Source organism: Pinus tabuliformis, chromosome Q, assembly GCF_031772625.1.
Source record: "Pinus tabuliformis cultivar Carrire ecotype Pingquan chromosome Q, CPIR1, whole genome shotgun sequence".
NCBI lineage: Eukaryota > Viridiplantae > Streptophyta > Pinopsida > Pinales > Pinaceae > Pinus > Pinus tabuliformis.
In genome coordinates, this window is record NC_142296.1 from 764,471,860 (window position 1) to 764,543,948 (window position 72,089).

Consider the following 72,089-nt stretch of genomic DNA (forward strand, 5'->3'; position numbering starts at 1 on the left):
CTTCCATTGTGACTTCAGTGACACACTATCGGAGTGCCTAGTTGTATTGGTCGATTACTACACAAGGTAGCTCGTGCAATGTTGTTTTATCATGAGCACCATCGATTTTCTTACTTAGATGTTTTTCATGTAGTTTTTATATGGGCGATGTAGCCATATGTGTCTCGGGGCACAAATTTTGTAAAACCAAACTTTATATATATTTATATATCTATATATATATATATATATATATATATATATATATATATATATATATATATATATATCTATACATGAGCACCATCGATTTGCTTACTTAGATGTTTTTCATGTAGTTTTTATATGGGCGATGTAGCCATATGTGTCTCGGGGCACAAATTTTGTAAAACCAAACTTTATATATATATATATATATATATATACATATTAGTGTTTCCTAGTTCCTATTCTGCTTTCAATATGATGTGATGTGAATTGAAAGTTATTTACATTGGTTGCAAAAGTCTATCTAAAACACAATTAGCTAGGGCATTTGCTATTGTGTTAAGACTTCTAGAAATATGTTCATATCGTATGAAATCGAAATGTCCTTCAAGAAGACTCACTCTCAAAACCATGTGAAGGATGGCGGGATTTCTCACTGATATTAGCGAGTTGCAGTACTACGAGTTGTGAGTTAAGCCTGATGACTATACGACAGATACTATGTGAAATAGCATCAAATAGGAGCTCAATCAATACGTTATGCTCAACGATGTTGTTAGTAGAGTGACCAGTGGAAATCCCTTACATGCTTACTAGCTCACCATTTGGAGAAAATATAGCCGATGTTGCGGAGGATAGGTTCCAATTACTATTGCTAACACCATCGACATAACAAATATACGGTTCAAGAGAGGTTGACATCTACATTCCAAAAGTAAAAATAAACAACAGAAACCACGCGAAACTCTGAAAAACACACTGCAAACACACTCAACGCACCTATAAACAGTATGCACACAGTGTACTATGCATGGGATCAAGCACAGTATTTTGTAGGTAGAACCCATTTCTAGGTTGCGCAGTGGAACTCCATCGAGGTTTACTAACTCATAGGCCCCTTTTGCAAGGACACGCTTGACAATGTATCGGCCCAACCACATAGGCTATAACTTTCATGGACCTAACTTATCGACCTCCTAGTCATATAGGAGAACCAGATTTCCTTCAGAGAAGACTCTAGGCTTGACACTATTGTTACATTTCACTTTGATGCGTCTTTTATGAGCTTCATTGGCTAAAGCGGAATCATGTCGGGTTTCATTCAAATGAGTTAGATGTAAAAGATGCTCATCCTCTGTGGAAGTATCAAGAAGAGGTTCGATAGCTAGTTTCAGCGATGGAATTTTGCATTCAATGGGAATGATCGTTTCCAGACCATAAACCAACTGGAAAGGCGTGAATCTGGTAGCAATCCTAAATGAGGTTCGGTATGCTCACAAGGCAACAAAGAGAACCAAGTGCCAATTTGATTTATGGACGCCTATCATATGTTGAAGCATAGTCCTAAGAACTTTTTGATCGCCTCAACTTGTCCATTAGCCTGAGGATAATAGGGAGTGGAATTTTCATATGAAAGTCCCAATTTAGCAGCTAATTCGGTCATCATATGGTTTCAAAAATGCTTCTCGTGATCCATAACTATTGTTTGCAGAACACCAAACCTAGCAATAACGTGATTGAGGAAAAAGTCAGCATCCATTTCGCCAGTGTTGTTAAATGTAGGCATCGCTTCGGCCCACTTAGTAAAGTAGTCAACAATGACAATGAAATATCCATGTCGCGCCCCCCCCCCCCCCCCCCCGGGCCGAGTGAGGGTTGCATGTCATAAAGTCGATACCCCATTTTGAAAAGGGACAAACAACGACAACGGGATGCATACAAGGCTCGACAAAATTAGGTAAGTATACATCACTGAAATCCTTCAATGGTATCTAGTAAGGAGGAACGATGATGATGTTCGTCCCATGACGCATCGTCTGACATCATGATCTCCATGATGCTTTCATTGGTAGAGAATATACGCGAGAAAGGATCAGAGGGCGTTCCATAATCCAGTGATCAATCTACCCAATTAATCGAAGAAAAAGTATAGGCCGCACAAGCCAAATAGATGGCTTCATAATCTTGCTCAACAGGGCTAAGCGACATTCAGTCGTCAAAACTTATGATGTTATTTTCATTAGGTATAATCCATGGATCAACCAGGATCGTAGAGGATGATATCATATTGATATACGCAACCGAAGGGGAGGATTTGGAAAGGGGAGGAGGAGGGAGCGAAAAGGTTCCCATAAGTGATGAATCCTTCAACAATCCAACTCCGACATGCTGATAGGAATGTAGGGCTTCCCCTACAAGAGGGACACTTCCAATAACATTTGAATCATAGGTGAAAAAGGTGAGTTGATCTATGGCTACGGTTCCACCTTTATGAGGAAAGGAAATCATTCGGAAGTAAGTCGAAATCACGACAACCATAACATAAACCCATGTACGCCCCAGTAGAATATTATCATCAAGAGGTCCATCAATAAGTTCTACTTCAATGGAGACAGTTTTGCCCCCTAGCTCCACTTGGAGGGAATTGAGAATCCCACAAGGTTTATATGTCCTTCCATTAAAGGCTTTTAATGTGGTGGTTGATTGACTCAGATGGGGTGAACCAATCGCCTTCCAGTAAGACAAAGACATGATGCAGGTCGAGATTCCCTCATCCACAATAGAACGATGAATGCTCTTACCATGGACAACAACCTAAATCATAAAAGCTAACTGAGTTGGAAGTCGAGGGATATAATTTTCATGAGAGAAAACCACTAGGTTGGTATCTGACGGATCCATAAATTTGATAACTGATAACAAGGCCTTATTTTGGGTGGGGTGGTTTTGCAAGACCTCGAGAGTTGACATAGTTGATGGATACTGAGCCAAGTCTTCAACTACGTTGTAATTTTGAGTGGCTCTTAAATGAGGGTTGAAAGCAGACTTATGGATAACACCCTTCAAAGGCTTGATAGTCAATTTCATAGGAACTGGAGATGGAACAAAATCAAATGAGGGTGGTGTCGAACTGACAGGTTGATTAGTACCCTGACCATTCAATGGATTTGCATTACCATAGTCCTTATTTCGAGTGGCCACCATGACATCGGATTTAACCTTTGAAGAGGAAAGCATCAAAATTGTGTTAGAGGAAGAAGCGTCCCAGGCAACCATATGAGTCTCCCAATTGGGAAACTGGTCGATTAGCACAACAGGAGAAGTAGATGATTTAAGAAATTGATTCACTTCAATGCGATGCGAACAATCACATGTAAAGTGATCCTCATTGCAAATCAAGCATGGGTATCGAGGCTTTCGTTTCTCATCAGAAGACAAATTTGTTTGCTTATCCTGCGATGAGGGATCTTTCTTTTTCAAACCTTACCTTTCTTCTTGCTTCCAAGTTGTTGTTGAGACTTGCCTTTATTAGATGAAACAACAATTATCTCAGAAGCAGAAGTCGCAGTAGGGTGGGATTGAGGATTTTGTGCAAGGGCGGTGACAACAATAACAAATGGTTTACTCACTGACTGCAAACTGGAAGAACCTATAATGCCATCGGAAACATGAGATTCTTTACCAGGTGGAGTAGGAACAATATTTGAAGGTCTCGAAGTGTTTGGTATCTTATCATATAGCGTGCGTGATTGGGTATAAACCATATCTAAATATTCAACACGAGCAGTAACTTGCTCTTCGGTCACGACTCCACCTTTGGCCACATGTTCTATTATGGGAGATAACAGAGATTTTACAAACCATTCTGCTAATAACTAATCGAGAGTATAAGTCTTGGCCAACCGGCGACAACATCTCCACTCATGAATATGATCTGAGATGTGAGTAGAGTCTCATTGTTTGAAGTTAGTCAATAGTTTCGTTCCAGTTTCGTATCTAATGGGCAACTGGAAATGTGTGAGGAAGGTAGTGTCTGTTGAAATCGAGAAATGATGCTCTAGGTAACTCAATATACCATTTAGTTGCGGTACTTGTAAGCGTTCGTTGGAAAAGACAAAGTCGAATGGAATGATCATTAAGGGAGTTGGATGAACACCATATATGATACGCCATAACATGCGTAAATGGGTCTTCTCCAGGATTCCCATTGAATTTTGGGATATCATAAGGCAACTTAGTGGGAATAATCAACCACCATGGCGAATGAGAAATGGGGTCATTAGTAAGCCGAGTTAAATCTGGTAATTTAAGAGTAGCCATAAAAGGAAATTGTTGATTAAAGTCTGGAGGCGGATGACCTGGATATGAAGGGATAGCCTGGGCAACAGGCACTTGCATTCCTGGGTAAGGAGGGTTCTAATAATAAGGAACCTGGTTACCAGAATATGGAGGGTTCTAATAACCAACATACAAGTGAGTTTGTTGCCCAACCCCAGGATGGCGATAAAGTTGTTGGAATGGTTGGGTTTAGATTTGTTGGCCTTGAAAAGGCACTTGATGTGATCCATACTTTTTCTCGATAGGGGTTTTCATTGCACCACGGTACGGGTTCGATTGAGACTGTGCCAAATTTTGAAGAATTTGACCTATCGAAACTTGAGGAGTACCTTGCGCAAGCGATTGAGAAGGCGAGGGACCTTGTACAGGTTGACTAACCGGATACGGGGAGAACCAAACACCGTTGGAATAGGTTATAAAGGTTGGATCACATGTATTTGAGCTTTTTGATGTGTTGATGGATATGTAGGAATTTGTGATGAAGACAATACAGTTTGATGATTCAACAATTGATCCCAAAAAGAACTAGGTTGAATGAGTAAAGTAGGTTTCCAAACACTGGCAGCTATTCCAGGATAATGAGTATTATAACTAGGTGGGTTACCATATTGAGGTATAGCAACAACAAGTTGGCCCCCTACCATAGGAGGAGGGGATGATGGAGGCAACTGTGATCCAGATGGAGGGTACCCAACATACAGAGGGTTAGGTTGTTGAGGGTAGCTTTGCCCACTGACATAAGGGCCAACTTGCTGCTCTATTGTAGGTGTAGGTGGAGGAAGAGGAGCAAACTGTGTGGCATTCATAAGAGAAGTACCATAAATTATTCTCGAATTGGATGACATGGGAGAGGTCTAAGGACTAGAAGCCACACCAGAAAAGGTACCTGATAATGACTGATAGCCAGGTGGGGCGAACGGGCCACCATACAAATGAGTTTCTAGTGATGTCGCAAATATAGATGAGGAAGCGACACTTGATGTCTCAACCATAGTGGTGGACACAAGTTGGGAGTTTGAATCAGTTCCAATCATGGTTAACAATCCCAATGAAGATTGTCGCGAGAGATCCGCGGGTAGGCCCAAAGAATCATGTAAGGGAGATTGTGTTTGGGGTTCAAGAGATGGAAGAGGATGGATTTGATAAAAATGAAGTCCTTCCCAATTAACGAGAATAGAAGGAAGGGGCTCTTATTGAGGGATCTATTCAATACCCACAAGTCTGTATGGAAGAGGTTCACCATCAGGCCCAAGATATATTAGTTTTGTCTTAGACAAAGGAAGAGAAGAGGAAGGTCCCAAAAAATCAGGTGAAGATGGTTGAGGCTACTCAGGTTCAATAACCTCAGGAAAAAAAAAATCTAACTTAGGGATGTTAGGTTCAATGACCTCAGGTAACAATGTTTCAGGTACTTCTGTTTCAATTGTGTCATTGTTACCAACAGGGACAGATGTAATCTCGGGTTCGGAACTCAAAGGGACAGATGATTATGGCTGATAAATATCGGGTGGAGGGCCAGAAGTAGTTCCCAATGTTCCTCATTCTATAGTTTGTGTTTGCTTATGCTTTGGACGATGGTTAGGAGTAGCCTCTAGAGGAAGAGGAGGCTTATTTTGCATTCTACGCGAATGATAGGGAGGCGGATTTTCTTCTTCCACGTTGGATAATAAATTTTGCTAACACAAAAAGAAATAAATAAAAAAGAGCCTAATATAGTTATAAAGGATTACCAAGCAATTGTGAACTACAATATACACCTTAACAAGTACTTAACGTACGGCAACCAATCTCCTCGAATGTTGTGTTCAGTGTATCATGGTATACAAGGCAGAAAATTCGGTTACCTATGGATGGATAGCAACCTATTGTGGACTTCCAAAATATACGTGATGGTACGTGGGAGTGTATTCCATAGTAGTGTTGTCTAATGCGTAACCGTTCGATGAAAGCATTCCCATATACTTTACATGCATGGAGCACCACCAATATACCCGCAGGTACGTGGAGTACGATCCTATACACTCACATATGTGGAATGAGATTTCACCCCTAGGATGCAACGCTGGTAAACAACGATAACTCCTATGTTTAACAACGCCAGAACACATCTCTAGCCTAGACCTCTAAATGTTTGCGTTAATGTTACAAATGCTCCTTAGGTTGATTGAATAAATTTTGTTGTTTATCTTTGATTATGTTTCAATTTTGGGGCTCACCACAAATGTCACCTGAATATCCTAAAATGTAAATCTAGCATGAGAAAATAGAAATATTCTCTTTCAATGAAAATCTATCTAAGGAAGGGAGGAAACAATCAATATACAACACTCAATATGCAACAAAAAAGATGCAAGATGCAATTTCCCTTTTCAATGCAACTGTTCCTATGCTAATGCACATACAAAACCTTAAATATGCAAAAAAAATCTTTTCACCACACTTAATTTTAGAAATGAAGAAAACTAAGATGCAAATGTTCAATCACTAATTCAATTTCACTTTTCAGAATGAGGACTAAAACAACAAATTCATCTAAGCGATCAACACTCGTACGAAATCAGTTTGCAAATGACCAAATGATAAGAACAAAGAAAAACAAAACCAATCCTTACCAAGGGCAAACAATACAATTGCAAACCAAATGGAGGCTTTAGAGAGACCATAAGACACTCAAGACTCAGGGAAGTTCAGCTGGAAGTAGGTTGACCAAAGAGAGGCTCAAGAACCAAGGCAAAATTTATGTACAAACAGGAGCCAATGCTGGTGCATAAGAGGCACCAGTGCATTGCAATGCTAGTACAGAGTGGGCCACGACGAGGTGCAACGCTTTGTCAAAGGCACAGGGGGGGTGTTAGGCATGGGAAAGAGGATTTCGCCACAAAAATTGCAAAAAGGCTCAATGAAATCACTTCCTAGATCTGTTCTTGGTTGGATGATACAACAAAGGTCTGTCAAGGAGGTAATCAAATACAATGGACAAGGAAACCACCAAGGGAATACTTCGTTCCCCAGTGGAGTCACCAATTTGTTATATGAGATTTACGATTGCGGACAAAAGTATCTCCCCTAGGTCGATGGCTAACCTAGAACAACAGAGAGACAAGGAACACAATGTTTTTCCTTAAAGTAAATAGATGACGGAGTGAGGCCTACCTGGAATCCTTTGTACACTTTGCTCCTTATTTAGCTTGGAAGCTCCAATTCCAGTTCTGAATGCCAAAATTAAAACATGCACAGTCAGATAACACAAGCCAAGAAACTACGAGATTTATGCAGTATCATCTAAGTACTTATTTCAATATATCAACATGGTATTGAAATATATTAAATAGCAACATTACATATAGGAAAATAATGAATTCTTTTCATTAATGTAAATGGAAGGAGATTACAACCATAAGTAGTAGTTGATCTTGTAGAAGAGCTCCTCCAAGTTGTTGACTTGTCCTTTCCTTGTCACGATATGCACCTCCAATCACCCTAAATGCATGAGATGATTACCACTCACTACAACAACATAAGGGCATAATCACTCTTCAAAAGCCAACCCCCAACCACATAGAAGGTTGCAAATATATACAGAAGTAGGATAAGTTGGGAGTTCTTATCCAATTACCAATCTAGGGTTTGAGATCCACCTTTGATGGAGGGATAGGATCAAAGGATAAGTGATGAAAACTCCAAAGTAGGGAAGGATAGGATTTGAATGTTTTATCTAAGGTAAGGAGTTGAAACAACTTCGGGAAACTCCTAAAAGGGGAATCTTCCAGAATCCCTATCATTCTCCCAGGTTTCTAGAACCAACGCAGGTGCAAAGGGGAGCAACCTGCTGGTGACCAACGCAGGCCACAATGGAGCAACCTGTAGGTGATTGCACCTGTAGGTGATTGCACCCCAGTAGGCATACAAGGAGCGTTGGTCCTAAAACTGCTCAGATGATGCAGTTTAGGGTTGAAATTTTGGGGGATGAAGGGAACATGCTTAGGGATTTGTGCAAGATGGTGACAAGGGGGAATACGATTTTGATTGATCCCATTAGGAGGCTCACTGGTCAGATGTGACAAAATGGCCTATAACAGGTTCCATTAAATATTAGTTTGCCAAGATTTAAGAAGACAAGCTTGATTGGCTTGACTATCTGGCTCTGAGTTCTGGTGTCTAAGAACATGGTAGAAGGATTTTTGAGGGAAGACATCCAAGATTCTTGAGATTCTTTGGAATGAAAGCTTGAGACAGTTTGATCGTAATGTGAGAGTCCCCTGGGATCATGATATTTGGAAGATTAATATCCTTAGTCAAAATCAATCCTAGCCATAGACCATACAACTTTGCCTGATTGTTAGTCATTAAACCTAGTCCCCAAGAGTATCTAGTTACAAGTGTTCTATTGAGATTAAATAAATCCCCTCCCCCTCTTGCAAGCCCTAATTAATAATTATAATTGTGAACTTTATTATTTTATTTTATATTTATATAATTTAACTCAGTCAAAATGTTTTAATTAATAATTATTTTATGTAATTTGACCAAGACAAAATGTTTACATAATATAACATAGCACTAACCTAGATCCATCTTAACTCGAGATCTACTGTAACAACCCATAATTAAATATGCAAACTAATTACATCAATTATGTGATTTATAATCAACACAAAAACTATTTAACTAATTAGCATAGTATTTTCGAAAACACGAGCAGTGACAACTTACCAGTGATGGTATTCCTTACTTGTGGTTTCATAGTTGAATGCTATTTGAATTCTACTAATTGCAACAAAGTTTTTTGGGATGACTCTCCACCCAACAGTAGGCTTAGATGCACATAATATTTCTACAATTGGCCACCGCAGAGCCCTCAATCAACGTACTTTTTCTAGGTTTCCTTTGCCACTCTACACTATTCTCCAAAAGAATGCTTAATCTCATCCCCGTATCGTCCATTAAACAGAACAAACGATTCTAAAAATGGAAAGGGATCTACATGCACAAATTCCATGTGTCAACATGTGAACTTTTATTTTTTTATTTTGAGTTTTACTTAATACAATATTTATCTTAATTTAAATCTTTCTTATTTTATTTTTTTTATAACTTTTGGTTAACTTTACTTAGTTTTACTAATTTTATAGATATTTTTATATATATTTATTTAGAACTCTAGTTTATTATTTTTTATTATTATATTCTCTTCATTATTTGTTATTACTATATTTCGTTTATTATTTATTCACTTGTATATTAATATTATTTTATTTTATTTATTATTGTTGTTGTTGTTGTTGTTATTATGGGGCATTACATACTCCCTCTCTTTAAGGAACTTCATCCCGAAGTTAAGTTTAAGCTTTTAGCTTTTTATTTTATTTTATTAAGTTATTTATTACTTCACATTTGCCCTACACCTTCTGTTGAACTAGTCTAAGCAGCAAGCGTTGAAAGTTTTCACATCACCAGGGAAATCCCAAGGAATCTTTGTCCTTTTTTCCAACTTTTGGAACCATGCGTAAAGCCTCATAGGTCTGTACCATAGCCTAAGGCTAGCCCTAGGCTCGTGCATAGGCTCAGATCTCATCTGCCCCAAGGAAGGCACCCGACTCAGTACTCCATGCAGTAGTATTTCAGGCATCTCGAAAGGCTGACCCACTCCCTCCACACTCACTAAGGTGCACAACCCCATACATCGAAGTCCTTACACCCCCACTAGACTTTGACATCCCAATCCAATATCAGGCACTCAACCTCCTCAAGATGGTCCCATAGCCCCTCAAGAGCTATCCATCAAGAGTTATACAAGACAAAGGAACCACTGACATATGTAGTGTTGATTGAGTATGTCCCCACCCATATGGTGTTACATATTCTCCCTCACAGGTATGGGATCCCACGATATCATCAAATAAACTGGCCCTCTCGGCCCATTTGTGGAGTTCCTGTCAATCACCACATCTCAACATGCAACCAATGCATTAGTTATAATCATAGTATCATAGAAAATAATCCACATGCCAATTCTTGCATGTCATCATGATAACATAAAATCATTGTTAATCACCACATTCCAAATAATAACGAATTGCATGCTCATGCATGTCATAAAATCATCATATCATGAAACATCATCACAACATTATACTTCAAATCATAACAAAGAGAAATTTTAACTCATAAATTGTGGTTAACCCTCATAAGTTATAACATCAACATATTAATAGCAAAGATATATCATGACATCACATAATAAATGAACCACGTGTCAATATCATAATATCATGATCCCTATGCATACCATATCCATCATAAGCATACACCATCATTATCATAACAAATAAATAAATAAGTAAAAATACAAAACTTATATTATCCGGTAGGATAGTTTACTAATTGTCATTGACTTCTTATACTTGTTGGTGAAACTTCCACTCACTCCCTTAGAGTGTCTTTTATAACTTTTTCACTATTCACCATCATCATTCCAAGTTGGTCATGGTTAGGAGGATTGTAGTATCTTCACTAGAAAATTGGCAAGTTCATCATTTTCCCTTCTTGCATAAGATAACTTTATTCAAATATTACCACCAACTTTAGGGATCAACTTGGAACTTTCCTTTTATTCTTAAAGCCCTTGACAATATACTACTTTTTTTTTTCCATCTACTCTTGTGGAATTGCACTTCTATTTTCTTAATCACCTATAAGTTCTCCACATCTTGTATAAATAGTTAGTGTCATCTTTACTTTGTTAAGTTGCATAGGCTAGGTAAATGAGTTAAGTGATGGTATAATATTTCACATCTAATGACCTTGCCTTAATGTCCATAATTAGCCCTTTATTACCATTCTTTCCCTCTTCAAGAGGTGACTTGCATAACCTTAACTATTCATGCAATCACTAATACATACATCCATGCATTTCTCTCTATATTAAAATGACAAACTATACTTTAACTAGAAAATTCAAATATAAAAATAATTTATAATCTTATTATATACAACTCAAAAATCTATTTTTTTTTAAAACAAAATAAATAAATATGAAATTAAAATAATATATTTAAGCCGATAGGCCTTCCTTTGAAAGGGACTTTCGTCGTCCCTTTGTTTCTCATGCTGACACGTGGCGCCTTCCTTTGAAAGGGACTTTCGTCGTCCCTTTATTTCTCATGCTGACACGTGGCGTCGGGAATAGAGCGGGCATAACCGCAGAGTTCTGCAAGCGAGCGGTCATACTCGTCGTGTATTCATGGATATTCATGAAGGCGGTTCTGCGGCTAAATTCGTGACGTTTTCTTCGGAAGCTTATGCATTCATAAGCTCCAGTAGTAATGGCGCATTGTGTTTTCGGAGAAAGATGCATATGGTAGCATCTGTCCGTTTGGTAGCTACCCAGTTATGCGGTCCCTATTTTGCGGTGCACAGCTGTTCTGCGATGCACGATCAACTGTTCTGCGGTTTCCGTGCTTCCATGACTTTACCGGCAGCCTTCTTGGATCAATCTCACAGAGTATAGCAGTGTTCAAACTGACAGAGGAGCCTGGTTTGACAATCTCACGAACGGATAACGGAGCTGGAAATCGTGAGCCGGTGTTGTTGTTTAGAAAACATCTGCACAACATCATTTCTTCCAGGTCAGGTCCTTCTTCAACTACTTTGTTTCCCTTTCCTTGCCATATCATCTCTCTCAGTCCTGTTTTGCTTCCTAGGGATTTGCTGGACGGACTGGCTTAATTTTCACTGCTTGTATTCTCAGAAGCCCGGGTCCATTCTCTCTGTTTGCTTGGGCAATTGAAATTGAATTTGCGAAAATCAAAATAGACAGTTTGGTTATCCCTATACCTACCGAGACCTGGCCTATGACTATCCCGATATCTTTGATGATACCTACCGAGACCTATTTCACTATTCTACTGTGAGATTGTCCTGAGACTTACCGGGACTCTATGGTTATCCCCGGACCTGCGTTATCCCAATACCTATCTTGTTAACTGGGATCTCTCTTGCTAATTGACCTTTCTGGCCTACTGGCAATGCATTCGAACCCAGCTCTTGATTCTCTACTGCCTATAAGACAATTTGTTCGAATATTTTGGTGAGGAAGATTTGAGAGTAGCCCGAGTTACCAAGACAGCTATGAGCGAAATTGTAAGTGAATTGATTATGGCAATGAAAATTTGAAGATGTTAGTGTGGACCTCCCAGACCTCCCAAATCACCATGAGAATATCGATGCCTAATAAGCACGGATTTTTGTTTCCCTTTCCTTGCCATATCATCTCTCTCAGTCCTGTTTTGCTTCCTAGGGATTTGCTGGACGGACTGGCTTAATTTTCACTGCTTGTATTCTCAGAAGCCCGGGTCCATTCTCTCCATTTGCTTGGGCAATTGAAATTGAATTTGCGAAAATCAAAATAGACAGTCTGGTTATCCCTATACCTACTGAGACCTGGCCTATGACTATCCCGATATCTTTGATGGTACCTACCAAGACCTATTTCACTATTCTACTGTGAGATTGTCCTGAGACTTACCGGGACTCTATGGTTATCCCCGGACCTGTGTTATCCCAATACCTATCTTGTTAACTGGGATCTCTCTTGCTAATTGACCTTTCTTGCTAACTGGCAATGCATTCGAACCCAACTCTTGATTCTCTACTGCCTATAAGACAGTTTGTTCGAATATTTTGGTGAGGAAGATTTGAGAGTAGCCCGAGTTACCAGGACAGCTATGAGCGAAATTGTAAGTGAATTGATTATGGCAATGAAAATTTGAAGATGTCAGTGCGGACCTCCCAGACCTCCCAAATCACCATGAGAATATCGATGCCTAATAAGCACGGATTTTTGTTTAAGCCCTCAAAATCAAAAATTGCAATGCATCTTTAGCCAACCTTACGTTTAGTTTCCTAAATCTATCAAACAATCAACTGTCTGGAACAGTCCCCAATAGCCCTCCCCATCCACCCTGTTTGATCGAGCAGTTTATAATGTCCAAACTGACGAGATGGAATTTTCGAGCTTATTGTGTGCCGGCCCATATGAAACCTGTGCTTATTGTATTAAGCTTGTGCAGAACTCCTTGAGGTAAATTGCCAATGTGCATCCAGTATATAGGGATGCTATGCAGAACATGTTTTACCAGAATAATACGCCCCCAGGGATATCCACCAGTGACACCACATAGACATGGAAACAATTATGTCAGTAGAATTAAGATACAAGCCCAATAGGTAATCAATATGGAACCAGCAGAAGAGTAATAAATTATGTATAGCATCTATTACTCTACTCCTGTTCAGGCTTATACAACATTTATTACTCTGGCAGAAGGGTATATATTCATTGTCCAATATTAATACATAGTTTGGGAATCTGAAATTCCAAAGCAAAAACAAGGATACTCTGAAAAGAAATCATAAAACAAACAATCAAACAATTTCTGGGAAGCTCACTGCATTCCATCCGGGTAGACATGAGTTGTTCCATTGATAGCACCAGATAAAGAGGTAACGTTCAGAACCTAACCTTCAAAACTGTTATAAAATCCCTGGAATTCCTGCATAAAGATAATTCTAGCATCGTAAAGGCGAAACTTGTCAACTTTTCAGCATTGCTACCCACGGGATAGCAAATTTAGGCTGAATAATAGAGTGACTGGATTACTTGTTCAGTAAGCATATTGTGCAAATGGCTGGCATACAGATCAAAAGACAAATTGCTCTGGCATACCAAAAAAATGCTCTCACTTTCATTTTAATTTTAATGGAGTTATTGTACTTTAGAGCTAAGAACTTCCTTCAACAACATGCCCTCGTATACCTTGATCTATCCAGCAATCAACTCAAGGGGAAAGTCCCTGCATCTTTAGCCAACCTTACGTTTAGTTTCCTAATACGCCCCCAGGGATATCCACCAGTGACACCACATAAATGGCTGGCATACAGATCAAAAGACAAATTGCTCTGGCATACCAAAAAAATGCTCTCACCTTCATTTTCATTTTATTTGGAGTTATTGTACTTCAGAGCTAAGAACTTCCTTCAACAACATACCTTCTGCAACACGAGTTCCCTTCAACAACATGCCCTCAGATACCTTGATCTATCCAGCAATGTAGAAAATCTACAGCAGTTCAGGACAACTTGCCCATGCCACTGTATTAGATGAAGCAAAGTATCCAATAATCATATTGAGAAACTAGATCATTTTCAGAATATATACTCTAGGCTAGCAGGCTCTCATGATAAGTAGTGGCACTTCTATCAAAGTATCTGGTGCTTGTTAGTTGCAGGAAATGAAAATATGGTCCTTTATCGTTGCCAGCCTTTGGTGACCATAAACCAGATTCTCCTCATTCAAGGAAGGAATGCCTAAAAAAGAAATACGTCCTTTCTTTTGCCAAACTCATGCGCTTCCCTCCTTTCTAGGGTGTATTACACTTGAAAGGAGTATAGTATCACCATACCCTTCAACATAAGACCCTGCACCAACTCTCCATCGTAGCTATCACAACATGTGTGTCAGTCAGGCTTCTTTTAAACAATCAATGTCCCTGTTAAGGGTTGTCACCTTAGCAATAACCACCACCAAATGAGTTGTAACCTTGGCTTCCACAACTAGTAGAGTCAAGACAATCCACCTGCTAGCGTGACATCTAATGCAACATCCTTCTATTCACTTATGCTCTGTGTGCTATAGGCATTGAGGTCAATGTAGCAATGATATGTGGCAGTGAAGAAATTTGTGCTCAAGGTAAAGAAGTAGTTCTGCACATGGTATGTCACCTTACAAGCCCTTCAATAGTAGAGTTTCATTGTAAACATTTGAAATTGTGCATGGTTCTACTCCAATAAGTCTGTGCTTCATTAATGCCTAGAATCATGTGCTTTTAATATCCAATTCAGACATCATGCACTGTTCATAGAATGGTAAGTGCGTGCATAATTAGTTGTAAAAATGCAGCCCAACATTACTTCAGCCATGGTTTCCAGCATGCAGGTATATAGCAGAACCTTGTGGAAACAAAATGGATTCCAATAAATATGTAGCTTCACCCAACCAACTTTATATATACATACACACACAGCTAGAACAGGTATAAACCAATAGTCACACCTTCCTAGCAATCCTCAGGCATGTTAGATCATGGAACAAATGATGATGGTTGTTAGTTGCAGGAAATGCAAATATGGTCCTTTATCGTTGCCAGCCTTTGGTGACCATAAACCAGCTTCTCCTCATTCAAGGAAGGAATGCCTAAAAAAGAAATACGTCCTTTCTTTTGCCAACCTCACGCGCTTCGCTCCTTTCTAGGGTGTATTACACTTGCGAGGAGTTAAGTATCACCATACCCTTCAACATAAGACCCTGCACCATCTCTCCATCATAGCTATCACAACATGTGTGTCAGTCACCCTTTTTTATAAATCTACACGCAGGTGCCTTCTTTTAAACAATCAATGTCCCTGTTAAGGGTTGTCACCTTAGCAATAACCACCACCAAATGAGTTGTAACCTTGGCTTCCACAACTGGTAGAGTCAAGACAATCCACCTGCTAGCGTGACATCTAATGCAACATCCTTCTATTCACTTATGCTCTATGTGCTATAGGCATTGAGGCCAATGTAGCAATGATATGTGGCAGTGAAGAAATTTGTGCTCAAGGTAAAGAAGTAGTTCTGCACTTTATTAAATATTGCACTCATACAATCATCATCAAGGACTATCAACTTCGAATTGTACAAATGTCGAATCTGGGTAACCATATAGCCTACAGGTGCAACATGCTATCTTATTTGCAACATGTATTATTAGCAACCTATGCATGGTATGTCACCTTACAAGCCCTTGAATCATAGAGTTTCATTGTAAACATTTGAAACTGTGCATGGTTCTACTCCAATAAGTCTGTGCTTCATTAATGCCTAGAATCATGTGCTTTTAATATCCAATTCAGACATCATGCAATGTTCATAGAATGGTAAGTGCGTGCATAATTAGTTGTAAAAATGCAGCCCAACATTACTTCAGCCATGGTTTCCAGCATGCAGGTATATAGCAGAACCTTGTGGAAACAAAATGGATTCTAATAAATATGTAGCTTCACCCAACCAGCTTTATATATACATACACACACAGCTAGAACATGTATAAACCAATATTCACACCTTCCTAGCAATCCTCAGGCATGTTAGATCATGGAACAAATGATGATGGTTGCCTAGCTAGGATCAACTCCACTGCATTACTAAGATGTACATAGTTAACGTTTAACTCATCATTGCTACCGAATTGTACCTAAATTTATTACTAGGTCAACTCATCCCATGCAAATGCCAATATTATCCAATGTTGGGTAAGCCATGTGCAAAACCATTGGTGTATGACTGCTACCCATGGAGTTCATGATTGGGTTCAAAATAGGTATATCATGCCAGCCTCCCTAAAGTGAATATGGTAAAGTGTCAACATACAGAGTTTACCTCTGAAATTTGGGAGGCAGGGACTGTAACACCTGTTGTGTCAGCCCTATTGTTGAGCACTCACCCCTAATTTCCTCTGTGGTGAACATGTCTCCAACATCGACATCTGCTGGTTTCCAAGGAGAACACAGTCCGTAGTAGGGGCAAGTTCTCATGATCTATCTATTTATTGGGCTGAGGCTCCTCCCTATTTCTCTTCAACATATGTCATTCTACTTTGAATTCTGCATGTGTGGTGTAAGAAACTGACATACTAACAATACTAGTAGACAAAACACGGTGTGAGCACACATTTTCAAAGAAAATTTTGATTGTCCACACCTAAGGATAGGTAGGAGGCGAGGTCATTGAAAGCCCTTCCTTGCAGTCCATGAAAATACATGGGTTGGCAAGGCTAAAATTATATTGAAACTGCCCACATTCTTTCCCCTTTCACATCATACTCCATTTGCCTCTTTTTAACTTTGTACGAAAAGAAAATGGGAATTGAATTACTCCTCTTTTTCCAGATCGTTGCATTTAGATGGGTTGGTCAGGCTGCAAATAAATAGAAACTGCCCATGATAGTCTGCAATCTGGCCACAGTTGTGTGACTGATGGAATCTGATTGTTGTTATGGTCTGGATGCTGTTTTCAGGGTCCTGTTTCTGACAAGAGGGAGGACCCAGATAGCTCTTATTACAAACATGAGCTTGGCCCCAGATAGTTCTTCTATATGCCTGGACTGAAGGAATGTGTGAACTTTCAGGTTCAATAGCTATACATGGTGTTTGAATAGCGTGTTCGCTATATGCAATGGCTGCTATTCAACATATGTTTAATGAAAGTGATTCCCTATAATGTGCAAAAATGCACAAGCACAGTGAGTACACCCGAATATAGCATATTAAAGAAAAAAAATTGTGCCTTGTTCAGAAAATAGTTAATATATCATAAATTATGCACAAGATTCACAAAAGAAGCACACTGCTTCCAAGTGATGGGTCTCACACTGCCTGCCCTAAGTGTGGGCACTTTATGTCGATGCCTCCAAGGCCTACTAATATGAGCCACTTATAAAAAATTATTACAAAGCCATAAGGAGTCCAGTCAGCCTTTTAGAAGGGTCTGCAAAGGGTAAATTAAGTGAGCGAAATACATGGAAATTGCCTTGATTGAACCACATCTCTTAATGTGTAGGATCAGTATTAGGATTGGCTGGGAAATGTTCCTATTTCATTGATGTTTTGACGGTACTGTAAGACTATAAGGATCTTTGAGCCGCTTGAGGTACTTCCGAATTTGCACAATATGTAGCTTGTCACTGAATCAAATAACAAGCATTCTGTTAACGTGGTCTACCTTGGGTGGTTAATATGAGAGGTTATTCTCCTCCCCGTGTAGGTTGTGCCCTTATTATTGTTTCACCATCAAAAGTTAGCCTTGTTAGATTAGATTCCGCATTCATGTCACATCTTCTTTGACTAGAATTTTGTGTTGTGATGAAATTGATGAATTGCAGGTACTCCTATCACGGGAAAAAGAAACCTCCTGTTAATATTATGGAGACAACCTTGACAACGAATGCCATTCCTCTATTGCTGAATGGTTGCACCGAGATTCAATCACTACTTCAGATAATCGATGTTGGTTCTGTTACCTCATTGAAAACAACATCCTCGCACTTCCACATTACTCTATCTGATGGAACACATCAACATAAGACTTTGCTACCATCTGCATATGGCCCACAAGTTGCCTCTGGAGACATCCAAATTGGCTCAATAATTCTACTTAAAAAAGCAGCTTGCACAGTGCTCCAAAAATCCTCGTAAGGCCCACCATTTGAAATCACCCTCTTTTACTTTTTCCCTTCTAAACGCTTTTTGCATCAAAAGAAGGAAAATGGAATCTTCATTAATTCATTTCTCATTTGTTTACATAAGGTCCATCCGAGTTGTTGAGCTTGAAGTTGTGAAGCGCTCAGCAGCATTGATGAAGGACGCGTCGACGCTGCAACATGCACAGGCGGGTTCAGCCCAATTTAGCTCTTTGTCAGCTGAAGATACCTTGCCCTCTATAGTTACTCTACCAACTACAACAGTTCCATTCACGGCACTCAACCCTTACCGAAAATATTGGTCAATCCAAGGTAGGGCATCTGCAAAGACATCATTGAAGGCGTACAACAATGTGCGAGGCTCAGGAAAAGTTTTCGGATTTGACCTTATCAACCGTGATAAGGAAGAGATCCACCTTTCTTCATTTGCCGAACTGGCCGAATCTCTTTACAATCTAATTCAGGTTGGGCAACTATACATTGTCTCAAATGGCACAGTGAGAGAAGCAAATCCAAACTACAACCACCTCAAGAACAAATGGGAAATTTACTTGTTTGCTGCTTCCACTATCAATCCATGTCCTACAGATGATCCAATGTTTCCTTACCAGAGCTTTCACTTCAAGACTATTGCTGAAGTAAAAAGTGCAACTCCAAATACAAATGTGGATGGCATTGGTGTTGTTACATCCACGTCACCTGCATCAACAATTCGATGAAAAGATGGAAGTGAAACATTAAGGAAAACACTCATATTAAAGGACAAGTCGGGTTTTAGCATTGATGTAACATTATGGGAAGACCATTGTGACTATATAGGACATAATCTTTCTGAATTCTACTCTTTCGACAACCCACCAATTCTTGCAATCAAAGGAGGTCGCATATCTGAATTTAATGGCACCACAATAGGGATGATACCAACAAGCACTCTCACAATAAATCCACAAGTTGAAGAAACTCACCAATTACATGCATGGTTCCGTGAAACCGGCTATAGCTCTTCTTCTCCATCTTTGAGTAGAAACTATGGTGTTGCTTCGAAACGTGCCCTACCACGAAAGACGTTTCATGAAATTGCTGGCATGCAGCCCTCTGATAAAGCAATCTGGGTTTCAGTTCGAGCAACAGTTACTGTTATTCATATGGAAGACTTCTACTTTCTAGCATGTCCATTAGATTTCAATGGAAAACAATGCATGAAGAAGGTTGTGGAGCATTCTAACAATCTTTGGCATTGTACAAAATGTAATGGTGACTTCCCAGAATGTGACTACCGTTACAAACTGAAAATTGAGCTACATGACCACACCGGGAATCTACAGAACATCACAGTTTTCAATGATGTAGGGAACGAGCTCATGGGCATCACGGCAAAAGACCTATTCCTACTTTCTATCGAACCAACTGATCTGCAGGAAATTTGTGGCCGGATTTCAGGGCACCGCTTCCAGCTAACACTTTCCATTAAAACAGATTACTTCAACGGTGTTCAACGCTTGCAACCAATACTGATCAATTCAGAAGAAATTCAATATACCTCTGCATGCAAGGAAGCACTCACTGACATTCAAGCAATGGCCACTTCAAAACGACCTATTGTTCGCCGCCTTTGAACTGTTTCTTAGGGCTTCATCTACCACGCCTGTTTGTACATAAACAAACATTTCCACACAATTAATTGTCTCATCTTGTTGTAAATTACACACCCATGTTATTATGATGCAACCTGTAGCTTTCAGTGCAAATACTCTCTTCCAGTCATTCCAAAATATGTATGTTTGCCATTTACATTTTACACAATATAGATATCAACATTTGTAAAGAGTTACTACATATGTTTCTCGTTCTTTGTCTACATGCTATACATTGATCTCTTGCTTGCTAAGCTATTCATTTTATCGCTCAAACATGTCAAACAAATTTTTTTTGAAGAAGAATGGAATGAAATATTTTTAATCTTGTTTCTCTCCTCGCAATGATAGATGTTGAAATAACATATGATTTCATAGCATTCCTAATTGCATGTTTTTCCTTCTACCTAATCTACCTACCTTCACTGATGTTGAAAAAAAAATAATTTAAAAAAATAAATAAATTAATTAAATCTATGTTCAAATATAATGTTTTAATTTCACAATGGATGTACACCCAATAAATGAGATACCAAACATGCACTACTTGTTTATGAAAACTAACAATTATTACTTGTACTTGTTTAGATATGCCACCAAACAATCAAATTGCGGCCAAAAACAAGCGGCGGCATATTCTTTATGCACAACAAAAGGACCGAATAAATGCACGCTGTCGACTACTTTATGAAAACCACAACAACCCTACTACTTCCTCTACATCCCTTCCCACCTCAAATGCTCTCCCACCTATACAAACCAACCCACCGCACATTCATCAAATCCAATATAACCCTCCCCTTAATGAAGAACACCGTCGCTTTCGAGAAAGGATTGATGGACTTTCTACCTTGCATGTTTGCACAATATGCAAGGAAGCATACCCAGGAATGAAAACAAAGCTTTCCCACAGTAGACTCTCTTGTTTTCATTGTGCATCATCTAAATCTACCAATCGTTTTTCTGAACTAAACAACATGGACCCTGGAGAACAACCCAGTGTCCTTCACCAATTAACACAAGTTGAAGAAATGCTCATTGCACGTGTCAACCCCATTCTACAAGTCACTCATTCCCGTGGTGGTCAATACAAATATAGTGGCCATACAATTAGCTTCCCTCAAGACATCACCACTATTGCCAAATACTTACCCCGGATGCTGTCTGACTTAGACATCCTCATTGTGAAAAGGCAAAATCCATCTGAAAAGGCTTACGAATTCTTCGTTTGCAAATCACGTGTCCTTGCAGCCCTTGAATACAAAATAAACTATGACCCTTACTACCATGATGTTCAATTGAATCCATCTGCAATTTTTGTGCTACCAGATCACCCTACAGACATTTCTTCTCTTCTCCACAGTGTAACCACCTCCTCTTTTGAACCCCATCAAACCACTACTGATTCTACTTATAATCTTGATGTCATGCTACCTCCATTAGAAATCCAACCCTCTTCTTTCGTTCCAGTCCTCGCAAATTCATGCACTGAGCGTGACCACATTTTTAACTATTTGCACTTGACCCATTCAAGTTCAACAAGCTCTATCGATTGGCCTCCAATATCTTTAACTGCTATAAATGAATACAACACCATCGGCCTCTTTGCCATGGCATTCCCCACACTCTTCCCTACAGGCATCGCAATGATCATGCAACCAAGACTTACAAAAGTTGAAATGCATGAATATGCTTTGCACTCGCTGCACTACCATGATAACCGCTTTGGCCAACACCGAAGATTCCGCTACTATCTTTATAACATTCTAATGCGCCACCGTAGCCAAGCAACAACCAGTGTTTTCGTGAAGAAGTACATTGAGAACAACTTGCCAACAACGGTTTCAGACCTACGCCAGTGTCTTCATGACTCTCCAGATTCACGATTGCCAGAGCAAATAATGAGGTTCGGTTCAGCTCTACGAGGAACACGATCTTTCTGGAACAAACGACGATCTGAGCTGACTGACATGATCACGCAAATAGGAAGCCCAACATTCTTCTTCACTCTCAGTGCAGCTGATACTAAATGGCATGACTTGCACACGATCATGCCCACCAGTGTTCCTTCCAATTCAGTCAACCCCTTCCAATGGAAAATCCAAAACATTATTAAAAACCCACATCTAACAACCCAATATATGCATTGTAGATTTACAATTTTCCTTGAAGAAATCCTTCAAAAAGGCCTCCATGCAACCGACTACTGGTGCAGGTATTATTTAATATCCACTTCCCTCTAGATTAATTTTATACATTGCGTATACATGTATTAACCAAATGTAACCTTCATATTATATTCAGATACGAATGGAAACATAGAGGATCTGCACACATTCATGGCTTCCTCTGGCTACAAAATGCACCAGACATGGACACACTTGATTGGGACAATGCATTGGAAGTTGCTAATGCACAGAAATATTTCGACCACTACATAACTTCTTGGAATCCACGTCAGGCAGAACACCGAACTATTCCGCTTCACCAGTCAACAATTCATAGCCCGTGTCTCCTTGACACAGCAGCAATATTCGCAGCCAATCAGTTCGAAGACTATACAGAGCTCGTCAACTGCGTTCAATGTCATACAAAGTGTCATGAATCTTCTTGTCTTCGTAAGAAAGACAATGTGCTTAGCTGCCGATATGGAGTACCGTGGGAATTGAAGTCCACTTCTTCACTATTCATTGATGATAAAGGTCATAAAACCTACGTCCCTGCTCGCAATGATGAAAGATTGAATATTCACAATGCCGATCTACTCTCTATCTAGAGAGAAAATGTTGATTTCCAACCAGTCCTTTCTCGCCATGTTGTATTGAAATATATTTCAAAGTATGCAACAAAAGCAGAGAGAAGATCTGAGAACTACCGTCAAATGCTATCACGGCTATCACAAAGTGCCCTCCCAGAATCTCCTACTGGTGGTGTCATCCGAAAACTCCTTACAGAAACCATTGCAGATAGAGACATTGGTGCACAAGAAATATTCCATATGTTACAAAAGCTACCTCTCTCTCTTTGCAGTCGTACATTCCATTCTTTGAATGTCAACAGGGCTATTTTCAAACGTGTTTCGCAAGATACTGAAAATCCTGGTTCGGCACCAAACTTTATCGTTGCATATATGAACAGGCCTACCTCACTAGAACCCCTGCCCCTCCTTGAAGCTGCTCGCTCGTGGTCATATTCTGCCCAACGGAGAAAAAACCACTGGAAACACATATTCCCCCCAATGATTGTACATGTCTTGCCCTGTTACAATGTCATTCCTTCCTCTACTAATCCTTCTTATGCCACCTTCTGTTGGAGTGAATTACTCTTGTATTTCCCCTTCCGAACACTCCCTGATGATATTGGTTCAACTGATGCAGAAATTATTGCACACTAGGAACAAAAAAAGGTTCATATACACCATGGCATTTCCATCGAGAACCCGAAAACCCACAAAGCCCACCTACTGAAGATCAAACTACCCCACACACCCCCCCTGATTCCATGCAGATGAATGAATGGCAAATCCTCTCTCAACTACACCCAGGTTACAATATTGCAATTGATGACCTCGACATGATTGGCTACCGCGACTTCGATGTCAACCACAATTGGTCACAAAATACTGTCCCTCCCCCCTTGCAAGAAACTGCCATCAATTTCATTGAATTCAACCGCTCAACCATTCAAAACCAACATCATTCTTTTTCCAACCTTCCCCATGATCATACATTATCCCCTACCCAAAACATAGCTTTTACCACTGTTTTTTCACACTTCAAAACCCCTTCGCCAAAATCCCCACGCAAAATCATCGTACAAGGAACAACTGGCACAGGAAAATCCCATTTGATTAAATGTCTGCACCAAGCATTTGTGGAAAACTCACCAGCAAACAAGAACCCTTTATTGTTACTTGCACCAATCGGCGTTGCAGCTTTCAACATAAATTCCCTCACAATTCACTCTGCCCTTCGTATCCCTATCCAGACAATGCATCCTCTCGAAGGCCAGCCGCTCCTACACCTGCAAGAGCAACTCCGTCATGTAGAATACATCCTCATTGATGAAATGAGCTTTATTGGTCCAAAAATGCTTTCTCGCATTGACGATCGTCTAAGAGAGGCATTCCCTCTTCATCGGAATGCACCATTTGGTAATCGCTCAATTATCCTTGTCGGAGATTTAGGCCAACTACCACCTGTAAAAGACATTCCTTTATACGCTGGGACATCGCGTGGCACTGCACTTTGGCGCAGCTTCGACATATTCATAACACTTTCAACCGTTTTCCATCAACAAGGAGCTAGCCCGTCCCAGGTTGCTTTCTGGCAAATACTTGCAAATCTTAGGAATGGAATATCTACACTTGAAGATTGGCAACACCTAATGTCAAGAACAAGTTCATCTCTTACACATGAAGAGAAATGCACATTCGAAGAATCCATGCACCTATTCGCAACAAACAACGCAGTTGTCTTGCATAATAAGAAAATGCTTAAAAAATTGAACATCCCAGTAGCGCTTTGCTCTGCGGAACAACAAAGGCAGAAAACTCCTACTACAACAGAAGATGAGCATCTGCCTGCAAAGGTGCTCTTATGCAATGAACAAAAAGTTATGCTCACCAGCAACTTATGGGTACATGCAGGCCTCGTTAATGGCGCGCTTAGGAAGGTCATCTCAATATTTTATTCAATTGACTCAAAGCCCCCAGCATTACCATCCTTTGTGGTTGTTGACTTTAGACAATACAGAGGAACACCGTGGGACATTTCACACCCAACATATGTACCCATTCCTCCCATCACAAGGGGTACACGCCGTCAGATACCACTTCAAACGGCATGGGATTTAACGATACACAAGTCACAAGGAATGACATTAGACAAAGCAACAGTGGACATCGGCACCAGAGAACGTCAAGGGCTAACATTCACTGCAATTTCAAGAGTGCGGTCACTAGCAGACATACACATCAATCCAGCATTCCCATTCTCCTGCATTGCACAAATGCACAAGAATCCATATCTTAAGCGTAGACAGCAAGAGGAATCATTCCTTGCATCAAAATCTATTCAGGATAATACACTTTAGCCAATCGTACAACCTGTCTTCCAGAATTACCCACATGGTAAACACCACTCACTACATAACCAAGTTTCACATAGATTTGCTTGCTATTACATTTAGTTTCATATGATTTTATACTCGTTTGGAATCATTTAATTTATTTTGAATATTCAAATAAAATCGTCAAACATATTCATTGTCACTTACAATGTTTCCTTTTTGGATGGCAACAGGTATGGATACATGCTACCTACGAAGGTTGTATGAGTGTTGCGAAGAAATTCAGCAACAGGAACTTACGTTACAAGATATGCAGACAAGGATCTTGCCACAACAATCAATGCCACTTTACCGTTTGCGCCCAGCCATTAAGTTGTTAAAGAAAATAAGGAAAATACTTAAGATAACAATTCACATCCATGAAAGGGATGCACACAGGCAAATGCGCCATCAATTGCAGGAACAGCTTGCACAATATGGCACCACAATAAACACTAACTGGTGTTGCCGATGCCATGGCCCATCATGCATATATGATTAGCTGCTCATTCTCACTTACATCTCTACATGATAGAATGCTTTTATTGTACATATGTTTAGAAGCCAACGAATACTTTCATTGTATATATGTTTAGTTATAACTTACCAAACACATCTCTATGTGTAGAGTGACTTTTCCCTGTCGACTTTAGGGTCTTCAGATTATTATGGATGTTGAGCGTTTTAGCTCTGGCCGGAACCAAACTCTGTTGTTTTGTTCTCGTTTTGTTAAGATCTATTTATGCAATTCATGGAATTACAGTGTTTAAATTTCTCTTCATAATTTACAGTGGTTATATTCTCCACTGAGTTTTGTATGGCTGTGAATGTAATCAGTAAATAGGTTGGGCGTTATCCTTTTCCTTGTAGTATACATATATGCATTTTGGTATTTTATGGCTAAACACTTGGTTTGAAATAGTTCTGCAATCAAATCTTGCATGTTGGGCATGTAAATAATTCCATTTCTGAAATCACAAAGGAATCTACCCTACTTTTACGTTGTACCATTTTAGTTTACACACGCATTAATCAATTCAGCTGAAGTATTCCCTCTGGCATTGGACAATTGTGGACTCTCAACAAGTTTCTGACCAGTCACAACAATATATCAGGGACTACCCTAGTGGAACTTACTAACTTATCCTCACTGTCGTGGCTTTCTCTTTATCACAATATGTTGTATGGGGAGCTTCCAAGAACGATAATATCATGGAAAGGTCTTTCTCAGCTTAACCTTGCCAACAACCAGATCACATGATCAATTACTGTGTCACTTGGGCTGTTGCCTGTTCTTAATAGCCTTGACCTCTCAAACAATTTGCTTTCAGGGGAAATACCCCTTGAATTAGATAATCTCAAGTTGAGCTTTCTTAATGTGTCTGGCAACCACTTGTCTGGCTCTGTCCCTGTTGGTTACAATAATCTGGCATATGATGAAAGTTTTCTTCACAATCCAGGCCAATGTGGAGCTGGGCCATTAAGGCTTCCTTCATGCTTCCATGCATCTGAAAATCATAGACATAGGGTATTGATTTCGGTTATTGTTGTGGCCATAGTAGTCTGCTTGATTGGTATAGGTTTCCTCCATAAGGGACACAAGATTTTCGTGCAGGTTAAAACAAGTACAGAGTCTTGGAAACTCACATCCTTTCACATGGTTGACTTTGAAGTGTCAGACATTCTGAATGGATTGACAGAGCATCATGTTATTGGAAGTGGAGATGCTAGCAAAGTGTACAAGGTGGCACTGGAAAATGGTAATATTGTTGCTGTGAAAAGGATCTGGAATAACAAGAACCCACGATCTGTCCAAGAAAAGAGATTTCAAGCAGAGATAGAGATTCTAGGAAAGATTAGGCATACCAACATTGTAAAGCTGCTTTGTTGCATCTCTGGTTCGGATTCTAAGTTGTCAGGCAAGAAATTGATTGTGGTGGACAGGTAAAAAAGAATAAACAGAGGGTTTTTATTTCCCTTTTAGAGTCTAGATCTTCAAGGTAGATATGTTTAGTGCTGGGCTTCTCGTGTCCATTTATGCTTACTGCTCCTCTGTTCTAAAGAGATGATCAACTATTTGGTGAGTGATACTTCGGGCATCTGTAACTTTGTAATGTCTATCAATCTGCCCGAGGCGAACCTGGGACCTCTCTATGACAGATCTTTGCACTATTGATGTGGACTAAGAGGAGAATATATGCACGAAAACCCCATGGTATGCTTGACTGGCTGTAACTGTCAAAATACAGTAAATAATGTTCTCAAAGTGCATGCATGTAGGCCTAATCTGGAAAATATCAGAGATCTATAACGTTCCAGCCATGTAAATAGATGTTGATAACAATGAAAGCAAGTGTGTAGCATTGTAAATAAATAGAAAGGATCTTTTATAGGTTGAAGGATCAGTTTTCTGGTTTGAGTTTGACATGTTTTTGGCCTTTGTGTCTGTGAAATGCATCTAGTGCTTTTACGTTCAGTAGGGGATGAAAGGATATGTGTAGCATTGTAAATAGGTAGATCATATAGCGAATTATGTACATAATGATCAGTTTTCTTGCTGAATTTAACATGCTTTTAGCCATTTTGCTTCTGAAGTGCATTAGGTGCTCCCACGTTCAGTGTTGCTATGCAGATAGACTCTAGATTCACTAAAGAGTTTAGGTACAAGAAGTGAGGTGACGAGATGGGATTTGTACTCAGTTCAAATCTAATTTCATTAAAGAATTTAGGGACTGTAAATAGGGTGATGGGACTTATATTAATTTACAAATTGAGGTTTTTCAATGGCCATGCCTTAGAGTAAACTTGTAACCCATGTATGGAATCTAGACAGTGGATTGAATGCAGTGAACATAAACAAATAACCTGGTTCTGGACAGTGTGATCTGGTTCTAGACAGTGTATTGAATGCATTGAACACAAACAAATACCCTGAAAGAACCTCGTTCCAGAGTATGATCTGGTTCCAGACAGTGTACAAAATGCATTGAACATAAACTATTAACCTGAAATAACCTGGTTTGATGTCTATGCTCATCATGATAGTGCAAGGATGCATAGATGTGTATACTTAAATAGTTAGTTTGATATATATGTTAAACATGGTAATGCAAGGATGCACATCTTCAATTAGTTGGTTGAACTCTACTTTAACTGTAAACCTAGATGAATCTATTTCGGTATGAACTAAATCCATATTCAATCGACTCTCAAACTAATTCTGTATAAACTTTACTTGAGATTGTTGAACTTCTATGGCTGCTTTTATCATTCATGAGCATCACATCACCTCACTGCCTGCCATATGACATTCATGTGAATAGTAAACCATCAAAGGGCACACCAGCAGGTAGGACAAGAGGGTTAAGTACATTGAATGGAAATGGATAACTAGGTTTCATATTTATGTAATTATCTGCCCTTATCATTCATCAGCATCATGTCACCTCACTGTTTACCATATGACATTCATATGAATAGTAAACCACACGAGTGAGTGGCATGAGGATTAAGTACAATAAATAGAAATGGATAATAAGGTTTGATATTTATGTGAAGCATGATAATGCAAGGATGCATATTTTAAGAGGTTTAAATACATTGAATATAGGTATATAGGTATAAGAATACAATAAGTATTGGTTTAAAAATATTATAATTTGACTTTCTAATCACACTATTCAATTACGGGGCCTACCTTATTTCCATCTGGTTATGGTTACCGAGATACACGCAATGGTAAATGTTGACATAAACCAAGTAAATAATATTACGGGGCCTACCTTATCTCCATCTGGTTATAGTTACCGAGATGAGAGAATGAGTTAAAAACATGGATCGATGGGAGTGACTGTCAGTTGAGAGGAAATAAGACTTGCAGGCACCACTTGTGGTGCAAAGGCCTGAGAGCAATAAATGCCACCAGGACAACTGCGGTTAAACACCTGCATACGGGAGTTAATTATTACATTACATATGTTATATTAAAATATAAAAATGAGTATTAATTTTAAAAATCAAACTCATTAAAAAAAATATTTTATATACAAGTTGGTTATATAAGCAATTGCATTACTTCTTTTAAGAAGATTTCCCAAATATGAATTTATAATGAGTTTCAAAATTTTAATAATATTAATTTTAATAATTAATTAAAATATTTTAATTAAATGAATTTTATTAAAAATAATAATAATAATGTTTAGGAAAAGCATCTTACAATTAGTTAATGTTTTAGTTGTAGTGTCAACCAGCAATGTAAGTGATTTGTTTTAATATTTGCAAATCACAAATTTCTCCGCTTTTCATTTACCATGTAAAACGGTGTAATTTACTTTTTATTTAAAAAAATAAAGTGTGTTGCCAATAATCTATTGAGTTTTAAGTATGAACGCGTTTTAAACTTAATATATTGATATGAATGGTTTGGTTTTGGTTTTGTTGTTTTAGTATCAAATGTGCTGGTACGGGATGGTCATCGTGGTTATTGCCTTGGTCACTAGCGAGCTTTGTATATGCTTGACTATCTGTAGAGGTTTCTTCCTTTTAATAATCCTATCGGCCTCTCTTTGTACCTTTTGGGACAATTGCTAGTAAAATATTCTTTTAAACAATCAAACATATCTTTTACTATCCATATTTTCAACATTCACCATGAATCCAAAATTTCAAATTTTACTCCTATGACAATTTTTATTTTATTTTATGTTATTATTAAAAAAACTAAAACTACTTCCCATAAAATAATATTTATATCTTACCTCATTTACCAATATTATTAATTCTTTAATAACTTAAAATCTAAAAATTTTAGATTAACCATAAAATTTAAAAAATATATAATTATATTAAAATAAAATACATAATTATAAAAACATACACTTAACTTATACATCAAATGAATTTAAATAACGACATGCCTTTTACATGATTGACATAGTTAACACAATAATTAAGTACTACTTACAATTATAGGCACATTACCAAGACATTATAGTATACCATATGAAATTTTGTAAGAACAAATGTTTAAACAAATATTGGTAGCCAAGATTGTGTTTTCTATCTTGGTTGTTTTGATGGAGGGCTACGTTGGTAAATTTGATTAAGTATTTTTTAAATCAAACTTATACCTAGAGGTCAGATAGAGTTGAAACCCACTTCGATACCATATGTAACGACTTACAATTAAATATGTAAACTAATTACATCAAATATGTGATTTATAACCAACACAAAAACTATTTAACTAATTAGCATAAAAATTTTGAAAACACGAGTAAATATAACTTACGAGTGACGATATTTCTTACATGTGATTTCAGAGTTGAATGCAATTTGAATTCCGCTAACCACAACAAAGTTTTTGGGGACAACTCTCCACCCAACCATAGGCTCAACGTCACATAATCTTTCTACAATTGGCCATCCCTAAGCCCTCAATCAATGTACTACTATCAGGTTTCTTTTGCCTCTCAATAATCTTCTCCAGAAGAATGCCTAATCTCATCCCCCTCTCGTCCATTAAATAGAAGCAGTTCTAAAAATAGAAAGAGATTGGAAAGAGATCCGCATGTACACATTCCATGTGTCAACATGCGAACTTTATTTCTTTATTTTAAATTTTATTTAATACAATATTTCTCTTGATTTAACTCTTTCTTATTTTATTATTTTTTAAATTTTGGTTAACTTAACTTTTTTTCCCATGGAAAAAGTCGTAACTTTCATTAGTAAGAGAAAATTACATTTTGTAGATGCAAACCATATGCATGCAAAGCATATGCAGTATGTGAGGCATTGCTTGTCCAGTGTAAGTTAACGGTGATGTAGATGCTCCACACAGGGAGCAAACTGTTCAAAAACCAAAAAAAATAAATAAAGTCTCTTCGCAGAGAGAGTATAGTTCAGCTCAGTTCTACAAATATAGTGACATGAAGAAAACATAAATATTTACATATATTCAAAAACTTCCTGACTCATATTGAGCCATCCAGTTATGCCTCAAGGTCTATGAACGGTCTATGATAGTGCTGATAGATAACAACGTCCTTCTCCTCATGGATCATCCAAGTGCCATCATGCCTGTGCGCTGCCTCCTTGGATAGGAAATCGGCAGCTGTGTTGCGCTCCATGAAAATGTGATGGCAAACAAAAGTGTCAAATGTCAAGATGAGCCTGTGGATTTCATCCAAGATATGCCTCAATGTGTATGCATTGCAATTTGATTTTTTTGTTTATCCAATTGTAGACTAATTTTGAGTCCCCGAAGAGTTGGAGGTTCGTGCACTGTTTGTTCAAAGAAAAATGGATGAGGAATTTGGTTGTTATGAGCTCTGCATAATTATTAGTGCCTCTACCTAGTCCCATTTGGATTTTAAAGGTATGGGTTTATGATATATGAAGTATGGCCCCCCCCCCACAGCCTATCTCCTAGGCCGATCCATCAAAGTATGCCCACGGAATAGAGGTGTTTATGGTTTCTGGGTTGATGTTCCTGTTGTGCTGTTGAGTGGTCTCTTCGGGAATGTAGTGATAGTCAGCAAGTATTCTTGACAGAATGGAGGGCCAATGAGGAGCCTTCTGTTGGAATATGATGCGGTTCCTGGCTATCCATATAGCCCAGCGTGTAAGTAATGGCAAGTTCCTCTCCTTTCCTGAGGTGGCCTTCCACCAGTTATTCCAGGCTTCTTTTATATTTGCACCATGCCACCGACATAATGTGGGGAACGATGTATGAATATTGTTCCATAGCTCCTGTGTGATAGGGCAATCCAGAAAAAGGTGATTATTGTCTTCACAACAATTTCTACAGAGGTGGCACTAGAAAGGTCCTAGATAAGATCGCTTCATTAGGTTTGCACCAGTCAGGGTTTTGTTGAAAAGTATTGACCACATTAGCAGCCTAGTTCTGGGAGCCGCTTTGAGCTTCCACATCAGGTTCCACCAAGGCTCAATGGTTTGAGGTTTATATGGTTCCATCAATGCCATATATCCTTCTTTGGGTGAATATGAGCCATGTTTGGCATATGCCCATATGAGTTCGTCATCCCCTTCTATGATCCTGATATGGGCCTCCGTCAGTGCAGTAGTGTAGTCGTGCCAGTGTTGTTGCTAGTGCAATGGAATATTTAAAGAGTTCCCTGATTTCTAGGCCTGTTGTGTCATGGTAGAACGGGCATTGTCGGCTATATGGCAGATGTGGGTGATGCCTTGATCAACGAGGTGTGTTTTCAACTCCGCCGGTATCCTGTGTGCATTGCCACAACCAACCCAGGGGTCTTCCCCAATGCGAACTAGTGATCCAGATCGAATTCTCCAGGTCAGACCATTCCAAATAAGACTCATTGCATTTGTAACAGCCTTCCAAATGATGGAGATGTTTGAGGTGTTCCCTTGTGCTTGTCTGATCCAATCTAGAGTGTTGAAAGGGGCAATGTATTTGGAGACTGCTACCTTTGTCCATAGACTGCGAGTGTTGATCAATTTCCATCCTAGCTTTGCCGCCAACGCTTTGGAGAAGACATCCAGTCTTTTAATCCCCCATCCTCCCCACTGTTTGGGCAGAGCAAGGGTCTCCCATCTGGCCCATGCAAATATTCTCCCAGGTTGTTTCCCCTTCCATAAGAACCGACAACAAATGTTTTGTAATCTCGCTAGTATCCCTCTAGGAATCCAAGCCAATGTCATCCAGTATATTGGTGTTGCTTCCAAAACAACCTTGATCAGGATCAGTTTGCCGGCGCTTGACAAATATTTGTGGTACCATACATTGAGTCATTTTTCTACCTTGGTAATTACTTGGTTAACTTTACTTATTTTTACTACTTTTATATATCTTTATTTAGAAATCTAGTTTATTATTTACTAGTTTATTTATTTACTATTATTGTATTTGATTCATTATTTATTATTTATTTACTATTGTTATATTATATTTATTATTTATTTACTATTGTTAGATCTAATTTATTATTTATTATTTATTCACTTGTATATTAATATTAATATTATTTTATTTATTTAATATTATTATTATTGTTATTACAGGGCATGACATCTACCAAGTAGCGAGAGGGATCAAATCTCTTTTCACGCTAACGGAGGTTTGCACCTTAAGAGATTTAATCTCTCTCGTCATTTGGTAGGTCTGGAGTTAAGATGGGTCTAGGCTAGTAGAAAGTATATAATACCATTGGCAAAACCATGAGTTGTGAAAACATGGAGCCCAAAAACTGCCAACGATAAATTGACACCTTTTTTTTTTTTTCTTTTTTCTTTTTAATGTAATTTGACCAAGACAAAATATTTAACAGGACAAGACATTACAACATCTCTTCCATACTGAGCTAGAGAGCACCTCTCTACACAATAATTTTTAAGAATTGCAACAAGAGGCGCTCTCCAACCCAATATGGAAGAGATGTTGTAATGTCCCATCCTATTAAACATTTTGACTCAGTCAAATTACATAATAATAATATTAATTAATTAATTATAATGAATTATTAAACCAACCTAAATCCATATTAACTCTTCATCTACCACGCGTTAAGAGGGATCTAATCTCTTGAGGTGCAAACCTCTTTTAGAGTGAAAATAAATTTGATCCCTCTTGGCACTTGGTAGATCCAGAGTTAAGATGGATCTAGGCTAGTTTATTCAATTACTCCATAATGGTGAATTTCCTCCCCATTCTATTTATTCTCTTTGCGGAAGTTGTTCACATCATCTCAAAGCTTTTATGCCCCTCATAATGAGTGGAGTGTCCATCCAAAACATTGGAAAAACTAAATTCAAAAACACGATTCTTTTCCAAAATTTCATGTTACAAAGCTATCTTTCATTTCAAAATCCTTCGTGGTTTTTTGATATCGGCTTAGGAAGCAGAGGCTTGATTGGAAGCATAATAACTATTGAAAGCGATTTGTGTGAAACATTGAAAAGAGAAATAGGATGGAATCTCGTGAATGAAGAGCGGTTGTTTTCCTTAGGGATCAAAGCTAAGAAATAATAATTAATTCGTCCTCCTACATATCCATTCTGTAAGGAATAAGAAATCATACTACATAAATCAAATTTTATAATATGTTAGCATTTTGAATAGAAATGTCTTGAGAAGCCATCTGATCCGCGAGCTTTATTAAAGTCAAATGAAATAAATATATTCCATATTTCTACTTTGAAGATTGGAAGAGCTTCAGTGTTCTCTTAAGAGACCAAGAGAGGGATATATTCCAACATATATTTTATTGCAGCAAAGTCTTTAATCTCGAACTTGGCATAGAGAGAGTTAAAGTGAGTTGTTATCACATGCAAAATTTATAAAATGAGCTCTCATAAGTTTTACATTTCAGTCTGGGGTCCTAAAACAACATCAATTTGCCAATTTTAAACAAAGGCATTGTCAAATCAAAAGACAATAGTTGATGCATATCGTTTCAAAAAGGGGCGCTGCTAATTTAATGGACCACTTGTCAAAATGATTTTGGCCAGTCAATCAATATGCTAGCAAGGATCAACGAGGATAAACATTAGTGGAGCATGATGAACACATAAAGTGCAACTGCATAAGAATCATCGTTGTTTTTAGATTGAGTTGTCGCAAAAGGGGTTAAGGGTTTTGACGATGATTGGGAAACAAGTTAGTCTCATCATTATTGTTTCAACCTGCATGGGGTTCATTACCGTTTTGCCTTCGTGGAGTTCATATCGTTGCAGCCCTTATGGAGTGATATGTGTCAGTGTCATGTTCTAGAAAGAGAGTTGCAGTGAATCATTGATTTCTCTTAACGATTTAGTGTTGCCAAGTTCGTTTGCAAAGATGGGGAAAGCGACCATTTGTGCAGGAATGAACCAGAGTGCTTTGACAATGTTTTAACTTAGTAGTGTAACCCAAAAAGTTTGACAACGCTAAATGTACCCTTTATGGGAGTGATTTCTCCTACAACTAGGTTATTTCGTTGAGATAAGATGGGATAAGTTAAAAATCAAACATGACTTATCCATTTTGTTGGGAAAAGAAATCAAAGCATATTAGGTTGACTCAAATTTACCTTGATTTTTTGGGCTGAAAACAAGGGATCCAAATTTTGTTCTAACAAGGCAGTGAAAATTTTACTCCTTCAGTAGATTCAACACATATTGGTCCAGGTTCAGAATTGGAAGCACGAGAAACTAGTTGTTTATTTTAACATATGTTAAAAAATAGCTTAGACTCAGAGATGCATACATCTTTTAAATATTTTGTAGTTAAGATTTTCCACAAATTGTGGATTTAAAACTTATGTAATATTTCTATATAATTGATGCAAAATAAATATTAAAGGGTTCAAATATGGAGTCTACAAAATCATTGTGTTGCATGTAAAGACTTTTATGAGATTGATCAAAGTTTTTGCTAAGATGAGAAGTACTTGAGCAATTTGCCTAGAGATTCTTGTGCTAGTATTCTATAGTCTGTGCATTCCTTCGCATGCATATATTATTTCCTATGTGTTTAATTTGATGTGTTATCTTTATATTTGAATGCAAAACTATATGAATTCATAATTCATCTAAGTCAGATGCTCTCTATTCATCATATTCAAATATTCCCAAGTTTTCCTTCTAAAGTTACATTTAGAATTCAACATGTTAAATGCTTTGATTGTAATGGATTGTATTATTTTTTCAACTCCCAGGTACAACAATTTTATGGTCTAAGAGAATGTTATGTTTCTCGCCTCTGTGTGTTAACTATTCATTAACCAATATCTTGGTAATCCTTTGATTGATCACCAAATATTCTGGCTCCATGCCCAATGTTTATTTGCTTCTTTATCCAACCACAGTTTTAAACCTTACCCTACCAAAGTTCCGGCCACTGTTTGAATACATGAACAATTGTTGAAGTGACATTGGGTAGTTGATTCATTGAGGGAGCCCACTCTGGTTAGGAAGGTCGGTTTCTAGCCCGATATTGGTTCAATGTTACCTCCAAGTTTTCCTTTCACAACCAGGAAAATTACGGAGTGATAACATTTATTGGGGCTAAATGAAACAAATATATTCCATATTTCTACTTCGAAGATTGGAAGAGCTTTGATGTTCTCCTAAGAGACCAAGAGAGGGATATGTTCCAACATATAATTTATTGCAGCAAAGTCTTTAATCCCAAACTTGCTAGAGGGAAAGTCAAAGCGAGCTTTGGCTACTTCTTTAATTTTTGGATAATCTGATAAAGTCTCTCCTTTGACTGAAATTGACTTGATATTATTCTTCCATTGTCTCAGCTTGGCTTGATTGCGGAAGAATTTTGTGTTTCCATTTCCAACTTTGAGCCATAAAATTCTTGATTTGAGTCTCAATTTATCTTCCTCTTTCTTCATAGCTTGATGGTATAAATCAATTTCCTTCCTTTCTTCTTGTAATATCTCTTGGGAAATATTGAGATTCTTCATTTTATGTTGGATACTTTCTAAGTTGGGCTTGTGTGTGTTGATTGTTTTTCCCAATTTTGCTTGACTTTCTTTGGTCCATTTCTCAAGAGCCAACTTTAGATTTATTATTTTGATTTCCAGAATAAAAATGGGAGAACCATGGATTCATATGTTCCATGATGATGTAATTGCCTCCATATTTCCTTTTTGTTGAAATCATAAAGGATTAAATCGAAATGGAAAGGTGCCATAATCCACTTATAAACATATGATGAGAGAGATAGGGATGTGATTTGATCCTCCCCATGCAGGAACCTTAGAAGAGAATGAATTATTTTAGCTCAAAAAATGATTGTCCACTAAGAATTGATCAAGTCACGTTGCAATATGCCATAGCCCAATTATTTTGTTGCTCCAAGTATATTTTCTAAAGACTAGTTTGAATTCTACAAGTTCCAAAGATGATATAAGATCCTCCATGTGTTCCATAAAAGGGTCCCTTATTGGTTGTCTACCTTTTTTCTCCCAAGTATGGAGTGTTAGGTTAAAATCTCCACCAAAAATAACATGGTAACTATTTTCCATGTCTTTTATATTAAGGAGAGAGGACCAAAAGGAAACTTTTTTCGTGACACACAGATGGCATATAGATGTTCACAATGGAGCATACCTATTGACTTGGGATGTGAAGAAGGTAAGTCATTAACCAATGGGGTGAGAGATCCATCGAAAGGAGATGGAGAATTAAGGTCGCCCAAATCATACATAGCCCCCCAAAATCATCTCTTGAGCTTACAACTTGCACATTACTTCCTTTCCGAAATTTTCCTCATTTTTGGAAGATCTCATGTTCCCCCATTTTTGTCTCCTAAAGCAGGAGGATAAATGGCTTTTCAGATTTTATAAGGATTTTTACTTCAGTAATCCTTTTTCCTGAGCCAAGTGCCCTATAATTTTAAGATATTATCTTCATTATTTACTTTGAGATCTTGAACCCCCATCAACAAGATCTTGAGATATTGATCTTCATTATTTAAGACCTCCTTTTTCATTTTTTCTAATCCATTTCGTTAAGGCTACAACTATTCTTTGTTGCGTGCATAGTTCTTTAACTTTATCTGCTTGTTCCTTCATAAAATCGTTGTTTTCTTTCCTTCCAATTTTCTTGGTGTCGTGACTTGGGAATTACTCTTTTTCACGCTCCTATTTATCTAAAATCCAGTAGAAAAGGGTTGATTTTGATGCTGCATTGCGGGAGACAAAAAAACTTCCTCCTCCTTCGATTCCATCTCTTCCATATTCTGATCCATAGTTGGGATGTCCTCTAATGGTGGTATTTCCTCATTACTTTCTCATGACCATCCTGTGCAAAAAAAAAGGGTTTTCCTTATTTATGCCTTCATATATTTCTCCTTCCTCTTCCAATTCTTCTAGAGCTTTGAACATATTCCTAGGTAGGAAGGGATCTTATTTTTACTTGAAGAGGAGGCTTGGGCTTCTACAAGGTGAGTAATTTTTTTGGGGATTTCCCCAAAGTTCTTTTTTTTGGCCTTTAGCCCTTGCTTTTTGGTGATCTGCTCCTCGTTTTCTTTTCGGAGGCTACCATTGGTCCTCTTCTATGACTTTATTCTATTGATCCTTTGCAATTCCTTGCAAAATTACCATGTTCATGACAAAGTTTGCACTTGAAAAATAACTAGTTATAATCCATTTCTTGAATGAAGGACCAATAAGAGAATGGTCGAGGGAAAACCTTTGTCCAAATATACTTCAACACATATTTTAGTGCAGGTAAGCATGCCTTTGCGAGGCCCAACATGATCAATGTATTTATGTAAGGCATTCCCAATGGATATGAAGGTTTCATCGTACTGACAATGCAAAGGGAGGAAGGGGAATTTAACCCATTTATGAACTCTTAAAGACACATAATTCTTTAGACAAAAACATGGACTCTAATGATTTAAGTATAAACCCTAAGCACCCATGAAGCAAGAACCATTGTGGAAAACTGGATCTCAATCCTTCTTATTTTCAAAAGGGAAGGTGAAGAAACTTTGACCATAGAAAGAGGTCGAAATGTGGAAAAATATGAGCCATCTCCAATTTTTATTGATCCAGGAGTTAAAACGAATTTGGGGAGGACCAAATGCTTGAAAAATTTCTCTACCAAACCCTATTCTACTAGCCTAAGAGCCATTGGTCAAGACTGGGTCACATGGATGAAGACCTTTAGAATTTCATCCAACTTCTTGACAAACCTAAAAGGTATAGTTTGAGGAGCTTGCCAACTACTAGTTACCAGTGCATTGAAGGATGCAATATCAGGTGTAGGAGGAGGAGGGGGAGGGTCGTATGCCCTCTAGAACCTGAGGTCATCAAAGGTTGCAGAAAAATGGCTAGGGTTTATCAGAGTAGATGTAGGGGGCATGTGCAACAATGCAAAACAAACATTATAATTTCCTCACACTTAAATGTTTTATATTCCAATAGCCATTTTAATACATGAATTTTTTTACCTTTTTCAACTAAAACTCTAGCTTTCCTTAACTTCCCATAAAAAATAAGTTTCATTTATAGCTTTGTCAACATAACCCATGAACATAAAGAAACATCATGAATTGAGATTCATATCTAACATTGTAAGAGATTCATATATTTATTTATTTATTTTATTTTTTATTTTTTGTTGGTGATCATTTGTAGTTTTCTTTATCTAATTTGATGATGATGATTATGATTAATGTCCACTAAGACCTATATGGTATGTCAGACCTTGGGAAGGTAAGAGATTATCATAATTCTTTAACATTATATTTCTATGCTAAAAAAAAGGTGAGAGAAGTTTTCCCAGATCACCATAATTTTTTGAAGTTAAAAGGTCAAGAAGGTTGGTAGTGTGACAAATATTTTGAAAATCATATCACAAGTGAGTATAAGATGAACAATCTAAGAAAAAGTGCTTTTCACATTTAACCATCTTAGGACTGCACATGTGACAACTTTTTCATCCCACGACGTTATGGGAATTGACCAATGACTAGTTTCACTATGAAGCTCATGCGATTTAGTTCTAATCTTTGCAATGCTCATTTTATTCTTAACACTAGTTAAGATAGAGAGAAAATTTTGTTTTTTGAGATTCGGGCTGACCACCTCCTTATACTATCATATTTTCATTTTTCCCTCTATCTCTTTATTTCCCCCCATTTTCTCCTTAATTTTTATAGTAATTGTTTGGTAATTTAATTGATGTTAATTTACTTCATAAATTATCGACGAGGGCTTGTAAACTGATGAAATGTATGTACACCATTTGTGCTAGGATTCCTTATTAGGTGAGCAATTTCTGAATTGAATTAGGATGTTTTTATGCACATGTTTTATCTAAGGATCACTCAAAATAAAAAGATTATCACTCTTGCATGAAAGAAAAATATCGCACTTGACAAACATAAAACTAAACTGAAGTGCAAAAGTAAATAGAAAAAACAAATCTAAATTCTCTTTACACTTGCATAAAATAAGTCTACGAAATAGTTTTCCGAACGTGACGGAAGGTCTTGCCGCTGGAAACCCTCGGAATCCATGGCCATGGTGATCTCAGAGAAAGCCACCCGATCTCCGATTCCAAGCTTTCTTTACTCCCCTGCTTCTTCTTCTGTGAGCCATCTCAAAGGAGGCTCGTTTGAATCAGAGACTCGTATGAACAGAAACATGAATCCTCTGTCGAATCTCAACAGCGCTAGGGCTCTGCAGAAAATGTAAGTGACAACGCCAATGCTCTTAAGACATTTTTCGTTCCGGCGCCCAGCGAGCTGGGGAAAATTACCATGTATTCCCCAGTCTTCTATGCGGCCTGCACCATGGGAGGCATTCTCAGCTGCGGCCTTACCCACACTGGCCTAACCCCTCTGGATCTCGTCAAATGCAACATGCAGGTCGGTAATTGGTCAGATCAGCCAGTACTAGAGAACAAAAGCGAGGCGGGAAGTCTGATCCGGACAGCACGAAGGAGTATATGGTCTGTGTAGACTGTGATGCCTTAGTACCCTACTGAACAGGCGAGGGTTTACACCATCGAATGGGAGTCGGGTATAGAGACCCTACCCATAGCGGCCACGAGCCCGGAAACCTGGATCTCCCCGCTAGATACAATTGCCCATGACAGAGCGGGTGGATCATTGACTCCCAGATCTGGCCTGGATCTCCCCGCTAGATACAATTGCCCATGACAGAGCGGGTGGATCATTGACTCCCAGATCTGGCCTGGATCTACCCGATCCGGACAACAATCGAAGAAAATGCCAAATCCAAGAGATCTGGAACCTCTCTCGGATACGGAGTTTGATGGCTCAGATCTGACAAGAAACGAGCCAACCCAGATTGCCAGGTCCGGGTTTCAAATCTTTGTTAAGACGCCAAAAGGAACCACAATCGTGATCTGGACTTATGACAGCGACAAGGTTTTAGATTTGAAGAATAATATCGCCGATCAGACTGGCTACCCGGCAGAGGAACAACACCTGTTAAATGAGGGCAGATCGCTGCAGGAATGCAGAACCATGCAAGAATACAACATCAAGCTAGGCTCCACAATCATTCTCAATATGAGATTACGAGGAGGAGCCGAAGACGCTGGAACTAGCTCGCAAAGCAAAGGGTCTTTTAAGGAAGCAGTGAAGGGAAAAGGAAAAAACCCCACAGCTGTCACTGAATCTCTAGGGCAGTACATTGTAGATCAAATGCCGGAGAGCCCATCTATCTCCATCGAAATACCAGAGGTAAAAAATATATATTCAGATCTACAAAAAAATGCAGTTATTTGTAGATTTAATGGCTTCTGGCATAGAACTGATGCATTGTATCAATGGATCCACTCAGTTTGGACAAAAAAGTGCCAAATCTACCTATACCCTAAAGCGATTTTTATAGTATGTTTTGATACAGAGGAAGAAAAGGAAACAGTTCTCAACCAAGGGCCATGGTTCTGGGGCAGTGCTGGACTTTTCATTACCCCTTGGTTTCCTGATTTTGATGCTAACACCATGGTGGTATCAAGGATGCCAGTATGGGTTAGGCTGCATAATCTTCCTTTACATTTTTGGCATTCAAAGGTTCTAACAACAATTGGAAATACCCTGGGGAGAATGTTAAAGATAGACGGAGAGAGACACATAAAAGGAATATTTACTTTTGCGAGAATATGTGTCGAGGTAGATCTCAGCCGAGGACTACCTGAGAGCATCATCCTAAATTTCAATAATACACAGTGGAAACAACCTTTGGACTATGAGAATACAACTTTCAGATGCCGGGGATGTCAACAAACAGGTCATCTGTACAATGCATGTCCAAGCCTCAACAAGAGCAAGCAACAGCAAAGGAAGCCGAAAGGATGGCAGAACATAGACGCCGTAAATTAGAAGGCAACTACAAAAAAGAAAGAAGAACAAAATACAGCAAAGGATAAAAATCAGGACAATAAAGACAAGGAGATTAATGAGGAAAAGGAACAAGAGCTCCAGTTGGAAATAAGCGGTAACAAACAAAGTCACAGTCCTGAAGGATCGGATTCAGATAAGGAGCAACCAATGAGTACGATGGAAAACTAGCTAGCTGTAATTGACTCCCTTCCCAACATGGATGGTTGGCGAAAAGTAGAGAAGAAGAAGGGCAGGAAGACCTAGGCCAGCTGGGCTTCCTTTTTGGCTGCACTCCGGAAAACTGGAGCAACTCTTTCTTTTTCTGCTTCTAGGCAGTGTTGTATATTGCAGGCTATATGATTCTTCTTTCACACAACCAAATTGAATGCTTAATGCATATGCTATGTAACTTTTTATTTTAATAAAAAGTTCGATTTTTTCTTTGGAAAAAAAAAAAAAAAAGAGTCTACTCTTAAGTACAGAAATAAAACATCACACTAGCAAATCTAGATCTACTTTTCACTAACACTTAAGTACAAAAATATCACACTAGCAAATCTAAATTACATTGATAAAGCCTTGAAATAAATTATACTTCTAATTGCAATTCAAAATTAAATGATTCTACTCTTCAAAATTTACATGTGCATAATAGATCCCTTTTGATTATTTTCTTCACCCTTCACACAACGAAATGATTAGATCTATGAAAGAAATCTTCAACAATCTTTATTACAAACTCTATCCTCACTGCCACAAACATTCTCTGAAAATCAAAACTGAAAGATTAACTATGAAGAAAGGTTGGCTATGATAATTTAATGCTATAAAACTGAAATATTAACTAGAAATGAAATGAAACCTTACAGCTCCTAGGGGGGCCCTCTCGTGAGTGTAGGTATAGCGATCAACAAAGATTAAACACACATTTAAATGCACGACACAATAGAATAACAAGCTCGCTTTAATAATTGCAAAGGGTATTTCAAACAATAGCCAGTTTGTGTATCGTTGTGCTGAGAGCCATGTTTTATAACCTCCTTCATTAATCTGTTTGGAGATTTATAAGCCTATCCTACTCGATAGAATCTCTAAAAATAACATAAGGTAACATGAAATAATGATTCTTCATGATTTGCTATTGGAGAAGCAAATCACGAGGCAAAATATCAACTTCATCCTTATCATCGATCTCCTCACTCACCTGATTCGTCTTTGGCTCCTTTTCCGTTGGGTTGACTTCCATGTTGACCTGCTCATACGACATCCCTATCATCTTGCTGGATCATGGGGATAGGTGGATATCGTTATGCCGATTGTCAGCTACCTGTCCATACATTTCATTCCTCAACTGATGTTTCAGAACCTACAGATTCTTCAAGTAAGTTGCAGAATCGATCATTAGCTGCATAATTGATGCAATTCAATAGCTTATGCAAATATTAAATCAAATAATAAGGAAACAATGAAACTATGAATAAAATATGATTAAGTACCTGCTTTTGCCAATAACCTTGTAAGATGACACCTTATTGAGATTTTTATGGTCAAAAAGGGAGGAAATGGAGTTTAAGGAGGATGTCAAAAGGAACAATTTTGGTCTTCAACATTCCCCCACACATAAGATATTTCATGTCCTCATGCAGAAAATTTCAAAATTTTGTGACCCATTCTGTCACTAAGATACCTCCGAGGCTTGAGCAAGAATATCTAAATTAGTACTCTTCGTTTTTAAGGTTTTGGTTGCCATCCTTGGTTTCTTCATTAAAATCTTACACTGCAAACACTTGATTTTACTTTTGAGAAGTTTATTTTTAACCTTTAACTTCTTGTTTTTCTTGTACCAGTGGCAAAGATGTAGGAGAATATTATCGTTTTGAGTCCTTTGAATGTCATTTTGTACCTTCATTGCTTCATGTTCCTGCTTCAAAAACTTGTTTAACACTTCTAGTTCATAAATTTATTGTTTAAGAGAATTTTCAATTCTAGATTCTTCGAGAGGGCTGAAATGAACTTCTTCACTTAGAATTTCTTCTCGATTTGAGGATAAATCAACAACTTCTCCTTGGGCTTTATATTCAAGAGATTCTATATAATCATTTATTTCTTGTTGAACAGGGTCAATTTCTAGGGTCTTTTTTATTGGACTTGCAATTGGTGATGGTATTCTCTCTGCTTCTTCTTCTTCTAAATCAACAAAACCTTGAGACTGTTTAATGGCCAATTTCATAAGTCGTGCACTTCTTGATGGTTTTTTAGCAATGAGAGCACACTTTATCTTGCTAATTTTGTCTTGTTGTGTTCTTTATTTTGATGGACCTTCATGTGTACTGACATATTTCTTCTTTCTAAGACTCTCTAAAACATTTTCAAGAGGGGTTTCATCATTAGAATCTTTCTGTGTATGCTCATCTTGTGGTATTTCTTGTGTAGGTAAATCTTCATTTTGAAGCTTAAGGTTTGAGGGAAATTTCTGGCAGCTTCTTCTTATTTTGAAACTGGGTTCATCTTGCTCAGCTTCTTTAAAATGATTTCGAACCAGAAAATCCTCCCAATTATCCCCTTTACTCCTCAAATGAGCTTCAATTTAATTTTTTACTAACTCGCGATGATACAAAGCACAATTAATAGACTATATTTTCCTTTGGATGTCAGCGACCGTTTTTATTAAACTATAGAGCATGAAATGTGGCAAATTGATTTCATTTCCATTAATAAAAGAACATATTCCCAAACCTACCCTCACAACTTATAAACTCCCGAATGATTAACAATAAATTTCTCCATTTACTTTTTAGAGTTGTTACCAGAGTTCCTTTCTTAAAAATAGAGATGTCCATACCCGGGTTTTTAAGGAATATTTCCTAGTCTTTTTCTTTGATTTTCTGATTTTTAAACCAACTTTCCCCGTTTCTTGGTAATCATGTAGCTTCCGCCATAAATGATTATGTCAAAACCAACATGATATCTCCAATTTATGCTTCTATCCCATCATAGGCCCAAGCAAACGACTTTGTAACCTCCTTGTCATGTCTATCAAACTTCTCAAAGAACTGTAACCATCGTGCTTGTTGCAATTGTTGCTTCACCTGTGGATAGGCTTCAAGAAACTTGGTCCCATTCGGCTTAGAATGCACAATAACTCCCATGCTGAAGAAGTTTCAGCCATCAATTTCCCTTTTTGACAGAACTATGGAGTAGGCAAGAACAAGATTTGCGTAACAGTTGAGATATTTTAGGCAAGGAAGGATGAAACAGAGTCGAAGGAAGTGGGATATAATGCGAAGGAAATGGGATAGTGTACGGGAGAAATGGGATGATATACGAAGGAAGTGGAGTAAATTTGAACGATGGGAATGTTTAATGACTCATTCAAATCTTATAACAAGATATGATTATTAAAAATTGTAGATTGGATCATAAGAACCAATATCATGTCATGACAAGGATAATGATTATGTGAAATGGCAGAGACAATGACCATTTACAAATAATCATCTATTTATATCATAACTCAATGTTTTTCCTTTATTATTTAACTAATATTTACATACCTTTCATTTTGCCTTACTAATTTTCTCTTTTTGTAGGTTGCTCAGGTTGCTTTGGTTGTGATCTCCATTCAGGTTGCTTTGGCCATGATCTTCATTTGCTTTGGCTGTAATCTGTCAAGTCAGTTGTGGAATTTCATGAGAGCTACAAATTATTGACAATTTTGTAGTTGTCTTATTTCTGGCAAAAAGGAATAAAAGAAATGGGACAAGATTAGGGAAATTGAAAGAAAATCTAGGCTGCCATAAATTCTTGGTTTTAAACTTAGATTTTATGTATAAACATGCCAACAATGTTTGTTATATATATATTTTTGAAAAAGAAAGTAGAAGGCTAAGTTGGAGAGGAAGAAGAATCTTCCCTGACCAACTTCAAATCAAGATTATCTTGCATATTTCTTATGAACTCTTCCTTTGTTAATGGTTTATGATATATTCGTAATCTATGACTATTTACAGGGAAAGTTACTTTTTCTTCGTCATTGGTTTTAATTCTGACTGCTCCATTATCAAAGATAGTTTCAATTTCATAAGGACCAAGCCAATGAGTCTGAATTTTTTCTTGAAAACCTTTAAATTTAGAATTAAAAAGTAATGTCCAATCACCTGGATGGAACTTCCTATCTTTGATAAACTTATCATGCCATATGTACATACAATAATGTACCTTTTTTGCCTTGATGGTAGATTGATTGGACCAACAAAATCTAGAGCCCATTTTTCAAAGATCCAGATGGCATGATAAGTTTATCTTAAGTACAAAAATATCACACTGGAAAATCTAAATCACACTGATAAAGCCTTGAAAGAAATTATGCTTCTAATTACAATTCAAAATTAAATGATTCTGCTCTTCAAAATTTACATGTGCATAATAGATCCCTTTTGATTATTTTCTTCACCCTTCACACAGCAAAATGATTAGATCTATGAAAGAAATCTTCAACAAACTTTATTACAAACTTTATCCTCACTGTCACAAGCATTCTCACAAAATCAAAATTGAAAGATTAACTATGATGAAAGATTGGCTATGATAATTTATTGCTACAAAACTGAAATATTAGCTAGAAATGAAATGAAACCTTGCAACTCCAAGGGGGCCCTCCCCTGAGTGTAGTATAGTGATCAACAGAGATTAAACACGCATTTAAACACACGACGCAGTGGAATAACAAGATCGCTTTAATAATTGCGAAGAGTATTTCAAACAATAACCAGTCTATGTGTCGTCATGCCGAGAGCCAGGTTTTATAACCTCCTTTATTAAACTGTTTGGAGATTTCCAAGCCTATCCTACTCGGCAGAAGCTTTAAAAATAACATAAGATAACATGAAATAACGATTCTTCATGATTTTCTATCGGAGAAGCAAATCATGAGGCAAAATATCATCTTCATCCTTATCATCGATCTCCTCGCTCGCCTCATTTGTCTTTGGCTCCTTTTCCGTTGGGTTGACTTCCACGTTGACCTGCTCATACGACTTCCCTATCATCTTGATGGATCATGGAGATATGTGGATATCGTTATGTTGGTTGTCAGCTACCTGTCCATACATTTTGTTCCTCATATGATGTTTCAAAACCTACAGATTCTTCAAGGAAGTTGCATAATCGATCATTAGCTGTAGAATTGATGCAATTTAGTAACCTATGAAAATATTAAATCAAATAATAAGGAAACAATGAGACTGTTAATAAAAGATGATTAAGTACCTGATTTTGCCAATAACCTTGTAAGCTGACACCTTATTGAGAAATTTATGGTCAAAAAGGGAGGAAATGGAGTTTAAGGAGGATGTAAAAAAGGAAAAATTTTGGTCTTCAACAGCAATAATATTTTCAATATTATCTAGATTATTCAAGATAGTTTCTTCCTTTGTTCCCCATTAGTTTAGCCAAGACTGAGCATCCATATGCCACCCTTTCTTGAGTTGAAGGTGGGGGATTTGGCCAGAGTTGGAAGCAATTTTAGGAAATCTCCTCACACCCATGTTGGATAACTTCTTCTTATACATACTATACCTAGTCATAGCCATGCTTTCAATGGGGGAAAGGCTTGCTTCAATCAAGAGGATACAGTAGGGAGTATTTCCTTTAATCTTGAGGTTGTAGGCTATAAACTACTTTTGGATTTGTTCAATCTTCCTCCATAACTCTTTGGATATATTGCAACCCCAAACCTCACATCCATATAAAATAGTAGGAGTGACGAGAGTCTTAAAGAGGAGCTTTTTAATCCCAAATCTAAATATATGCTGACTTGCAATTGTTTTCAAGCCCATAGTAAGATTTTCAACCTCCATTTATTCTTTTCTTTGTGTTATAATTCCAATTGAGCTTATGATGGATGTTGATTCCTGGATATTTGTATGCAAGAACCTCCTCCAAGGAGTTGTTACCATAAATGAAAGTATCACAGGTGATCTTTTTGGATCTAATTACCATGACTTTACATTTGTCGATATTTACAATAATATTCTTTTTGGAGCATAAATCTTGGAGGTTTTTATTTTTTATTGTTTTGAAAGAATACATATCTACATTATATTACCATGGAAATAATACATAGTTTACATTCTTTAGAGCATCCTCTCCCTCTGTGCGAGGAAACCAGAGAGGAAAGCCAAAAAATCTCTGCCCTTGGAAGCAGAAACCAAAGTCCAAGTTTTTGAGATAATTTACTTTTGAAAATAGACTGACAGTGATCAAAATTTAGAACAGTTAGCCTAACGACACTATGTCGCTTGCCTGTGAACCAATGTTGATTAGGAACAAAAAATGAAACATTGAGCCTAGTGGCTTTGTATCACTGCTCATGAACCAAACAAAAATTACGATTTTTTGGTGGTTGTCGGTGAACCAAGCCAAGATGAAGATTACCAACATGTTGTGCGCCATGGTACCCGAGAGGTTAGCGCTTGCTAGTAAAAGGATCGCATTGGAGTCATATTGAAGCCATGCTGGAGCCACCATGAACTTGATCATTGTCATGAGCTTGCACATTGCTGGAGTCCATTGGGATTTCTTTTAGAATGTAACATCTGTAAGGACTGGGACGGGGAGATGAGTGGGGGGGTGTCAGCTGCCGGAGGGGAGGGGATATGCATAGATGAGGGAGGGGCCATTGGAACTCAGTTAACAAGTGGAGAGGACGAGGCAATTGGAGGAGAGTGCGAGGGTGACCGAACATGAGAGGAGGGGGAAGGAACGTTGGGGGGGGGGATTCAGTTTTAGATCTTTGGCCAGGCATTTAAGGGAGGAGGAGGAGCATATTTGGAAGGCAAAGAGCTCTAATATCCATCCTATGACCTTTGTTTCCTCATTCTCCCTGGGCTTGAGATGGCGAGCAAGGAGTTTACGGAGGGCTCAGAGTGTGGGATGACATCTACGAGTTTCTTCCTCCTCCAAAGCAAGCACTTGCCTTCTAATGTGTTCAAGAATACCATAATAGAGGCTTTGCCGAAGGTGGTGGGGGGACGTCCATGACCCTTGCCTCTGCTTGGGTGATGTCCCCTGCCTCTGTCACAATTCATGGTTGTATGCCAAAAGTCAGACGACGCAGAGCAGGAATCAGAGGAGGCGAAGGGAGCCTTGAGAAAAATGACCAGGGAAGAAACTATTGGGAGGCCATGTTCCTTGGAGTTTTATTACCAGACCTGACAACCGAGAGAGCAAGGTACGAGGCCAAATTGTGATTGCAAAATAATTTATGGTTCATGGATGCCACTTGTTGGGATACCTGCGCCATGTGGTGAACGTCGCCAATTGAGTTGGGGGGTCATGTCAAGTCTTCATCAAACACCCAGATCTGAGGGAAATCTTGGAGGATATTGAGTTGCTTTCTTGTTAGTTTTTTGTAGCATCGGAGGTGTTATAGTCTCAAAACTTTGTGGAGAGACTAAAACAAATGAATTCTCCATAACTAAGAAATCGATTCTAGAATTCCACCTAGAAGTGTCTCAATTGGATTATTAGTATATTTTTAAATATTTCCTAAGTCTAAACTCAGGAAAGGTGGTTAATTTATCAATATCAATTGAGAAAGGTGTGAATCATCTAGAAACTCACACAGATCGACTAGAAAATAATCTTAGCCCTTGATTAAGATTTAATCTTGGTCATTGGAATCCCAAAAGAAGATTATAAGAAGAAGTCGATGGGTAGATGGAGAACACACCAGTGCAGATACTTAGTTGCCCAGGTAGTTCGATTTTCCCAGTAATAGATCCAACAAAGAAGATTGAGCCAAAGGGTGAGTAGCAAGTGGCAGAGGAGGTCAACAACATTTTTTGAGGAAGTCTTCTAGATCTGGAAGAGGCAGTGAGAGGGAGTTCAAAATTCCCAGAGGATCTGCGTAAGGATTGTGCAGGCATAACAACAGAACAATTCGATCTAGTTGGAGGAGCTAGTGATTCGACAACCGGAGGTCGTGATTTTGGTCAGATGAGCCAGTAAGTCAGTTCCAGAACTAGAGAGAGACAAAGCTGTGGATTTCATAGTTTTCCAGAGGTAGCTACAACAGAGCCTGCGTAGAGGTTGACACAGAAGGATTTGTGTGTGGCTGGGGAGGAAAATCTGGGGATAGAAATCAACTGTGAGGTGAGGAAAAATTCTCACAATAATTTTGCCAATATTTCTCTTAGATTGGATTGCTAGTAGAGCATCCAAATTATTGTATTCAGATTTTTGTTGTTGCATAATAAAAATAAACCCTCATACTGCTGCACTGGTTTCCCCATATTGGTTTTTTCGGGGATGTCCAAAATAACAGTGTCAATTTTATATGTGTGTGTGTGCTAGCATATTTTCTTAGTTTCCAATTTATCTTCCGCATAATTAATTTGGTGAATATTGCAGTTGTGAATTATTCATTGTTTGTGTGGGCAAATAAATTGTTAATTAATTTACAGTTAGAAGAATAATTTCAGTTGTTGTAATGGTTGAAAATTTCACATTTCCAAGATCGTAATGGCTTCTTGCCAAAAGAACAATATCATCAGCACAAAGGAGAAGAGTTATGATCATACCAGTTTGCATGGGGCCAACACAACCTGCATCTTCCAAACACTCTTCTAGCTTATCAATGTATATGCTAAAAAGGGTAGGGGATAAGGGACACTCTTGTTTGACTCCAATTTTGCATTTAATTTCTTCCTACCAACCCTCAGTGGTCCTAAGCTTGGAAGCTTGTCACAACAACCCTCAATTTGAGAGGAATCATGATCTCTCATATCCTCTTCTATAACTTTGTTTTAGGAATGACGTCAAAAGCTTTTTTAAAGTCAACAAAACAACATAAGAGATCAATTTAATTATTGTGGTATTCCTCTACAATTATCCTAAGCGTAACAAGATGGTCCATGGTTGAATGATATCTCATAAACCTAGCTTGATCTTTAGCTCTTTTACTGTGACTTCCAAACCAAAGGCTAATCTTCTTTTCCAAAACAAGCTCGTACAACTTGGCTAAAATGTGGCTCATCATAATGGTCATGTAGTTAGAGGGAATGCTTTTATCCCCTCTTAAAGATAAACACAATAAGACTTTGAGTTCAAGGTTTTGAGAAGCCTTGATTAACTACTAAATTAAAGAGTTTGTGTATGTGTATGATGAGGATAGATTCTCCCATTTTAAAATTTTTAACGTGGTAGCCTTCAATGTCCTTAGCTTTCCCATTAACAAATTACTTAACCCCAAGCTTAATATCTTTTAAAAAAAAATATCATCCTTTATAAAAACATCCAAAATGATATCCATGGTGATAAAGGATTCATAGATAAATAATCAAATAAACTTTTTATAATAAGAATTTTAAATTTAATTTAACAAAATTCAACCATGTAATAAAATATTTAACCTATTACATTAAAATAATAAAAACAATTAACCAATTATAATAAAAATAATAAAAACAATAAGATAATCTAAAAAAATCCCCAAATACGTATTTTCGGATATCTCCAACCTTACTAAATCATAATTTTTCTACTCATTATTAAGTTACAAGGCATAAAGATTTAAAATCACCCCAACAACTAAACCGTCTCAGATTCATCCACTGCACAAACTCCCCCAGACAACAAGTTAGTGGAGAGTCTGTACTTCCCACTGACCCTTCATCAAGCCAACAAACTTTGTGGAATTTTTTTCAGTGCTCTTCAGTCAATCAGTCTCGGGTATTCCATACATTGTATCTTTTATTACGCCGTAAGGCGTTTCCCTCTGAAATCAACTCCCCTCTCTGCCCACCTATCATCCTTGTACGCCACACGATTATATGTTAGACGATTGCAAAAGTTTCAGCCGTTCGTTCAAAGTGGTTACAAATTCGTTGCCAAAACGGTTTGCGAGTTTATCGAGCCTGCCATTTGGCATGTGGTCGTAAACAATGAATAACTCCTTTTGCCTTCGGCACCATCCCCGCAATTGAACCAGGTTCCACTGCTACATGTGTCCCATGGTCGAGATCTCTACCATGAACCCCTTCATTCCCTCCGTGAACTCTTTCGTTATGCATTTCACTGCCATTTCTTGGCCACTGCTAAGGAGAATGCCCATATAAACCTTCCCAAATCCCCCTAGCCCAAAACATTTTCGTCCCTGAAGATATTTTCTCTGTATTTTGTTCTTTTGAGAAACACAGTGGCAAACGCCAGCGAGAAGACAACCAAAGCTGCCACTGTAATGCCTGCTTTGAACCCTACGCGTGAACGCTTGGAATTCCTTTTAGTGAATGATGTTAAACTTGAGATATTGAGTTGGGGTGTCGTGCCTTCTGTGGTGAAGCTCCACACAAGAATGTAATGGTCTTGGACTGAAGTGTCACCGGTAGCCGCTGAAAAGCCAACGAACATCTTCTCTCCATTGTTGGTATGGTTAAGCAGGCCCAGATACGGCCAATACTTTGCTACAGTTGGTTGTGATCCAGTTAAAATTTCATATAAGTATAGTTGGTTGTGATCCAGTTAAAATTTCATATAAGGTAATAATCAAAATTGAGATTTCAAGATTCTATGTATGGTTTATTAATTTACAGTGGTCATTGGTCAATCGTAAACAATGTGCTTTGAAATCTGTGGGAGGTCCATATGTTCGGGTGCTTTGATGCAGTAATAGATATAGTGAAATAGATTGTTGTATTGATTAGAGTTTGTTCATTTAATGCAGTAATAGATACAGTGAAATAAATTGTTATATTCATTGGGTTTGTTAGTTTTTCTAATGAATACATTGGTTTTCTTTGAAATCATTTCGACAAAAAATTCCCATATTTAATTTTTACATAATAATTGCAAAAGTATCGTTAAAATTGCAAAATGACAAGTTACTGTGTAAATTGAAATTACCATGTCTATAGATATTATTCCTCCCAGATTATTTACAAAAAAACAAGAAAACTGAACTACAAGATTTGCTATAAGTAGTATCGGTGCTGATAAATTTTTATTACCAGAAACGTGTAGTAGGACTACCTTTTGAACCAGTCCTCAAGACTTAACAAGAAGGAAACTTTTCGAAGTTTCTGTAGGAGGGAATCCAAATTAAAGAGCTTTCTGCTGGTCGAGCGGAATCATAGACAAATTTAAGAGGTAAATTTCATAACTGGTAGCTACGTAAACGAAAAACAAGAAAATCATATAGAGGGTTTATGGGGCAGGGCTTAAGAGTAATAAAACCCTAGAGCCGACCTGGCCCCATCTTCCCGAGAGGGTTTGGAGATTAAGTGAGGACTTGCCAAAAAACCCTACCAGGGTAGAGGTCCTAGCAAGAACCTCGACTGAGAACGTTGCGACAGACACTATTAATACATTACCCAACGTTCGCCTAAAAGGATGGGTAACCAGATTTATTCAAGCTAGAAAACAGACTTATGCTATAAAAGATGACAGATACAGTGATGCATATACATAATATCTTTAATAAAACAAGAGATCCCTGTCATAAAATTGGCAACTGTGGAACTCAACTAGACCATCGAAAGGCAAGCTGATGAAGTAATTGCAGAAAATAATAAATCCAGAGCAAATTAGATACAGGCTATAAAACCAAGCGATTTATCGTGCTACATAAGAAGATTGCTCATTAAAAACTGTTCATCATTAAGTAGTGAAACCCGCATCATAAATATACAGAAGGACAACTCGTCCTCAAACCCTGAAGCCGAAGCTTGGAAAGCAGTCCGTCAACATCATAGAGGAATTACAAACTTCACATAAAATAATGCATGAAAGATGAGCAACAAACGCGAAGTAGCCATAATCTCGGGTTCGCAGTCGAACCCTAAGCCTTCACTTGTTTAGGGTAGGAAAATTTAATTACATCTTAAAGAAAATCAGCAGAGGTAACCGCTTAAGAGGCAAGAACCCCAAATATAGCTTACACCAAGGCTGTATCATTTCTACAGCGAGGAAATAACAAAACAGAACCCTCAGAGAGCCGAAGCTCTGACCCCAGGCATCCCAAGAGTAATTCCTTAACTGCAGCACAGTAATCTGATGGTAAACCTTACCCGGAATAATGATGCAACCCAGAGGTTGAGAAAGCGGCCTCACTTCGGACTTCGCCATGATTCCCGAGTCCATAGCCTGAGCTCCTGTCAAGAAAACCAAAAACCAGTAACTAAGCATCATAATATTGCAACGATCTTTGTGGCAAAAGAGAAATTGTCTACCCTGCTGGTGATAATTTACCTGAGCAGCTCCGGCATGAAGCAACACCATAACCTTGCCTCTGAGACATGCTGCGGGTTGCAAGATCTGGTTGACAGACTAGCAACGGAAGAAGGGAAACTGGAACGGCGCCGAAGAGAAATGAAACAACAGAACAACCCGGCTTCGCCCGAGAGAATGTGGTCAAATGCTAAAACAAGATCAATCGTCAGATAAGGTTCTCCATCATCCCACCGTCGATGAAGCGGGAGGCCCAAGGGTGGTAGCTGCAATGGTTATGACCTGCCCGTGCCACGTACTAGGACGGAGCAGGGCATTCAATGCCGAGTTCAAACAAATATCTCTGGCTTCGTAGTGGAATTACAAATGTAACTTGTCAATAGAACTGGTGAGAATGCGGAAGACAACAAGCAATAAATGGAGAGGGGACACGAGGTCAGTGTGATTCAATACTGGCACAAACCACATTGGCACCCAAACCCAAATCCGAATGTACACCCACAAGCATAAGATTCAAGGTTCAAAATTCTAGTAGGTCAAGCCACATATACGTGTGTGTGGGGTTTCAAGGTGGTGGAACATGTCAATATCAATTTTACATTACAATTAATAAAAATTACCCCTATCATATGTAAATTAACAAGGTTCCAAGGTTGTGGAGCATGTCAATATCAATTTTACATTACAATTAATAAAAATTACCCCTATCATATGTAAATTAACAAGGTTCCAAGGTTGTGGAGCATGTCAATAAGCCTTCAAATTTCTAAGCTTATGGAGAATGTCAATAAGCCTTCAAATTTCTTTAGTACTTTTATTCTGTTAAGATTCTAATAATGTAGAGCATATGAGAAGCCTCCAAAGTTCTAGAATGCCGGGAAATTGCATTTTAAGTTTATCAAATATTAAGAGTATAAAAAAGTATAACTTAGTAAGCTTTCAAATTTTCGGTTGTTTTATGTTCATCAAATATTGGTATAAAAAAGGTATAATTCATCAAATAAAAATTATGTTTTTTCTTCTTTGTGTCATATGAAAAAAGTTTCTATTTTTAAGGATATAACTTTATTTCTTAATTGATTGGATATTTTTAATTCATAATATATTTGTAATTGAGATGAATTTAATGAAAGTAGATATATATAACTTTCAAATTCAATTTTCAAACTTAAATTTTAAATAAACTTATATTACTAACCTAAGTAATAGATTTAGGAAAGGAAAATGGGAAAAAATGAAATGAAATAAATTAAAAAAGCAATTTGGATTTTCAACAATTAGTAATTAGTGATTATCTAAAAATTAAAACAAATTCACAATCTCAATTTAACAATTTTTCAAATTATTCAGAGGAAAAATATACTTAATCGTATCAATTTTACATTACAATTGATAAGAATTATGCCTATGTAAATTAACAAAATTCCAAGGCTGTGAAACTTGTCAATAAGCCTTCAAATTTATTTAGTACTTTTCTTCTGTTAAGCTTCTAATAATGTATAGCATATGAGAAGTCTAATGTAGAGTAAATGATATTAGTATATTTTTATTCTTTATCAAAGTATTTTTTTGTTCTATTTGGGTTCTTCAATTTATGCCTTACGGTGTTTCCTTTGCAACATCTGGTTCAAATGCTAGTTGTACTAAACAGTGCCTTTAATCTACTTTGTGGTCATTAATTGAACATAAATATAATTATCTTATCTTATCTTATCCCAGTAAATACTTCATCCATCCTTAAAAAAAAGATATAAAATGATTTCACTTTGCCATTCTTTTAGAAATTTACTTTATTGTTTACATTTTTATATACATGCACGTAAATAAAATATTAATGTTAATGTATTTATTTTGCTATTTTTCTTTAGAAAACAAAAACCCACACCAAACAAATGTCGAAATCGACGGTTGTCACGAGTCCCATTGAAAACGACACCGCCTTGATCAACGGTACCCAGTATTTTCATCGTAGGGAACAGATTCCCTCTCCCTCTCTCCTCAGATCGAAGGGTCAAATTTATAGCTTTAGGGTTTCACAAGCCCTAAAACCCCAATATATGGTCCGCGCGTTGCGCTCTCATTTCATATTTTGTTTTTTGTTGGGAGATTAATTTTCAGTGTTGTTCCTGACCTTGAAGGTAAGGATGTCTGTATTCCTTCAGTTTGATCGTTCCGTTGGCTGTTCTGTTAGTTCTGGCAAATGCCTTTATGAAAGATTAATGGCGATTGCATATTTTGTCTGTATGTTTTTTTTATTTATCTCATTTATCAGGGGCTTTGCATTCGTAACGATTTTATTTCCTTTATCTTTCGTGAAGCAGATATGGCGTTCGCTACCAAGTTAGGAAGCTTGCTCAAGCAATCCGTAACTAAACATGTCAGTTCAACGCCTTCTGTATACGTGCCGGCCATCTACACCGCGTTCCGGTGCATGTCCTCTAAAGTCTTCGTCGGAGGTAAGCAGAAGAAGATAAAGGACAAATTATCATAGACGTAACATTCTGGATCTCTGGGCTTTTCGTAGACCCTAGCATCATTAGCTCTGGGAATTTGCCAAACCCTAGCACCATTAGCACTGAGATTTTGTTAAACCCTAACAGAGTGTTAAACCTTAGAACCCTAGCTCTGATGATTTTGTTAAACCCTAACAGTGTCAAACCTTAGAACCCCTAGCTCTGAGATTTTGTTAAACCGTAATACAGTGTAAAACCTTAGAATCCGTAGCTCTGAGATTTTGTTGAGCTCTTGCATATGTAGCTTTGAGATTTTGTTAAACCCTACTTAAATCTAAACATTTATAGGATTTCTTAATCCATGTGAATCCTTGAGTCTGGTTGTTTAGCCCTAATGTTAACATGCTGTAACAGGGTAAAAATATCCTCAAATCCCACAGTGCCTTTTGAAGCTCTGTATCTTAAAAGGCCTAAAATTGTAAAACATTTGCATTTGGTAAAAGTCCACTAAATCTTTGAGCCGTAACTAATTTCTTGTTATCTTGACCTGGTAAGAGGTATGTTTGTGAAACGCTTGTGTTGGGTTAAAGCCTACTGAAACTTTGAACCGTAACTAAATATTTGCTTTCTTGATTTGTACTGTCGGGTTATTTTATTAGACAATACTGATTGCTTAAAATCTTGAAGCCTACTGAGACTGGGTGCTTTAGAGAAAAGTGTTATGCACTTGTGTGTTTTTTGTTCCCTGTATTGATAATAGTAGACTTTGCTTACTGCTCATGGGTTGAGTTGCAGGTCTTTCGTATGGGATAGATGATCAGACTCTCAGAGAGTCATTTGCAACCTTTGGCGATGTCATGGAAGGTATGAGGATTGCTTACTGCTTTAATATTGTCTGAATTTTGCTGCACAGCTGACGTGCTTCTACTTCGTAGCATTTTTTGTTGTTGTTTTTTTTTGATGTTCACCTAAATAAGTTTTGTTGGGGTGTTGTTGTTGCAGCCAAGATTATTAATGACAGAGAGACTGGGAGATCAAGGGGCTTTGGTTTTGTCACCTTTGCTTCTGCAGATGAGGCCAATGCTGCTGTTGAGGCCATGGATGGAAAGGTAACCCTTATAGATGATTACAATGCTAGTGTGAGCGAAAAAAAAAGTCTGTTAGAAACTTTATGAAGTTTCCTTTTTTAGGTTTAAATGATTTTTTTGGTAAATGCCCCTGCGGTTACAGGCCGTTGGGTGAGCTTCCTTTGCCTTTGTTATGAGCCATGCAACTTGTGCCACCTCTATGTGGTTACCTCAGTAAGAATGAAACTTGGGATTGGATAAACACTTGGTTGACCACAATAGTGAGCCGATACCATGTTGATTGATTTCACTAAAATTAGTCAGTTGTAAATTTTCTAAATTTGGTAAAAAAAAATTGTACTTTCAGGTGATGTTTTTTTAAAGTTGAAGATAAATATGAAACATGGGTAATTTCTTTTTAAGCATTAAAAATTGAAATATAGGTAAAACTCCTTTTCAGCATTAAAGATGTAGTTCTGTCTTCAAGCAACTCCAGGTCAAGCATATTGTAACACATACTTTTCAAGCAGTCTTTCTGGGGTCTCATATGGAGCGAAAAATACACTAAGCATGCATTGCTGTATGCCAATTGAGTCTTTGAAATTTATGCAGTCCAGGAATTTTCAGGAATTTTCAAGTCTCACACATTCTTGAGTGAATGTGGGTATAATTTGAAGTGTTCATTTCAATTTATTCATTGCGAGTTTACCTGGGAGGTTTATTTTAATACGTTGTGGGCGTAGTTGTTCGTGTGAAATAATTGGAAATCTGCATCTGTCTTCTTTGCAGGACCTTCAAGGCCGTTCCATTCGTGTTAACATTGCACAGGAGCGAACCTTTGGTGGGGGTGGCGGCGGTGGAGGCTATGGCGGCGGCGGCGGTGGTGGAGGCTATGGCGGCGGTGGCGGCGGCGGGTGGTGATTTGGTGCCGGTTGTGGAAATTAATGCCCACCATTATTCGAAGTTGCTTATTTTTATTTGTTGAGTTCTTTGCCCTCCTTAAGGGAGCCATCAGTTTCTGGGCCTTTGGGTTTAATGAGCCTTTGGGTTTAATGATAGTATCAATCTACAGAAAATCCATGTCAGGATTTTCATTGACTGGATTCATCCTTTTAGTTAAGGCGGACACATGAAGTTTATATGCGTGGAATTATAGAAGTTCTTTATGCAGTTTTATCTCTGTAGCTGGTGTTTTTCTTGATATGATACAATTTTTCGCGGCATGGTTGACAAGTGGTTATGATCTGGAGGATCCTGTATCGTTCCCGTTTTGTTGCTCTAATTCTGTATATGGTTAAATCCGTATTATAGAATCAAATTGATAATTGATGATGTTCATCGTTGAGATTAATTTTGTAGCCTTCATGGTTCGACTTCCATTACAGTTTTGCTATCTTATTGACTTGAGACGAATCGAATGTGAACATTGTTTTACTGTTTGTGTTTAATATGTTGTACTAGACTCTACTGTAAAGATTAATAGCCCTTTGTTAAGTGCAACATATTTGTAGACACAAAACTCCACAGTAAAAACTAAATACATTCATGTTGATTTTTTTATTGATCCACATTTTTTATTTTATTTTCTCCACTATTATAAACATTTGTGCTTTAGAAGGTCAAGTTTTCTATATAACCTGTGTGCCGAACCTGGGCCCCGTATTTATAATAATACCTCTGTTTGCGTTGTGGGAGGATTGCTGGTTGATTTCCTTTAAAAGGGTGCCTTTAGGTCTCAACGGCCACTAAAGAATATATTCTTGATCTTGTTTTGAGATTGGAATCGCCGAATGGCGGGTGCTACTGAGGTTGGAGTAGTAGGTAAACAACAAGAATGTTCAATTCCTATTTTTGTATTTTTGTTTGGGTGGAGCCGGAGGTATTGTCATTCGGAAACACGATAATAGAAGTGAAATGAACATATCAATTCTCTTCTGTGTAGGAAATCCATTAAAATCTGTTTTTTTTTTTTTCTAATATTGAGATTTTTCGATAAAATTTAATCAAGATTTGAAATCAACAGGGTGCCTTTAGGTTTCAACGGCCACTAGAGAATATATTCTTGATCTTGTTTTGAGATTGGAATAGCCGAATGGCGGGTGCCACGAGGTTGGAGTAGTAAGTAAACCAACGAGAATGTTCCCAACCTATTTATGTATTTTTGTTTTTGTGGAGCCGGAGGTATTGTCATTTGGAAACACGATAATAAAAGTGAAATGAACATATCAATTTTCTCATTCTGTGTAGGAAATCCATTAAAATCTCATTCTGTGTTGGAAATCCATTAAAATTTGTGTTTTTTCTTTCTAATATTGAGATTTTTGTGTTTTTTCTTTCTAATATTGAGATTTTCCGATAAGATTTAGTCAATATTTAATCAACCCAATGAACATGAACCCCAAAAAAACAAATAACCCTTTTTTATGCAGCATACAAAAAACTAAACTAAATGAGCGAAAAAAGCTAAACCAAATGAGTGAGTGAATGAATGACCTAAACTAAATAAATGAGTGAGTGAATAACTAAACTAAATGAGCGAAAAATGCTAAACCAAATGAGTGAGTGAATGAATGATCTAAACTAAATGAGTGAGTGAATAAATGAATGACAGTGAATAAATGAGTGAATGAATGACCTAAACTAAATGAGTGAGTGAATAAATGAATGATTTGAGCAGCCTAAGGGACAAAGAATAATAAAGAATAACAATGTTAAGTCATCTTATATTCACAAAGAATAATAAAGAATAACAATGTTAAGTCATCTTATATTCACAAAGAATAATAAAGAATAACAATGTTAAGTCATCTTATATTCTTTTCTACGCTGGATGGACCTTGAATAATAAAGAATAACAATGTTAATTCATCTTATATTCTTTTCTATGTCGGATGGATCTTTCTTGAATAATAAAGAATAACAATGTTAATTCATCTTATATTCTTTTCTATGTTGGATGGATCTTTGGTTGAGTGTTGACTAGAAAGCTAGCAATTTGATTGATCTTATCTTTGTCAAATAGATGGTGCATGTTATCAACATTTAAATTGTTTTCACATTGAATGCAGATATACTTGTATGCTGCACATTCCACTCCATGATAAAGTGCTATTCCCTCTCCAACACACCCTTATTGCAAAAAATGTAAGTTCTCTCTTCCCAAACTTCCTTGGGATCTTCTACGTGCTAGTCTCACATCTAAAGTGGTGTGATTCTGTCTTAAAGTCTGCCACTAGCACCCTTGTTTTTCTTTTAATGGTTGCTCTTAAATATGTTTTCTCATTATGATCACAATTTGGATTCAACATTTCAATTGTTTTCATATTGAATGCAGATATATTTGTATGATGCACATTCCACTCCATGATAAAGTGCTATTCTGTCTCCAACACACCCTTATCACAAAAAATGCAAGTTCTCTCTTCCCAAATTTCCTTGGGGATCTTCTATGTCCTAGTCTCACATCTAAAGTGATGTGATCTTGTCTTAAACTTTGCCACTAGCACCCTTTTTTTTCTTTTAATAGTTGCTCTTAAATATGTTTTCTCACTATGATCACAATTTGGATTGAACTCTTTGATGTAGCGTTTTTTTTGTCCATTGTGATTGGTTTACATGGTAGTCCTAAATTTTTCCATCCCAAGTTCTTTTATTTCTTCATTGGTAGTAGGGCGTTCATGTAGCTTGATGTTCCACTTATTCAACTACATTCCGTTTTGCTTCATCCAAGTTTTTTTCCTACAATCTAATCCCTCTTTCGTAGCTATCTAGGGCCAACACTGTTTATCCATGTTTCCAGTGTTATTTAAATAGCTTATTAACCTAGTTATTGCTGTTGCTTCCAATGGAATAATACCTGCTTTAGCTGTGGCTTTAACTTTGAGATTTAGTTATTGGATGTTTCTGTATTCTCTTTCTAACTGCTTACAGCTGCAAGTTGACACGCTACTTCCCCATACTTCACAATCATAAAGAACAATTGGCGTAACCAACAAATCAAAAAGGTTTTTTTGGTTTTTCAATCACAAAATTTGATAGTTTTTCTGCACCTATTTTAGAGTAAATAACTACTTCCCATACTTCACAACCATAAAGAACAATTGGCGTAACCAGCAAACCAAAAAAAATATAAATATTTTTGATTTTCCAATCCGAAAATTTAGTTTTTTTCACCTATTTTAAAGTAAATAGGAGACTTTCCATTATCCTTAAATTCTTTTGGTCTTAGTCTCCCATCGAAACTTCTCTTGGAATTCTTTTCGTCTTAGTCTCTCATCTAAACTTCTCTTGGAATTCAATCCCAAGAAATTTGTATTCTTTCACTATCTAAAGAAACCCGACCAAAGGACCCTATTTTGCTGCAAGTCGCGGGGTTTTTCGAGCCTACGCTGTTGGACCTGATTTTGTTGCATTAAATGGGGCGGGGTCTTTCGGGTATGGTGGTCAACGCATTTCATTTGATAACAACGTTATATTATTTAGCTTGAGATACAAATATTATTCTAGAGTGGAAAAGGGACTCATTTTATTTGATAATAATGTTATATAAGCATTATTCTAGAGTGGAAAAGGGACTCATTAAAAAGGAGTTATTTCATTTTATAATAATTTTATTGTTCAGTTTGAGATATAGATATTTGTTTGTTTGTTAAATTTAATTTACTCAGCAAGCTACTATTTGAGAGATTTGTTAGGTGGCTTCAATTTGCTTTGCCGGAAACCAACCTTGTTGGTTATCTAACAACATGGAATGCCATCCAAAACCGAAACAATCTGATCTTTTTTATCCAAGCTATGTAAAAGATTGTATGTCCATATCTATTTTCCTATTTAACTGCAAAATATGCAAGATTGTATGTCCATATCTATTTTCCTATTTAACTACAAACTAACATAATTATTATTACAACAAGTAAATGCTATATGCATAAAAGACTAATACAAGAGACCTTGGTTCACTGATTGACATTTGACCCCGGCAAGATCCAAGGTAAACTTTTCTCAATCTGTTGGCAAGATGCAAGGGAAATGTTTCTCAATCCGTTGGAGGCGACCATCTTGCTTTTGCCACTGAAACATGATTTTCTGAAATTCCTTTTTGTAGTTTGGGAAGCTATAAATATTATTCCAAAGTGGAAAAATGGAAAAAAAAATTGATTGTGAGATTTGATTTAAGAATTGATTTACCAAATTCTTTAAAGAGTTGTAAATTAGAAGCAAAATTGAATCTTACATCTAGATAAATTTGTTTGATATATATATATATATATATATATATATCATGTGTGATATTACACATTTTTCATAAATACATTACAAAGTATTTCAATTATATGAAATTTATTATTTTCATTTATTTTATATAAATATATACATATGAAACTTATTATTTTCATTTACTTTATATAAAATATACATGGTTTCTCTTTACTAATTTTTTATATGTTTTTATTTTAATATGTTTTGCAAGGAAAAATCGTAAATTACATGTTGTAGATGCTAAAGAGAATATGCATAATAACCATATCTAGTTTCTCAGGGTCTATAGAAACTCATCCAAAAAAAACTGATGTACTTTTCTCCAACCACCAGTGTTGGGTGTGGATGTTATAATAGTCATTTGACTCTCTTGTGTAATCACTGGGAGTTTATTCCATTTGTTGCCACTTACCTCTTTCCGAGGGGTGTGCTGCTCTCTCTGCGGTTGTGGGAAGGTTGGCTTCAGAACTAATGCAGCGCTGTGCTCGATCTCGTCCTTCTTTGAGATGTTCTGGGCGCTCTGATTATTGTTGTTTGTGTTGTTTTCTTGGAGGTATGCTTCCTCTGGTGCCTCTTCAGGGGATTCAATGCATTGCCATCCTTTTGGCTTTTGAGGGGTTTTCTTGTTTTTTTTAGGATTTTTTTTAGCTTGTGGACATGCACTTTGAAGGTGTCTTGTTTGTAGACGACCATGACAACGAAAACCTGTATTTTCATAATCTAGTGGTTGAGTCCATTGAATATTGTTGTGAACCAACATAGTGCCATCGGGTAAACCCTGGCTAAGATCTACTTCAACGTAGAGTCTGGGAAAAGTAAAATGCCTTTTGACATTCTATCCATATCAATTTTAAGAAATCTCCCCAAGGAGTTCCCAATTCCTTCTAATACTTTGTGGTGCCAAAAATGCATTGGTAGATTATGTATCCTGACCCATACAGGGATTTCAGATACCACCATGGTCGTACATCAACATTGGGAACCAAGGTATCATGAAGAGCCCTGCATTTGCCCCAAAACCATGGTCCCTCATATAAAGCATAGTCCTTATCTTTCATTGTATGAAACCTGACAATAAAAAAACTCCTTAGAAGATAGGTGAATTTCACAGTGTCGTGTCCATGTACAAAATATCCATTGATGTAGAGCATCTGATTTGGGCCAAAACCATTAAATCTACATATCACTGCTTTTGTGTGGAAATCTGCATAAAGTTCATTTACGTTGGGCAATGTGATTGTCAAAGCTGGTATTTGAGATTTCTGTTTCACGATATAGGGCTCAGGTAGATTTGGATACAAGATTGGTTTGGTATGGGATTCCTCCTTCCTTTTCATTGCATCTTTGAAAGAGCATGTGTCCTTCGAGCTAGAACCAGAGCAACCTCCACACAATCTCACATTGAGGATGATGGTCAAATCATTAGTAATGCCATAGTCTTGGATCGTGAGGATCTCCAACAATAATTGCCTTGCATGAAACAAATTTTGCATACTCACTGATATGCCTAGTTGTTTTTGAATGTTGTACTTTAGATTTTGTATCCACATCCCATTCTAGATCCTCTTGCAAATAGTCTTTCCTTGCAATGTTCTGATAAAGATTTGGATCAGGCCCAGATCTACTGTGTGATTATTCCTTAGTGACAGATCTAGCCTTATACCAATTAGAGCCACATTTGTCATCTGTCAGTGCATGCATGAGTCAATTTCTGTTCAATGTGGTACGTTCTGTAGCTGTCGTGCCGAATCTACCATTCTGCTACTTCGCTGCAATGGTATCGTCATATCCCTCTGGTGAGGACTCGGCGCTGAGTGTCCCCGATCCAAACTCTCTGTGTGTTCCCCTTGTTTCACCCGATCTACAGTTCATATTGTGATATGCATTCCTAGAATGAACATATATTCGATTCCGTGATTAATAGAAAGTTCCTTGTTGAGGGTGGAGCCTTTTTTGCCCAGGGAAAAATTGTATTTTTATTATTGAAAACAAAATTACAAGTTGTAGATGCAGAAGCATTCCATCAAGCCAGTGAATGATTGGTGATCATAAAACCATGAAACAAACTAGTAAAAGGAGGAAAGGTTATACTTTTCTCCACTTCTTTTCAACTTTTCACCATTCATCTTGTGATGGCGTGGAAGATATGATAGTTAGTTGGTTGTCTTCTTCCATGGATTTTCTCTTTCTGAATCCGAGCTTTCTAAAGCATGATGGCGCTTGGTACCCCCCAAATCTATTGTTTCAGGGAACTTCTCCAGCGGCGCTTATGGGAATAGGTATGTCTATCCCAACATCGTTTGTATCCTCCTTGTCTATATTTTCTAGTATACTCTGATTTCCTTCATTTGAAGGGGTTTCAGTTCTTCTTCTTCCTCTTCCTCTTCTGGGAGAGGAAATTGCCAACCTTTGCGCTGCTTTCTTGGTTTCTTCTTCCTTCGTGCCTCTCTCTTTGCATCAAGACACGTATTTTCTAGGTGTCCTGTTTTTCGGCATATTTGACATCTAAATGTCACGATTTCAAAATCTAGGTACTGCGTCCATCTCTATGTGTTGTGTCTCAATTGCATGTGATCCGACAAGCTTTTGTTGAGGTCCACCTCCACACATATTCTGGCGAAAGTGTAGATTTGTTCTTCAATTCTTTTACGTATCTGTCTTGATGTATCTCCCTAAGAGATTCCCAATACCTTCTAGGACTTTTTGATGCCAGAAGTGAAGGGGGAGATTATGCAGCATAACCCAGACCGACATTCTTGATACTATCATTGTGTTTGCATAAAATTCTGGAAACCATGGGGTTACAAACAATCCTGTAGATCCCCAAAACCATGGTCCTTCATGTAATACATAGTCTCGTATTTCCGATGATGCAAACTTTACTATGAAGAATCCTTTTGAACATAGATGAATCTCACAATTTAGATCCCAATTTGTGAGGATCCAGTGGAATAGATCCATTGGTTTTGGCTAGAAGCTGTTGAATCTACATATAATCGCTAGGGATTCATAGTTGGAACACATATTTTTTTGTTTATGATAAGTCTATATTTAGTTTTGGCACTTGATTCAGCGGTTCCACAATATAGGGCCTAGGGGTATTATGTGTATGATCTGGAGTAATTGTTGCTGCCTGTTTTCCTTTAAGGATTTCTTTGAAAGAAAGACCTCCGTTATTATGCCCTTGATTTGGTGTTGTAGCTTTAGGAAGACTGGATCCTGTCATTCCCCCAATGCTCTTTGTTTTGCTTGATTCAATAGATCCGCCCTGCAGTGTTAGGTTTATGATGACGATGGATGATGGAGAGACATTGATTCTGCATTGACCTAATATTCTGATCAAATTATGTTGATTCATGGGAATGTCGAGCTTATCCCAGATATTTAGCTTCAGGTGGGTCACTTTTTGGGAAGCATGGACCCAGATCAATGTTGTTTTTCCGTTTGGAGGCTTGACAAAAATTTGAATAGGGTTCTGCGGTTCCAAATTCGATGGTTGAAGATCTACAAGTTCTGGATCTGGATATGGATCTGCTTTCTGATGCGTGGGAGGATTCATCGAGACCCAAAAATTCCCAAGAGCCTGTCGAGAAAACCCCCAATCGATTGCGCTTACTGCTTCTGTGTGCAAGGTTGAAGGTTTTGTTGAGGACTGTGATTCTGTTGTTGATGCCAGATCTGGCATATGATTGTCGCCCTTGGATCCAGTGAGTTCTTCATCCTTGAATCGAGCCTTCTTCAAAGCAGATCCATCCTCGCTGTCATGAAAATATTCCATGCGATTGGATCGGAGGCCGACTCACCTCTGCGACAGAGCGATGCGAAGGGCACTGCTAGATCCCATCGAAAGTGGAGCTGATCCGCTGCATGGATGGGCTGAAGAGATTCCTGGGTCCCATCAATGGATCTAATGGGTGAACCCACTTCTGCGAGCAACGATCGGTATGCCTGTTGCTTGACATAACATCCTGCAAAGGTAAACTGATCCAGAGGCCACTACGTGTCCGATCTCCAAAAGCCTAGATTTGCCCGTCGAATACTTTAGATGCAGATCAAAGCTTTGTTGCGAGGCCCTGTGGCAGATTGCTAAAGAATACTCTGAGCCCAGTGATCAATACTAGCACAATGGAGAGGATTGATCTGTTCGGGAGAAAAAATCCGGTGCTTGTGGTAGTCTAGCTCAGACTATGGCTCTCTGCAACGGTGCCTAGAGAGGCCATGGCGAATTCGATCCTCTTCGTGTACCATTATGCGTCAGAGAGTAGCGAAACCCTATTTTCGCACTCCATAGGAGATTTCTCCATTTTATATGTCAACTCTATATTAAACATCGAAGGAATTACAAGTTTCCCTCATACCCTTTAATTACAACGCACATCAATAAAATAAGAAATCTCACTCTGATTGTGTTAAATTACAATGCACATCAATGAAATAAGAAATCTCACTTTGATTTGTGTTAAGAGGTGCATTGTACAATTATCAAGATGTTTTATTCCTTTTGTGTTCAATCTTGAGTTGACATGTGTTTCCGAGATTAAAAATAAAATATTTTTTAAATAAAAATATTAGGTATATATGTTGAGTTAGTTTTAATTATTTTGTTGTGTCTGGTTGGTTGGTTGACATTACCACCTAGTCTCTCATTCATATGAAGTAATATGATTTTATATTAGAGAGATAAAATAATTATATGAAATAATATAATTGTATATTAGAGAGAGTGATTAAAAGTGAAAATTTTTAATTATATAATATCTATTCAATTAATTAATTAATTATTTATTCTAATTATATTTATTCTAATTATATCAAACAATATTGATCTAATATAAAATTAGTTATATTATCTCATTATTTATAATAAAATATTTTTTTTATTAATAATAATAAAATTAAAAACAATTTATTAAAAGATTATAATAAAAACTTTAAATATTGTTAATAATTATTATAAATAAAAATTAAAAATAAAATCTCTTTAAATCAAATTATCTTATGACTATTTATCCTCTTACTAAGCTCTTCTACTATCATCATTCAAAAATTGTCTTGATAATGAATCCTTATTGGGATTTGAAACGTTGACAAATATAGTTATTACTGTGGATATTCTGACACTTAACTTAAAACAAATGAACCATAGATGCCAAAGATCTAGAATGATTTACATTTTATTTTTATGGGTTAAAAATGTAATTTGTATATATTTTTAAATAGTGTTTCAATACATAATTTTTTTTCGAATATCAAAGCTATTATATATATATATATATATGAGGAAAATTTGAGTAGGTTCACTTGAAGGGATCACATCTCATTGATCTTATTGATCTCAATGACACCTTGACAAATTGAGTTAACCCTCTAGGTTTATATATATATATATATATATATATATATAAGAAATATTTCAATATAGAATTAGATTTTTTGAATATCAGTGTCAATTAATTTATTTTAAGAGAGAAAGAGAGCTCAATGAAAAATATTTCAATATAGAATTAGGTTTTTTGAATATCAATGTCAATTAATTTATTTTAAGAGAGAGAGAGAGAGAGCTCAATACGCTATCACTATGTTATAAAATATTTATTTATTTACTTGTTGATTTTCATTTTTAATTTCCCAAAAAAAATCTAATTTTATACATCCTGAAAAACAAGGACAAAGTTACAATTTGCAGATGCCCAAAGAGATAAAATCAAAATAAAAAGAAAACAAAATATAATTTTTGGGGTTAAGAATGATAAAAATCATTTATTTTCCCTTTCCACTTTTCTCCAAATTTCTTGTTTGGAGGTGGATGTAACTATTGACATCCTATTTTCTTTCGCTTGTGGAGGAACTTTGTCTGAATCCGAACTTTCGGATGCATGTGTTCTTTTGGATGCATGTGTTCGCTTTGTCCTCAAATATGATCTCCTTTGAAATTATTCCCCTTGGGAGGTCTTCTCCTAGTTCATTGCTATTCTCTTCACCTCCATGAGTTTGAGTTTGTTCTTCTGGGTTCTGAATATCTTCCTCAAGCTCTAGTTCTTCCTCTTTTGTATTATTTGTAAACTTCCATCCCCTTTGCTTTGGGCCTTGTTGTTTTTCTGGGTGCCTTTTTTGCACGAGGGAAAGAAGTTTGCAAATGCCCTGTTTGGAAACAATATTGGCATTTGAAAACCGTGTTCTCATAATGGAAAACTTGTGTCCACTAGAAATTTTCATGTTTTAATAGGAGACAACCTGGAAGACCCTCGCTGAGGTCCATCTCGACACATATCATGGGGAAAGTAAAGATGCCCTTTAATGTTCCATCTAAATCTATTGTTTTGAATTTGCTAAAGATATTTCCAATGAGGTCCATCTGGACACATATCATGGGGAAAGTAAAGATGCCCTTTAATGTTCCATCTAAATCTATTGTTTTGAATTTGCTAAAGATATTTCCAATGAGGTCCATCTGGACACATATCATGGGGAAAGTAAAGATGCCCTTTAATGTTCCATCTAAATCTATTGTTTTGAATTTGCTAAAGATATTTCCAATGACCTCCAATATCAGATGGTGCAAGAAGGAAAAGGGAAGGTTTGGTAACCTTACCCACACTGACATTGTTGTTACAACCATATTTGTTATGTCAATGCTTGTAAACCATGGGATTATAATGATTTTGACTCTATCCGAAAACCATAGACTTTCATTGAGAGCTTTGTCTCTTTCTTGTCTCAAAATGTACTATATTTTTTTTTGGAGCACAAATAGATATCACATTTCCAAAACCACAAACCTTCATTAAGAGTTTTGTCTCTTTCTTGTCTCAAAATGTACTATATTTTTTTTTGGAGCACAAATAGATATTACATTTCTTTGTCCAAAAAGAGTGCACCCAAGCAAATAAATCTTCTAGTTTCGCCCAGAAACCATTATATTGACATATTAGTGCCGTGCTTTGAAGATCTGCAAAATCAGTTTTCAAATTTGGAGATTTGGGGATGTAAGGACCTGGCAAAAAATAAGGCTATTCGGCTAGAGCATCATTCTTCCCTTTAAGTGTGTCTTTGAATGTAGTGGGTCCATTAGTATTTTTGGAACCTGCATCAATGTCTCTATGGGCAGAAGACGCTCCCCTCATTCTCAAACTTAAGAAAATTTTTTGAGTCTTGACCCACTCCATAATCTTCAAATTGGTGCTGATCTTGTAATACCTTGCCTTCAAATACGAGAACCTGCAGTGCTGAAGGCATACCCATATGGATTTGGATGGTATGCTTCAGATTTGCCATGAGATTCCTTCCCCGAACCCAAAAAACCGAGGATTTTCATTTAGGTATTTTATAATTATTTGAAAACTTTCCTTTTGCTATCTCATCACTGGATCTGCCAGATTTGAGATCTTTTTAGGCCAATTGAGTAGATCTGTGTTTTGAATTTCTGTGTCTTCTGTCTCAACACTGGATCTCGCTGTGGCTGATCTAAACCTAGATCAAGATGTACAGATTGTGGAGCTTCAAGATCTGCAAGTTCTATATGAAAAAAAGAGCCAAATGCCATGGGATCAGGGCCCATGAAATCCGCGTATCCCTCTCCTCAATCAAAATCACGGAGGAAAAGAGATCCAATCTCTGTGGATTTGAAAACTCTGCAGTCCCCTCGTCCCTCTCAAAGGAAGGCTCTCTGCATATGGGCGAAACCCTCACTGACCATCCACGTGATCAACCAGATCTGTGATTGAAAATGACGGATCTGCAACATAAAAGAAAGATAAGCCTTTTTTTAACTCTATACAAATTCAGATCCGGGTCTACCAGGGAGGGATTCAACCTCCACACTGCTATAACCCAAAGATATCCGTTCTCCCATCGTGCAGTGACGACAACTGTGCAAGCCATTTTAAAGCATGGCAACAACCATATCCTGTCCAACATCACTTCTGAGAAAACACAATGCAATCCACTCACTCGGTGGAGACGCTTGACACTCGCACTGAAACCACCATGTGTGACAGGGACGAACTGAATAATCGCTATGAACAAAAACCTTAGCCGTGCTCTCTCCCCCACCGTATTATAGACTATTGTGTTAACTATGAGATATTTCAATCGATAAAGAGAAGTGATTGATTGAAAGTAAAAATGTTCAATTACTTTTTCATAAGAATAGAATAGTAAAAGGGAGATGCGTACTTCATTCAAAATTTTAATATAAAATTAATGTGACAATTAAAATATCAATTATTGTAAAATATTTTACATTAGCATGTGCTTAAAAATATATAATTAATCCAAAAATATTTTAATGTGTTTTATAAGTAAAATATTTCACTACTTATGTTAAGTAAAAGATTTTAATGTCTACTACTTTTTTCCTTTTTGGTCCTTCTTTGTATGTTTTTTTGTTCAATTTTGCCTAAAATTCAGCAAAGATTTATTGAAATTCCAAGTTTAAGCTTTGTAGATTACACAATCGTAGTGTTTTAAGGAGATTTTCAAAGAACTAAAATTATTTATACATTAAAAATGCAATGTAAATAATGAAATTTTCACATGGTATATATGAGAGAGAACCAATGTAGATCCATATTAACCACATATCTATCAAACATTGATAGAGATCAAATATTTCGAGATGCAGGTTTTTTTGTTTTGCATTTTCAAAGTGGATTGCACTTCAAAAGATTTGATCTCTCTCGGCACATGCCAAATCTATCGAGTACTGAGAGGGATCAAATCTCTCAAAGATGCAAACATTTTTTCAAGTTTTTCACTCTAAAAGTGCATTGCACCTCAAAATATTTGATCCCCTCGACGCATATTAAATCCGTGGTATATATATATATATATATATATATATATATTCAACTATGGTTTATGGTCACTAAGTGACCGCTACATCCACAGGT

General features: G+C 37.3%; 2 protein-coding genes across 2 annotated transcripts; both read left to right on the forward strand.

The window, feature by feature from the left end:
- Positions 1-24,229: 24,229 nt before the first annotated feature.
- Positions 24,230-25,333, forward strand: LOC149221730 (uncharacterized). Its single transcript, XM_089387462.1, has one exon. The coding sequence runs from the start codon at positions 24,230-24,232 to the stop codon at positions 25,331-25,333; it is 1,104 nt and encodes a 367-aa protein (XP_089243588.1).
- Positions 25,334-56,397: 31,064 nt separating this feature from the next.
- On the forward strand, positions 56,398-59,290 carry LOC149221731 (glycine-rich RNA-binding protein 4, mitochondrial-like). The gene is made up of 5 exons (XM_089385208.1): positions 56,398-56,557; positions 56,741-56,875; positions 57,668-57,736; positions 57,875-57,981; positions 58,729-59,290. Exons 2-5 carry the CDS (start codon positions 56,743-56,745, stop codon positions 58,858-58,860), a joined length of 441 nt encoding a protein of 146 aa, XP_089241334.1. The 5' UTR covers positions 56,398-56,557; positions 56,741-56,742; the 3' UTR covers positions 58,861-59,290.
- Positions 59,291-72,089: the final 12,799 nt, after the last annotated feature.

Coding starts and splice junctions, on each gene's coding strand:
- LOC149221730 (XM_089387462.1), top strand. CDS start 24,230: ATGCATCCTCTCGAAGGCCAGCCGCTCCTACACCTGCAAGAGCAACTC.
- LOC149221731 (XM_089385208.1), top strand. CDS start 56,743: ATGGCGTTCGCTACCAAGTTAGGAAGCTTGCTCAAGCAATCCGTAACT. Junction 56,876..57,667: donor CTCTAAAGTCTTCGTCGGAG/GTAAGCAGAAGA, acceptor GTTGAGTTGCAG/GTCTTTCGTATGGGATAGAT. Junction 57,737..57,874: donor CTTTGGCGATGTCATGGAAG/GTATGAGGATTG, acceptor TTGTTGTTGCAG/CCAAGATTATTAATGACAGA.